Below are 72,089 nucleotides of genomic sequence, written 5' to 3'. Positions count from 1 at the left end.
TAAAGGGTATATATTTATCAAAATTATTTCAAGAAGCAGCAAGCAACTATATCAATAACTGTAGCAGAAATCAACATTATAACATTACAATCAAAGAATCTTCCTCTTTAAATCATTCAAATTTAAAGTGATTACTAATCTAGCTGGGTTAATATTTACTATATTTGTAACTATTTTCTATTTGTTGTCCTTTCTTTGCTTCTCTTTTTGTCTTCGATGCTTGTTTTGCATTCTCTGGTTTTAATTGAGCATCTTATGTAACTCCATTTTCTCTCCTTTCTTAGCATATCAATTATACTCCTTTCACAAATTGATTTTTGTAGTTGTCCTAGAGTTTGCAGTGTACATTTACAACTTCTTCAAGTCCGCTTTCAATAACTATACTGCTTCATGGGTCATGCAGGCAGCTCACGAGCATCCAGTCCCTCCTTTCCATCTCTTATAACATTGCTGTCGTTCATTTCCCTTATCCCAATACATTGTTGTTATTATTTAGAAGAGTTATCTATTAGGTCAATTACGAATAAGAAAAATAAAAGACTTTCTTTCACCCTCATTTATTCCTTCTCTAATATTTTTCCTTTCTTTATGTAGATCTGTATTTCTCCCATATCATTTTCCTTCTCTCTGAAGAACTTTTTTCAACATTTGTTGCGTGGCAGGTCTAATGGTGACAAATTCCCTAAGTTTTTGTTTGTCTGAGAAGTTTTTATTTCTCGTTCACTTTTCAAGGATAACTTTTCTGGATACAGAATTCCAGTTTGGTGATTTCTTCCTTTGACACTTCGAATATTTTACTTCGTTCTCTACAGATAAGGTATCCTTTTTCTCTGGCCTCTTTCAATATTTTCCTCTTTGTCTTTGGTTTTCTGAAACTTAAATATAATATTTCTAGGTGTAGATTTCCTCTGGTTTATCTTTTTTCTTGTTGTCTGAGCTTCCTGGATCTGTGGTTTGGTGTCTATCTTTAATTTTGGAAAATTCTCAGTCATTATTTCTTCAAATATTTTTCTGCTCCTTTCTCTTTTTTCTTCTCCTTCTGTTATTCTCATTACATGTACGTCACACCTTTTATAATGGTCTCATATAGAGATAAATTTTCCCCTATAAGGAAAAATATAATCTAAAAATTATATTTGAATAGGAGTCTCAAAAGACATCACCTGGCCATATACATTGACAATTCTTTTAGCTAAGTATGCTGGTGTCATTGGGTACATCTAGGTGCATTCAGAAATAAGTCTGGATTAATTCCATGATCAGGAGATTATCAACACTTTTTAAAGTGCAGCAAGGTTGGGCATGGTGGCCTGAAGGAGGAATCCAGGAAGCTCTTTCAGGTAAATATTTCTTCATTTGCATTAGTTTGATATTGTGCAATGTCCCTGCTGGCCCAGATTGTTTGCTCCTCGACATAAGTGTGGTTCCAAACATAAGTGGGCTTGGTGTGAGGGATCTTACTAGAACCCTGCTCAATAGGGCATACCATACTAACTGGTACCAAACAGACCCAAAAACTCCCAAGCAAGATATGCTACAAATCAATAATCAAAAGACAAATAACTCAGTAAAAATGGTCACATGATTTTAGCAGACACTTCATAAAAGAAGATATACAAATAGCCAAGAAGTATATGAAAAATGCTCAATATCAGAGTATTGATAGAATATTAATACACACACATATACAAATATATATGATAAGTAGATAGATAGATAGATAGATTTCAAGGAAGTGATTCACACATTTGTGGGGGCTGGCAAATCCAAAATCTACAGGGCAAGCTGACAGGCTGGAGACCCAGAAAAGAGGGGATGTAGCAGTTTCAGGCTGAAGGCCATTTGCTGGCAGATTCCCTATTTCTCTGGGGTCCTCAGTCTTTTTTCTGTTAAGGCTTCAACTGATACCACATTATGGAGGGTAATCTGCTTTACTCCAAGTCTATCAATTTAAATGTTAATCCCATCTAAAAACTATCCTTACAAACTTCTAGACTAGTGCTTGGCCAAATACCTGGGTACTGTGATCTAGGCAAGTAAAATTAAACATTTCACCAAGTAATGAAGAGATTTTCCTGTTTTTGTCTTTAAAAGCTTTATGATTTTAGCTTTTATATTTAGGCACATGATCTATCTCAAATCAACCTTTGTTGAGAGATAGGAATTGAGGTTCATTTTTTAAAACACAGACATCCAGATATTCCAGTAACATTTGTTTAAAAGATTTTCCTTTCCCATTCGATTACTTTGGCTCCCTTGTCATAAGGCTAATGACCATAATGACTATGTTAATCACTTCTCTAGTCTGTTCTTTGATCTAGTTGAAATATTGTTTTTAACTTTTTAATCTGTTCTGTGTTCATGTGCCTGTTTTTAGATGCTTGCTTGAGGAACTATTGGGGAGGGGAGCAGGATACAGGCCAAAAGTGAAAATTAAACAGATATTAATATGCTTCTTAGCTGCGATGACTATATCTTTAATTCAAATTTATGTAGGAGTCAAAGGACTATTTAATCTAGTTGAAATGGACAGCAAGAGGACAGTAATAAAAATTAGTTTGAGTTCAATAAAATGCCTGATTGAAACTCAACTCAGTTGGTAGTGATCTAATTGTCATTTCACGTTTATTCACTTTTTGTATTTCTATAGAACTTCCAAGGCAGAATTTTTAAATATGATACTCGTGGGTTATCTAAGTCCAGGTCCTAAATAACACTCATTTAAAAATTTCTGTCCACTTGACAAATTCAAACAGTAGTTTACAGATAATAGTGACATAGCCATTATTGCAGAATGAATTAAAATCATATTTGGGCCAGATGCACTTCAATGCAATAGGTTTTGGTTGGTTAGAATACAGTTAGAAAGTAATCTGCCCTCTGTCAGTGTAACTAAAGTACACACACACATACACATATATCTGTAGGTAGACATATATATCTTACATAAGCTATATAGAAGGACTCATTATCTCTTTATATATATAATTATCTTATATAAAAAAACTACAAGTTCTAGTAGTCGTATTTCTGTTCTTCGTTAATAATTCTAAAGCATGTGGGAAAAATGATACCACTCTTACAATGCATTGTATTTAAGTTTCTCCTGCCAGAGATGAAATCTCTGTCAATAGGCTGGTCGTAAAGCATGACCCATGTGAGAGTCTGCATTAGTTGGGTTTGTTTATCAGAACATGGGGCCAAAAAGATCTCTGTTTCAGACCTCCTCTCCTCATTTCTCCCCGTCACCATTTACTTCTTTTAGAGAAAATGCCTAATTCATTGTTAAAAACTGAATGCCCAAACCTGCTAGAAATCTTAGACGTCCATCATTCTGAGGTGAAGGAGGATGGGTCAGTATAACCACTACTGAAAATACTGTGAACGCACATTGAGGTGATGGTGGTTGGCCAAACATTCATGTTTTTGTACGAATTACCGCTGCTAACTTTGTAGAGAAATGTATATGGAAGGATGATTGCTATTTGTCTCTTCATTTAGCAATTAAAAACAGCATGACAGCTCTAAATTATTACACTGAACCAATAATGCAAACAAGCCTCCACTACTTTTAACTGACTCTCCTGGAAAACCTCTTGTAAGTGAAGCCAATACACTTAACAACGTGAATTTAAGTATTTTCAACGATGCCTTGATTGGAAAATGCCTAGTTTGGTTGAGCTGGCGTGGAAAAAATGATGAGTCTCACTGACAGTTTAGACTAATATTCAATGCAGTTGATTAGTGAAATGGGAAGATAATTCCTTGCTTCTGACGAAGGGGTCCAACTTTACGTACAAAAGGTTTTGCCACTATAATTTCACAAATAAAAAATGTATACTTATAAATTCAGCATCAAAGTTTCCATGGCAATATTTCCTTAGTCTCCTGGTGTGTAATTCACATACTATCATTTTTCCTTACACGGTCTAGCTGACCATGGGATATATTCATAGCAACTCAAATTGCGTAAAAGAAATTCCCCAAAGTAGGTATAATATAAAGCTGGGGGGAAAAAAGAGAATACCTTATTCTTGTTCACCTTTAACTCTAGGAAAAGCAATGAAAGAACAGGACATAACTTTTAATGTTTATTTAGCACTTAAATCATTATGGGTGATTAATATAGAGCAATAAGGTATTAATTAATGATAGTTAATATGATTAATTAATTATAAAACTTGAGGGTTTTTAGGTTTTTTGTGACAGCTTCCAGTCTCTTTCCTCTTGGAAATGACTCGAAGAGCATGATCTGCGTGGGGATAGGAGTGTCGGCCCAAAGAATCAGCAGTTGAAATGCAGATTCTGGAGGAACATTGGGCCTGATGGAGTAGTTGGGTTACCTGTTTCAAAGAAAGAAGAAAAGACTGACCAAGAAGGAAAACTGGAGCTTTTATTTTTTAAGGCTCCCGCAGAGGAGTGTGTATCACAGCACAGATTCTAAATATCTTGTATTTGATATAAATATTACTTTGAACCACGTGAAATGGCTTACATTTGACCATTTTGCTTACAAAAACAGCAATTTTGTATGATTCAACTGATATTTGAAAGTATAAAATACTTACTATAAAGCCCAAGTAAAGATTTGGTGTCATTTTACTAGTTTATAACGATTTATATGCCAAAGCCCTCATCTTTATCTGTTTCACTTAAAGCCATGGACACTTTGGGCATTTTTACTTCTGATAATTCTGGCCACGTTTGTTTGGATAAGATTGAAACCACTATAAAAACCTGCCCTCTCTGATCTCCCAACACTTAAGTGGCAAAGTCATTCTAAGAGTCGCTCATTCAGGGAGGTTTCTGCCATCTTAGAATCTGCATTGTAAAGGCAGTTAGTCTCTTAGAATGATAAAAATCTTAGAACCATTAACGGAGGTCCATCAACTCTTGTTTTCAGCAATGACTCTACTGTTGTCTTAGACATCAAACATGCCCTCCTTGCTTCAAATGTAGCCACCAGTATTAATCATTCTCATTATTGATTATCTGTCACTTTCATCTGCCTTTATGTGGTTTTCAGCAAAGAATAAATACTCTTCTCAGTGATTTAAACGTCCTTGAAAGACGACAAAGTAATAGTGACAGGAAGCTATTATTACCAAGCCCTTAGGTTTCATTTTTGAATATATCGCCACGTGCGCCATAATCATTTTGCAGGCGTGTCTCAGAATAGTCTTATGAGTGTGCTCTGTGACCGCAGTTCAAAGGACTGGCCCTTCTACGACACTGAAAGAGCATTGAACCAAGATGCCCTTGAAAAGTAGTTCCCAAATTCTTAATTTGTAATCATCTGTAAAAACTGGATACTAATGCCTTGTCTACTTCCACAGTTATTGTAATGAAATTCTGATGAAATTACTCTAATGTATCTAATGAATGATTTATATGGAAATGATCTACAAACTTTAAAGCACTATTTTATTGGACTGTCTTCTGATATTGAATTGTAGTAGTGGTTTATATGTTTCAAGCTTCGTTTTTAAATTAATTTTGTTCCTCTTCACACCGTGTACTTTTGTTGTTAGTGCCATTCAGTGAGTTTCGACTCCTAGCGACCCTGTCAACAGTGGAGCAGAACCCTGCCTGGTCTTTTTCTGCCATCATCTCACCTTCTGGTGCTATATCAGACAATGCTCCACTGCTGTTTATAGGGTTTCTGTGGCCAATTTTTTCAGAAGTGGACGGCCAGGTCCTTCTTCCTAGTCTGTCTAGTCTGGAAGCTCCGCTGAAACCTGTCCACCATGGGTGACCCTGCTGGTATTTGAAATACTGGTGGCATAGCTTTCAGCATCACTGCAACATGTAGCTGCCACAGTGTGATAACCAACAGACAACAGATGGGTGGTGTGGTTCCCTGACCGGGAATGAATCCGGGCTGCAGAGGTGAGAGCCCAGAATCTTAACCACTAGACCACCGGGTGGCTACATCTATATACTTAAGACCTGACATTTTGTACTTCCTACTTCAATCTTCTTCCTTCTTCCTTCCTATCCAATACTTTCCTCTTCCCACTTCCTAATTCTCATTTTGGTTTCACTCTGTAATATCCTTACAAGAGTAGGATTACATTAACCTGCCCCTCATTCATTGTATGATTTTTGTTATATCTAACTTTTAGGCACATTATAAACCACGTCTTACAGTGGGATTAATTGTGTTTTAAAAAGTTTTATTTTCAGTAAACTACAAGAGGAAAGAAAACATACTCTCTTACGTTTACCTACTTATATCACATTTTCTTCTCTATTCCTTTCTTCCAGTAGATCTGAGTATCTGATGAGATTCTCTTCAGCCTGCAGGATATCATTTAGCATTTCTGGAAAACCACTCTACTGTTGACCAAGTCTTTCAGCTATCACTTACCTGGAAATGTCTTCTATTTTTACTCCCTTTTTAAGGGATATTTTCACTGGATATAGAATTCTGGGTTGACAGATTTTTTATTAACTTGCAACATTTTGAAAGTATTGTTGCATTGTCTCTGGCCTCCCTTGTTTATCCCTGTGAATAATGTATTTTATCCCTGGCTGCTTTCAAGATTTTATCTTTATCTGTTCTCTTTAGCAATTTATGATGTGCCTAGGTGTGGTCCTCTTTGTGTTTGTATTTCCTGGAGTTCCCAGAGCTTTTTGAATTTGTTAGGCAGTATTTTTCATCAAATTTGTAAAGTTTTTAGCCAATATTTTTTCTGATATTTTTCTTCCCCATTCTTCCTCTCTCTTTTCCTTCCGGGATTCCAAACACATATACAGTCATGTGTCACTTAATGACGGGGTTATGTTCTGAGAAATGCATCATTAGGTGATTTCGTTGTTGTGTGAACATTGCAGAGAGTATTCATACAAACCTAGATGGTATAGCTTACTATACACTTTGGCTATATGGTACTAATCATTTGGGACCACCATCATATATGCAGTCCAACACCGACCAAAACATCATTATGCAGTGCATGACTGTATGTTCGACTGTTTAAAATTGACCCACAGAAACTTAAGCTTCTATTTATTTTTCTTCAGTATTTTTCCTCTCTGTTCTTGAGATCACACAATTTCTATGCTCAATTTCACTGATTCTTTCTTCTGCCATTTCAAATATGAATATCCAATGAATTTTTTATTTCACTTATTGCATTTTTAGTTGTAGAATTTCCACTTGTTTCATTTTAATACTTTCCATTTGTCTGTTGATATTTCCTATCTGTTCACTAATTAAGATCCTATGTTCATTTAATTCTCTTAATATTTTTATAATAGCTACTTTAAAATCATTTTCAGCCAGTCAAATATCCGGGGCATCCTGGGTTTAGTTTCTATTGACTGCTTTCTTCATAATTATGGCTCACATTTACCTATATGTTTTCATGTCTTGTAATTTTTGATTGAATATTGGATATTTTAAATAATATGTTGTAGAGGACTCTGGATTCTGTTATCCTTCTCTTGAGTGTTGAATCTTGTTTTAGCAGACAGTTCAATTACTGGCCCATCACCTCAAACTTGTGTGCGCTGAGTTGTCTGCTTCATTAGCCCAGATCTATAGAAAGCCTGAGGCATTCCCAAGACCCTCTTTATTTGGCAGGACTCAATCTCCAAACTCTGTACATCCCATGGCTCTTTTCAGAGTTAGTTTGAAGCTTCTTTGCGCTAGTCTAAAATAGGTCTTACTCTAGGGCATGGTCCTTACTCCTAAGGCTGGGTCTTTCTAGTGCTTCAATCATGTACCAAGGTCACCAACAAGATGTTTCTTTAGCTATACTGGAACTTCAACATCCTCCAGCATGGTTCTTCTCCAGCACTGCTCTACCTAAAGTATCTCTGTTACACTTTTAACTCTGTAATGGCTGCTATGTGGAAAGATGTGGGTAATCTCACTAGAGGCCAGCTCTCAGGTTCACAAAGTACACCCCACAGGTTCTTCTCCAATTTCTGCTATTTCAGCTTCCCTGAACTCTAATCTTTAACTCCTCAGTTCAGTGGGACTGTTGTAATTTTGCAGAGTTTCCTTTTTCTCGGGAATCATAATCCTGTGCTGCCTGTGTCCACTGCCTGAAAACAGCTGCCTCATATTCTTGTCCAGTTTTACAGTCGTTTATGTTGGAAGGTATCAGTTACTAGTGTGGTATCAGGTACTCCATCATGGCTAGAAGTAGAGGAGACCCACTACATCTTTGTGAGTCATCTAATGGGTAAGTAAAAGAGAAAGATGACACAAGACAGAGCTCAGAAGTCTCTCTTCTTTCTTTTCACAAGTTCCCATAAAGAAAATAACTAAGGTGGAGGTTGCAGAGTTGAGGAGAGAGATTGTAGACACTCTGAGAACATGAATAACAGAGTATGAAGGAACCTTAGATTTCTTCATTTTGTGTGAGAAAAATCAAGACACAGAAGTTAGGTGACTTTTTCAGGTATTTAGTGACCTGAGTCAATAGCAGAATTAGGACCAAAGCCTAGGATGATGAAGTCTCAGACTATGTCTATTTCCATACTAGGCTGTACTCAATGGTGAACAAGTCCTTTAACAGGTGGGAACTTCTAGAACACTGAGAGGCACTTTTATTTCATTCTTAGCCCATTGGTTTGAAATTTTGGAACATTACCAGTCACGATCTGATTCAAAGACATTGTACAGCTCTCACTGAGACAAGCATCCTCAATGGCCGCACATCATAAGCTACTCAGAACATCTCCTGGGCTACCTCTCCTTCATGAACAGTTGTTTCAAAGTGGAACAGCCCCAGCCAAACAGACATATCCAATCACTTACCTGACTCAAACTTAGCAACTGTGCAATAAGAGCACAATCCTTAGAACAGTCATATATTCTATCGCGGAAGAGGAAGAGTTGCTTAATTATTTTATTTTGTTAAAAGCTCTGTGTTAGGCCTTGTGAAAAGATACAAAGATAGAAAAGGTACTTTCTCTGCCCACTAGAGACTTTAAGTAAAATCAAAATGAAGACGTAACATGAAAGCAGGCAGAGGCCTACAAAACCACAAAATGTGAAAGTAATTTAGCAACATTTTAAAGCAATTTAAAAACAAAGAACAGAAAGCAAAAACTCCTTTCGATGAACACAATCAATAAGCATTTACTTTAGCTTCATACTGTGGCCTGTAAAACAGAAAGATGATGTAGAAAGAAAGAGGAAAGAAAAAAATATTGGAAAAGAATTAAATAGGACATGTGGAAGAAAGAGACACTAAGGGAAAAAACCCATGTGTATGACTATAAACACAGTTTTAAAATGAGGTTTCATATATGTATATGAACTAGAAGTAGTAAGAAATAGAAACATATAAAGTCACTAATTCACAGAAATATAAATATTTTATATTATAAAACTTCTGCTAAAGACTTGAATCTGTTAACATTTTGAAAGTACAATCATATTTACAGATTTCTGCAATTATTGATATAAGGGATGGGATGAAATTGTAGACAAATAGAAGGACTTGTGTTGAACAAACTTCTTAATCTCAGTTCCGTCACTTGGGAGCTGTTTGATGTCAGGCAAATCACTTAATTTCCCTAAGCCTCGGTTTCTTCCTCTTTACCCTGGGGATAACTGCTCCCACTTTATGGACTTATTGGCGATTTAAATGAAATAAAATATAAATCACTTAGCCGAGTGCTTATCTTGAAGTAAGTGATAGTCATTGTTACTATTATTAGTTTATTTTAATCCTGCTATTTGTCTGGACAGTTGAATTAAGAATTAGAGTTCAGCCAATAAGCCTAGGTTCCCTCCTGACTTCACAGAACGTACCATATGCTTAAAGCTTACAAGTTCTTGGCAAGTCTAAAATAGTTGTTTTTTTCATGGGGATCTATGTCTGTGTTGAGCTGCATACATCTGGTTGCAGTCCAGACATTCCTTACACCAGAAGTCCCTGCACAAAAAAGTTTTACAGAGGCAGGAAGGATCAGAAATGAAGGGACTTCTCTCCTCCTTGATCATTGTTAAATAATACAGAAGGATAAAGCTAACAAATTTTTCCTTAGTAGTGACTAGCACTTCTAGTTCACAAAGCACTTTCCACATTATCTTCCTTAAGACTTACAGACAAACACCATCCCCTTAACACATACACCCCCCAAATCCTGTGAGTTGGCATTAACGCTTTCCTTGTTTTCTTCTTAGGAATCAGATTCAGAGGGGTCATGTAATTTATTAAACATCACACAGCTGCTCTGTGCCAGGGCCTGGCATTGGAATTCAGAAATTTTACCTCTCTGTCCAATACACTTCCCACTTGTACTAGTTTTCTATGACTGCCGTAACAAACTACCACAAACTCAGCATCTTAAACAACACAGAGTTATCATCTCATGATTTCTGAGGATCAGAAATCGAGGTACAACATGGCTCAGCTTCCTTTGCTTGGTCCCACAGGGCTGAAATTGAGACGTTGGCAGGGGTGTGCCCCTTACTGGAGGTGCTGAGAAAGAAACCACTTCCAGACTCAATCGGATTGTCAGCAGAACCCACTTCCTGTGGTTGTAGGATTGAGGTCCCCATTACCCAGCTGGCGGTTAGCTCAGGAGTTGTCCTCAGCTTCTAGAAGCACCTACATTTGCTAGCCCATGGCCCTCTTCAAAGCTAGCAACAGGGGGTCGAGTCCCTCTCATGCTTCAAATCTCTCTGACCTCCCCTTTTTCTTGTCATCTCCCTCTCTGAGTGACTCTTCAGCCTTCCTCTTCTGATTTTAAGGGTTCATGTGATTACATTGGGCCCTGCTGGATAATCCAGGTTAATCTCCCCGCTGTAAGATCAGCTGATTAGTAAACTTGATTCTATCTGCAAAGTCCCCTTTACAGCAGTACCTAGATTAGTCTGTAATTGTATAACCAGGGGACAGAACTCTTGCGGAATCCTGTGTACCCTTCTGCTCTAGGCTGCTGAGGCAGCACTGTAGGTGGCCACAAGTCACTGGGGAGTGACAACGAACACAGAGTTTGCTTTAAAAGCAAGAACAGGACAAGCATACAAAATACCTGAGCAAAACTGAATTCTTGCGGGGACGAAAATGTACCATGACTATCCTAATTTTGCATTCTGCAGGAACAGCTGTCACAAGAAGAAACCTGTGGGCGGGGCATTGCACAGTGTGTTAGCTCTGGATGTTATCTATCTGCTAAGTCTGTGGTGCACACATATGTGCCACAAACTCCCTTCCTATTACTTTGACAGGCTGATAATTACTTTTATATCCTCCTTTCCTGAAACAGATTTCCCCTCTGCTGTGTACCGAAAAGAATAGCCAAACATGTTCTGTATTTTAAAGAATATAGCCACATGTTTGGTCATAGAGAAAAGCAATAGCTGATCTACAGGTTTTATTTTTACTTTGTTTGTTTACCCAAACTCTGCCTTCAATTATATTTTTATTTTAGGGTCAATTCGTTACTTGCCAATTCTTACCTCAAATATTTTCTTAAGTTTTTTTAACACAGGAACATATTGACCATGTGCTGTTTCAAGTCCTAGCTCAAGAGTGACTTCCCTCAGGGAGAGATTTTGGATAACCCAACCCACAACTCACAATGTGTCTTTTATCTTCTGAGTATTTGGGGTTTTTATTAAAACCCATCTGTGAAAACTGATTGCGGCCATGCCTTATTTTTGATAGTGCTCAATTATATATGTATGTTAAAATTATTTTCCTTGATTCTCACTATAGATATAGACCCGAGATGGGTTATTATCACTCCTCTTTGCTCTTTTTTTGTTAAGCACACGAAGAAAAAGAGGCTTGAGGACGTTAAGTGACTAGAACAAGTTGCATAGCTAGTGGAAGTTGGAACCTGAGTCTTCCAAAACCTGGTCTGGTACCCTTCTCTTACCTCCGCATCTTTGCAGGGCTTGGGGACCACTTCTCAGCCTGTTTCCTTTGTCCCTTCTATCACTCATCAGGTCCCTGAGGACTTTGGCACTTGGCTTATTCTGTCTCTCACACTTCAACTCCCATCACCTTCCTGGGAAATATTTAATGTCCCTGTGGGTGTCTCATCCAGCAACAACATCCATATGTTCTTGACCTTTTTTACTCCAATAATCTTATACTTTTACGAAACTTCAGTCACTCACTTCCGTGGTAACGCCAAACCTGGGTCATTATCAAGAAGTGCTCCATACCTGAATATTAAATTAGATCACCTACCATTTTGATTTATATCTCCACCAAGAATTCTCTGAGCTGCTGGCCTGGATGCAACTGCCTAGTGGGACGTGTTCTCTTGGACATCGGAAAAGAACCTCAAATTCAGCTTGTCCTAAACTGAAATCGTGAGCTTCCCCTACAAACTGATCCTCTCCCAGTGTTCCTGATATCAATTAATGACACCACCAACACAGAAACTGATACAAAAGCCAGAAACCTGATGCTTTTCTTACTACCTATACCCACACACCCACTCAGTCCAGGCCCTAATCCTGGAGACCTCTAAGTTTATGCCCTTCTGCTCATATTTATTCTTTCATTCATTCATTAATTTTCATTTCCAGGACCACTAATTGAGCTCCCAGTATGTGCCAGGTTTGGTTCTAGGTGCTGAGGCTACAGCTAGGGACAGAAAAGACAGAGATCCCTGCCCTTATTGCATTGGGGTAAGCTGCCGTCATTCTCCTCCTGGGATGCTCGTCCCACCCAGTGGTTCTGTCAGCACCGGCTCCTGCTCCACTCAGACCCTTTCTTCACACTGCAAGATGGCCATTTTGAAATGCAAATTCTTGCACTGAAAACCCTTCCTTGGATTCCTAGGGAAAAGACCTGAATTCTTAATCTACTCTATGAGTTCCTGCGTGATCTGGCACTTCCTGCCTTCCTAGCCTGTTTTCCCACCAGTTCCAGCTCCCTCCCTGGGGTCACCTCTTTCTTTTAGTAGTTAATTCCTATCATCTTTCAGCTAAGCTCAAACAGCACAGACTCAGGAAAGCCTTTCTGACCCCCATTAAGACAGACCTCCCTGTTACACGCCTCATAGCTCCCTGCACCTCACTCTTCATATTTCGTTAGTGTTTGACTCTCTCATTCGAATATGTTGCTTTAAGACAAGAAACATAATCAATTTGCTCCTTATTCTATTCTCTGAGCCCAGCACAATTCTTGTTACATGGCGGGTGTTCAATCTCTATTTGTTAAATGAAGAAAGAAATGAATGAATGAACAGTCCAACCGCTCACTTTTCTTCTTTCCTTTATCTACCACTTCTGCGCTATTGATTGCAGTCATGCCTACTTCCTCTGGGACCATACTTTGTCAGCCATCTCCTCTTTCTTTTCTTGCTTTGAATCTAATTTCTCCACAGGCTCTTTCCCTGAAACACACAGTCATGCTCAAGTCTCTCCCATCATAAACACACACCATGTCCTCACACACAGCTTGTGGTCTTCTCCACCTCTTTCTCCTCAACTGCAATCACTCTTGGGCCCTCTAAAGTGGCGCTAGATAAGGTTTCCAATAGCTTCTCGATGGTCACCTCTCCCCCTTCCCCTTCTGTGTCCTCCTGCAGCATCCAAAACTCTTGACTATTTTCTTGGTTAATCTCTCTCTTCCTTTGTCTTACAGGTCACCACTCTCTCCTGGTTTTCTCTCTGCTCCATTTCCTTACTTGATTTTTTCCAATGTTTTTATGTTAAAGTCTCTCTCATCTTAAAATAATAGATCACACGTCAAAAGTTCCTCTCACTTTGGTTCTTTCTGTTCCCTTTACACAGTCAAACTTTTCGGAAGCCTTATCTTCATGTGCCATTTTTGCTTTCTCACCTCCTATGTACTTCTCAATCTGCACAATCTACTCCCACTTCTGTCACTTCACTGAAGCTTGCCCTTGCTGCTATCCTTTCCTTTCTTATTTTTCACCCAAGCAGTTTCCTCATCTTGCACCTGATCCCTTTCAGTCCCAATGCACTGCCTGAAAATCCCCACTGGGTTTTCAAATAACTGCAGTGACTCTGATTGGTAGACAGTCATCGGTTTGACTGGCTTTGGGTCAAGTTCTACCCCTAGACCAATCAGTCATGCCAGGGATAAGGTCATGGCCACGTTTTTGCTCCTTCTAGAATATATAAGAGGGTGTTTTGTTTTGACTTTTTAAAGATGATGGGCAGGGAAGACATTCAAAATGAAAAGTCTAATAGAGGATCTTTGCCTTCCATTGGGTTAAAAGAACCTGAAAAGTAATTCTTTATATATGGAAACTCCTAGAATCCAATAGAACAAAATTACCCCTAAAATCATTCCCGTCTAATGCCCCTTGGGCAAGTCCTTTTGCTTAGAAGCAGTTTCCTCACACTGGAAGCAATAACAGATATTTACTGCAAAAGCACAGGGTGGTTGACGATGGTTCTAAAAATATTTCCCACTAAATAACACACTGCCATCTGGGGAAAGTGTGATCTTTGTGATTATTTATTAACCAAACAATCAAAGATGTTTACTGTACATATATCATGTGAAAGACTTGTGCTGATTGCTGTGACGGGTACAAAGAACTAAGAGACACAGAGATTCCTCCTAAGAGGGGACAACCTTGTGGGGAGATAAAGTATGTCCTCATAAAAATAATGACACCAGGAGGTGTATGTTAGGGATCTAGGAACTCACACAGATGATGTGCGTAGCATGAATTTTAGAGGCAGGAGAGATGAGTTTTTCTGTGTTTTGAAAGTTAAAGGCAACCAGACCATTTGAATAGGGTCTTAAAATCCAGGAAAGGTTAAGTGGAAGTGGCCTGTAATAGCGAGGGAACCACTGTTCCAGGATCCAGGGGAGGTACCAACCCAGCAGAGGGAGAAGAGTACACAGTGGGCATTTACAGACTTCATTGGAGTCCTGGCCCTAGGGTTCAGCAGGATTAGGGGGCGAATGTCAGTGTGCCCACATCTGAGAATTTTCTCTCTGAGTAGACAGGTTCTTGAAAAGGGGAAACACTGACCTTCAGCATGAAGCCACTGTGCTGGAAAGCTGCCTGGATGCCACTCGGCGCCCTGCATCTGTGCTGCTGACCTATGTCACATGCAAACACAGAAGCATATGAAGCGTCTTGTCTTGTGTTGCCAAAGAGCTTGCAGCCCAGGCGCTATCATCCAGGTGGGAGTGGGACACAAAAGCACTGACAGTAACCAGCAGCCAGGCTGGTTTCCTCCTGGAGGCAAAAAAGATATTGTCCAATTCTTTTTTTCTCTCTCTTTTCCAGCCTGAGGCCCATAACCGCCCACACAGTTTAATGGTCTGGATCATGGAACAACCAAGCCCAGCGGAGACCATTCCAAGCTGCTGAGACATATGACCTGGTTTTGGAGAGAGTGATGAGGCAGCTGAGTGAACAGTGAGGTGACCTGTCTGTTCCCAGAGCACAGAACACTCTGAAGCAGCGGAGGGTCGGGGAAGCAAGTGTGCTGCTGGGGTGAGGGACATCATCCAAATGTGCATGGCAGGGCCAAGCAGTGGATGTCATTGGAATCTCTCAGCTTCTCTTTTTTAATTTTTCAACTTCACCTTCTCCCCCTTCCATCTGATCTCTTTCTCGCTTCCAGGAGAGCCCTTTCTTCTTTTCCTTCCCTCCTTATCTCTTGTACCCCACCACGGAGGGTGTGTTGAATAAGGAGTGAGCAGAGGTCCATTATGTTTTAACACTCACAGGTAAAGCACGATTGAGAGGCATGGTTAAGAGACAGAGATGAGGGCAGGGAAGTTAGGAGCATCACTCAGGCCAGAGGTGGACAGTCTGTCACAGGCCTGCTTGGGCAGGAGGACCTGAAGGGGAGTCATCTGTCCCTTGCTGCGCTACCACCAGACCTTGCCTAGAGTCTGAGCCTGCTCTGCACCCCTCACAGGATGGACACGCCCCACCACAATAACGGGGGCTGCCAACACCTTTTTCCAAAGAGGACAGAGAAGCTGTGGGGTTCCCTGACACCTGGGCATGGCACGACCTGGGAGTTAGGGGCTCAAGGGCTGGAGCATCTCGAGCATCTCTGATTAGGAATCCAGCACTTTTCAGAGCATCTCAGGGCAACTTTGCGCTTCACTTGCTTCACTCCTTTTCTCCCCATACCCTTGAACTTGTAAATGCAACTGTAGTCTCACTCTTGGAAAGAACCTTAAATGCCATAAGGCTGCATCATGCTCTCCAGTCCATCTTTCTAATTTGTTTACCTTCTGCTTGAACACTCATGGCAGGGAGCTCACTGTTTCTACAGGCAGCTCATTCCATTGATAGTCCAGTCATACGATTAAATGCTCTCTTTTACAGTGATTTTTAAATTTTATAGCCTATATCTTCCACCATTTAGTCCTAGCTCTGCCCTTTGAAGACATACAAAATAAATTTTCATATTTTTTTCTCAGCATACAGATATCAGGTCATCCTAAATTTTCTTTCCCCAGGGCAAATGACTGGAATACTCTGCCATTTCTCCAAGCTGAGTTTCCAGACCCATCACTAGCCAAGTGCATCTCATCTGGGTGTGGGCCATGTCACTGAGGTCCCTTGTGCTGTGCCCCGCCTGGACTGTCCAACGCTCCCTGGAAGTAAAGGATGTCTACTTCATCAAGGGCTCACATCACGGATACAGCCCAGAGCTTGTTGGCTGCTGGGATAGCTTCAGCCCTTTCTTAATGCCTGTGTCCCCAGTGTCAACCCAAACACTTTTTTTTCAATTGTGGTAAAATACTTATAACATAAAACTTAGCATCTTAGCCCTTTGTAAGTGTACAGTTCAGTGGCATTAAGTCCATTCATATTGTTGTGCAACCATCACTACTGTCCCTCTCCAGCACTTTTTCATCTTGCAAAACTGAAACTCTGTCCCCATTAAACTCCAATTTCCCATTCCCCTCTTCTCCCCCAACCCCTGGCAACCAAAATTGATTCTACTTTCTGTCTTATGAACTCTAGGTAGCCCGTGTAATTGGGATCATGCAGTATTTGTCCTCTTGTGATTAGTTTATTTCACTTAACATAATGTCTTCAAAGTTCATTCATATTAGAGCATGTGTCAGAATCTCATTTCTTTTTAAGGATGTGAAATATTCTATTGTATTATTTTATTTCACTTAACATAATGTCTTCAAAGTTCATTCATATTAGAGCATGTGTCAGAATTTCATTCCTTTTTAAGGATGTGAAATATTCTGTTGTAAGTATATACTACATTCTGTTCATCCATTCATCCATTGATGGACACTTGGGTTGCTTCCACCCCTTGGCTATTGTGAATAATGCTATGAGCATGGGTGTAAAAATACCTCTTTGAGTTTCTGCTTTCAATTCTGCCCGGTATAAACCCAGAATTGGAATTACAAACATAAACATTTTGTCCTTGCTGCTGACGGACTGGCTTTCCCCAACCCTGTGTTTATGAATTTGATTTTTTGATCCCAAGTGAAAGACTTTCCTATAGAACTACCATCTCTACAAATTGTTCTCATCATCTCAACCTGTTGAGATAATTAAAGCCATTTACATGAGCTGCTTGCCATTTATGCCTAATTATCATACAGCACAATAGCGATCATTTACATCATTAGCTCTACATCAGATTAACTTGCAAGGCTCTGTGCCAAGCACAAGGTTTGTTTCTCACAAAGCTTGGTCACCTGTCTCCAAATTATGTCAATTAAGGAGAACACTAATGCAGAAAGCAGCCCCAGCCTGGTACATACTCCCTCTCCTACCCACTCCCCTCCCTCTCACCCTTACCTCCCTCTTGTGAATCTCTGCACTCTTCTCTGAGCTTTCTTCCATAGTCTCATTTTTTCTGAGAAATGCTTAGGGTGGCCTCTGGCACGCTGGGGTGGGGTAGTAGGGATGCCAGCTCCAGCTTGTAAGGTCCCCTGGGGGAGGCCAGGAGGGAAGCAGATAGTCAGCAGTGTGGTACATAGATATCATGTGGGGTAAAGGTTTCAATGGAAGAGAAAATTGTAACATTGCTAAGACTGCTACCTGTCCAGGACAGTGGGCCAGGAAGAGGAAAGAGACAGCCAAGCTCTGTTATCGTAATTCCTGTCAACTCTGAAAGTCAGAACTACAAAGGTCCTTGCATCCCTTAGCACCTAGATCCCTATCAGGCCACTCGCATGACATTTCCAGCATCTATCTGTAGGCTGAGGGTAACTGGTGATTTTAAAGTGTTTTGTTTTCCTCGTCTGGTTGTAATACAGAACTCGGCAAGAGGCTCAACCAGAGAAGTGAAATATGGGACAGAATAGCAAATTCATCTGAAGAAAACATCTAATGATTGTTTCCAAAGTTCAGCATGATCCCAAAGCATGCTGTTCCAGTTACCTATCATTTCATAAAAAACTACCCCAAAACTTAATGGCTGAAAACAACCACCAGCTTATTATATCTCACAATTCAACCCAAGTTCAGCTGGCAGAGTCTTCTGTTCCAGGGGGCATTGAAGACGTCCCTTGGTGGTATTCAGCAGGTAGATGCCTGGTCTGGAGGGCTGAAGATGGCTGCAGACCCATCCAATGCCTCAGTGGGGATGGTCGGAAGACTGGTTCAACTGGAATTGTCACCTGGAACACCTATATGTGGCCTCTGCAGCATGCCGATTACCTTGATAATCTCAAGGTAATCAGAGATCTTATGTGGTGGCTCAGGGCTCCAAGAGAGGGGTGTTCTAGTTAACAAGGTCAGAAGCTGCTGGCCTTCTACGCTCTAGCCTTGAAACCACCTAGTCATGTCTGATGTACCCTGTTGGTTGAAACAGTCATAAGCCCACACAGTTTCAAGAGTAGGAAACACAAACTCTACATTTTGATGAGAGGAGGGGCAAAGAATTTGCAGCCATGTTTTAAAGCTGCCATATATGTGAATGTGTGTTTTGAGTGCAGGATGATAAAACCACGCCCGTGCATGCAGTTGTTAACCACACATACCCCACACTGTAGTATTCACAGGGTTATGTGGTTTGGGAGGAGGAAAAAGGCACACCCTCTCAGTGCATCAGAGGTGGATGAAGCATGGCATTTAAGCCAGGCCCTGAAGGATAGGCACTTCATCACAGATGGAGGTGGAGAAGGGACTGTCCGAAACACATGAGCGGAGACATGGCAGCAAAAAGAGCAAGAAAACAATGACATGGGGAAAAAATGACCAGGAGAGGAAGGAGGAGAACCATGAGAGTGTGCTGCAGGAGAAAGTGGCCTCAGGAACCAACATGTGCCCCAACACGTCAAACTGGCAAAGATCAAGGAGGATGTGGTAGGAGGAGCAAGAGTCACAAAGCATGTGGCCGAGAGGGACACTGTAGGATGGTGGAGACTGGGGGTGATTTTTTAGGTAGAGAGAAAGGAGCCAGCAGAGAAGGCGGGATTCAAGTTTCAAGTGAGTAGGAGACCAGCTGATGAGGTAAGGGTGGTTAATGACTTCACCTTGAAAATAAAGAGATGCTTTTTTCCTCAGGGGTAAGAGGAAAGGAAAGAAATGGATTACTGATTAAGAGATTTTGAAGTGCAGAGAAGTAAAGCAGAGGACAGCTTCAATCTTCTGAGTAAAATAGGAGGCAAGCTTATCTACTGAAAGTGAAAAATCACTGAGGAGTATGTAAGACATTTCCATGAAAATTTCTAAATAAATATGAAATGTGCTTTCTTTTCTAGAATTCAGTCAAGTAGGCAAATAGTCAGCTAAGAATTGTAGTAAATAATTGTCAATTCAGTTTATTTTCAATGTTTCTCCTAATTACAAAAATAACATATGTCCACTGTAGAAAATTTGAAAAATATAAAAATGTATAAGAAATAAAAGTAACCTATATACTCCACTATCACCGAAAGACAACTGTTAGGCTTTATTTCTCTGCAGTCGATCTATTATGCAGATAATTCTATTTTATAATAGAAAATACAAATATTTTACATATTTGAGATTCTATATATAAGATTGTATATATTCTATACATAAGATTGCTTATGCTTCAATAGTCTTCAAACACATCTTGAATAGCTATATGGTATCCACGCTGTAGAGATAACATAATTTAACCATTCCCCTATTTTAGAACGTTTAGATTGTTCCTGATTCTCCATTATTTCATATATATATACACACACATATTTCATATATATAATATACATATATATTGTTTATGAACAGTCTTGTCTATAAATCTTTTTTCTTAGGAAAAAATAATCCACATCATGGAGCCAGAACACATAAAATCTTTCATGGCTCTTGAAAACATCTTCAAAAAGGGTGCACCAATTTCTACCCTCACCCATAATAGGGTGGTTCGCTGACCCTCGTCAACATGTGTCACTTTAAAAAGAAACACCACTTGGGAAAGCTCAGTCCCTTCTGGTAGCTGGCATATTGGGACTGTGGACAGCAATAACGAAAATGGAGTGACATAAGTCAAGGCTTCCCAAACGGAGCTGGGAGGCCATTAAGAAGATGGGGCTTATACAAGCACACCACGTCTCTACCCAGATGAAATGGGACTTTGAACTGGGCTTCACTGCTGTCATCTTGACCTTCTTTGAAGAAATATGCCTACTCCCACAGATAAGAACTTTCTGCCTTAAAGATGGCCGTAGCAAGCAACCACATAGAGCCGAGAAGTGACAGTTGTGACCAGTGCCCATCACAAATTTTGCAGAGCAACCTGTGTAATTTATCTTTTTGCCTTCATAAACCCTTTCCCTTTGTCTTCCTTGGAGCACATTTTGGGTTTCTGCCTGAATCGGTGTCTCTCGAATTGCAATTCTAATCACCCAAATAAATATCTGCTGTCTAAATGGTAGTGCTTTTTCTGCTGTGGAGGGAACCTTCCTTCTCTCTTCATGTTTTAAAGAATTAGAGTTCAGTAATGTGAATTTCCCCAAACTCCTTTACCCTCAGGTGCTTTTTGTGAGGGAGTGCGTGGGTGGAAGGAGACGTCTAGGATGCAAGGTGCCTAAGGTCCTGATATTGTCACCATATCCCTGGAGATCGCTCAACCCCGGAGCCCGTAAGACAGGTGAAGGGAAGTAATCCAGCGCTGGCCCGTTCGTGGTAGTGGCTTTGGTTAAGAAGAGATAAGTGGGAAGCAGGTGTCGCTGGATCGGGGCCTTGGACAGGCAGTGCATTGCCCAGAAGTGCCACACACATACACACACACACTCGCAGCCCGCCCGCGGACGGCTCGCTTTGGCTGTTGAACCCGGCAGGGAGCAGGAGGAGCGCGCGCCGCCGGGCCGGGGTGGGCGGCAGCGCCCCCCGCGCACGCGGCGGGACCACGCGGAGGCGGGCGCATCCCGGCGGCCCGCCCCGCCCCTGCGCTCCGGCCAAGTTTGGCGCGCGGTGTCCCTGGGCTCTCGGGTTACCTGAGCCGGCAACCACGTCAGCGCCACATCATCTGGGCTTTTTATATTGCAAGGAAACAGGAAAAGAAGGAAGAAACAGCTCTCCGGAGGGAGCCAATCGCAGGCGGCCGGCGCGGCCGGAGAGCGGGCGGCGAGCGAGCGCGGGCCGGGGGCGGGGCGGCGGGCCGGGCTGCGGCTGGGCCTCGGCGGCAGCGGCGGCAACGGCGGCGGGGGAAGATGCTGCAGTCTCTGGCCGGCAGCTCGTGCGTGCGCCTGGTGGAGCGGCACCGCTCGGCCTGGTGCTTCGGCTTCCTGGTGCTCGGCTACCTGCTCTACCTGGTCTTCGGCGCCGTGGTCTTCTCCTCGGTGGAGCTGCCCTACGAGGACCTGCTGCGCCAGGAGCTGCGCAAGCTGAAGCGGCGCTTCTTGGAGGAGCACGAGTGTCTGTCGGAGCAGCAGCTCGAGCAGTTCCTGGGCCGGGTGCTGGAGGCCAGCAACTACGGCGTGTCGGTGCTCAGCAACGCCTCGGGCAACTGGAACTGGGACTTCACCTCGGCGCTCTTCTTCGCCAGCACCGTGCTCTCCACCACCGGTAGGAGGCCCCCAGCGCCGCGGCCACGCTGCCCCCCGCGCCCCGGCCCTTCCGATCCAACCACCCTGGCCTCTCCAACCCGCCTACCCCCACCCCGACCACCGCGGCCCCTCCAGCCCGCCTACCCCCTCCCCCGCGTCCGGGCCCCTCCTGCGGTGACTCACGGAGGGCAGGCTCCGCCGAGCCGGAAGCCGGCGAGGTGGCCTCAAAACGTGACTTGGGTGTTGCCGCCCGTAACTCTTGGGAAGTGGTCCCTAAACCCTTCGGCCTGGGTGGCTGCAGGGGCTCCATGAGCTGCGTCCTTTTTTCGTGATACCCTACACCGGCCCGTACGGTTCGAATCGGTACCATCCTGGCCGCCGCGCGGCGAGGCAAGGGGATGATGGAAACTAGCCAGTGCTCGGAGCGCGCTCGCCTTCCTCCTGACCCCGTCCCACTGGGCCTGAGGCTGCAGGATCTAATAATAATGCTTTAAAGGGTCACCTTCCGGATAGTGCCGTCTCTTTTGATGGTATTTCTGCTCTTTTCTACCTTGAGGGCGATTTTAGGGGTAGACGAGTGACATCACTCTGCTCTTCGCAGGTGACCTCAGAGCGGACAGGCCGATCCGGTTTCTTTTCAGTGTAGGAGGAGGGGTGAGGGAAGGGAGCATCCGATTGCCTATGATCTGGCAAAATGGGGGCACCCTGATTCAGCAGTTTCTCAACTTTATGTGTGCAAGGCCACCCTTAAACTTCGGAGCGCCACTTCCCCGCACTGCTTACCCTGCAGGATGCTCATGAGCCGAGGAGCGTCCTCGGATGAAGGCGGAGCCCGGGCCCGGCCCGAGCCCGGGCCCCAGGGCGCCGTCTCTGTGCTGGAGTAGATGAATGAAGGCTGAATTTTCCCTGTCGTGGCTGAATGAGGCACATACACCTGGGTAGAGATATTTATAAATTGGTGTTTGGACCCTGGAAAGTATCTCAAAGAGCGTTCAGCGCAGTGCTGGCTTTTTAGCCATGAGATCGAATCTTTGAACAATCTGGGCTTGCACGAGGTCACACGCTTCCTAGTTACCAGCGTAGTCCTGCAATCTGGGCCGTGTGATTTCCCTGCCGGGCACACTTCCTACCCGCCCCCCCCCCCCACCTTTACAGGTTAATCGCTTTGTGTAACTTCAGTTTTCCCTTCTCCCCACCCCTTTCCACCTCCCAGGGTTTATTTTTTCTATAACCCAGTTGATCGTTTTGGTAATGAGCAATAGTACACTATTCACGTAGATCGTGTAAAACAGTGATTCAGAGGTCTGGGGTGAATTGCTAAACTGATGTGTCTACCCTGAAATAAACAGAAGTAGAATTCTAGTTTGTGTTGCTATATTTTTTAAACTGTGTTAAAGGTAGTCCTAAACAAAGACAGACCTGTTATCTTACTTTTTAACTTGGCCAGCCCCACTGTTTAGTTGTGTTTCCACCAGAACGTTCTGTTCCTCAGATCATTTAGAAGTCACCGCCTGTCTTGTGGAGTTTGTGCATTCTCTGCCGAAGTGTTTGCCCTGAGCTACAAAAGGTCTACAGCTGGGTCCCAATGTTCAGGAGACGTTGTGAAGAATGATAACTTTGAGTACTTTCTAAGTAATGGTATTTTAAAGATAGAACCGGAATAAGAACAGGATTATGAGGAAAAGAACATATTGAGTGTGTCTGGGTGAGATTTTCCATCACTGACACAACTCATGTATATTCTCAACATCATATGCACCTAATTAAGTGTCAAAAATATTAGTTTACGTCTTGAATAGACGATTATGTCCCAGATTCCCTCCCGTCCCTTTTTTTAATTAGGAAAACCTGCAGTTCTTGTAAAAAAGAAAAAAGTGTGGGATAGATGTCTTATTATTGGTATTCAGATTGCGTTGTATTTACTAGGAAGGTCTGTATTCATGGAAAACAAGAGTTCATTTAGGAAGTCAGTGCAAGGGGCGCTTAAGGATAAACTAGATGAAAAAGATGCCTCCCGGTGTGTAAAATTAGCAAATCAATGAATTCTTGTCATTGATGGAATAGAGTTGAATTTATTAATTCAAATAGAATTCTAATAAAATTTGGAATTCCATCCTAAGTCAAAGAGACTCTTCTCTTGGTTTCATACTGTTATCTGACACGTTTGATGTTCCACGTGGGGTCAAAACACTGGTTTTTGTGGCAGAGGATCAGGCAATTTTTAAAGCTAGTGTACGTCATTACTAGAAAAATATTTTCTGGAAAAGTATCCAACAAGTCAAATGAATTGGAATTGTGGTTCATGCTTCTCCTTTGGGTGGATGTTAGACGTGCTGTAGTTTTTGTTGCTCTGTTGTCGTTGTTAACTCTTCTAGCCCTGTTGATGGCAAATCGCTGAGATAATCGTTGCCCAGTCAGTGCAGTCAACCCTTGGCTTGTCTAGAATGGTAACTATGGGCATTACGAAGATGCTATCCTGGGTAGTCATCATTGTTATAGAGAAACACGAATGCACTTATGTCAGAGTCTTCTCCTCCCAGAAAGTACAAGCTTTTGTTTCTGGAAGGAACGGGGTGAAGTCTTCATGGTCTTTTTGGAAGAAGCCTTAGATTGGTAATTCAGCAATGTTGTCCTCATTTTCTGCTCTGCAAAGGACTTTGAATTATTTCCAGCAAACAACTTAACATTTCTTTACTTCTCTTTGATTAAAAAAAGATATAGCAACATCTCCATAGGAACCATATCAGAATGGAAGAAAGAGTGCAGTACCCTTTGACCTTTTCAAAAGGAAGGGCTATATGAAAATAAAAGGAGGTATTATAGACTGAGGTATTTTCCACATCACTTTTATAATGTGATTGTTTTTCAAGGATGAAAGAAATAATGTGTAGGTGACACTTGGGGAGTAAGAAATAATTTTTATTCAAGTTATCGTTAGTTGCCGTATAAACATTTGAGCAATCTCATTCATTCTTAGTGTCACCCTACAAAACCAGAAACCAGCGTAAGAAGCAAAGTGTTTATTTGGAAGCAAAGAATGGTAGTTTGGGGAGCACAGATGTAAATAGAAACCCAAATACTGTCTGGATTACAGGAGAGGGGCTTAGGGTTTTAATGGGAAAAAGGGAGGATCAAGTATTAAGGAAGAGTTAGTTCATGGGTGCTAGATAAGGTGAGGCCAGGTTCACAGAATGGCTTAGGATCAGTCATCAGGCAACAGGCTAGACTTGTACTTCATTGATCGGTCATCAGCAAAGTCAAATATCATCAGTTCTTACAAACAGGATATTCTTGTCCTTACCAGCTTCTTGGAATGTTGGCAGTTAGATTCCGTTGGGAAGATAAAACAGGACATGGCAAGGCAGTTCCTCTGGAATGGCCGCTCCGGCTCTATTTTAATATGGCTCCACTCATGTCATCTTTCACATTAAGAACAATTCTTCAGGTCATTTTACTGTAAGTTGGCTCCTTTGTTCATCGCCTTAAGCAAGCCGATAGCATGATGGTGAATGGTAAAAATACAGTTTTTGAATGCGTATGCCTATAAAGCCGCTGCTACCTTTTGCTGCTTTGTAAAGGTGGGTTCTACGTGATAACAGCCTAGTCCCCGCTTCTATCAGTTGTAGGCGTGGTGCCCGTTGTCAGGATGCTGCCTTATCCCTGTCTATGAAGAGACGTTCGGAAACTCTTACTTGAAGTGCTCAGGAAAGGACCTTAATTTGGCTTGTTTCGCAGTGGCCTCTGCTTCGGTCCGGTCCAGAGCTCCTACAATTGATCCTTCGTTTTCAGATTGTTTTCAGTAGGAGAAATGTTTTCTTATTAACAACGGGTATATGTTGTGCTTTTAGAATAGAACAGGGTGGGCAAACTTTGGCTCCTGGGCCCAGTCTGACCGACCACCTGTTTTTGTGCAGCCTGAGCTGAGAATGGTTTTCGTATTTTCAAATGGCTGGAAAAAATTTTTTTAAGGTTCCTGACACATTGAAGTATTATGAAAATCAAACTTCAGTGTCCATAGAAAAATTGTTTTGGTGTACAGCCATACCCATTTGCTTTATACCGTTTATGGCTGCTTTTGAGTTACAGTGACAGAATTGAGTAGTTGTGACAGAAACCATATGGCCGCAAAACCTAAAGTATCACCTATCCTTTTGCGGAGAAACTTTACTGAAGTCTGCTTTAGAATAATACTTGGATGGAACTCGAAGTCAGGATTCTAAGTGCTTCACTTCCTTTTGGGAAACTTTCTTTAAGACAATTAGCTTCTCAGACCTCTTTGTGCTGTTTTTAAAGTGGAATGCAACATTTAAATTATCCTCTACCACCCCCAACCACTTTCCACACAAATGATTATTATAGGTTGGCACTAGTTTTTGGTCAAATTTATGATTCTGCCTTTTTTTTTTTAACGGTAACAAAGCTAACCTTCACACTGGGATTATCTTATTGAAAATGTGCAGTAAAGAATATATTATATTTGGAACAGAATGACAACAAGGAAAGAAATTCTGCCAAAAACACACAAGCAGACTCTGTCAGCCGGAAGGGAGGTCTGAACTCCCACACACTGAAGTTTGCGCTCTGTGTTCACAGGACAGCCTTTGGTCTCAGTTTTGAGCCTTTGTATTTTGATTCTAACAGATTTAATGATCTGCCCCTAACGGGTGAAAGAAGGAAGGCACAGCTACAGACAAACATAAGTGAAAGGTCATGAAAAGACAACACCTTAAGAACCAGAAAAATAAAATGGTGTTTCCACATACATTTATTGAACACTTTATGCGTGCCAGGCAATGTTTATGTGTATTGTCTTCCATATGTTACAAGGGACTAATGAGGTATAGGTGTCATTGTCCTCACTCTGCAGAGGCTGAAACTGAAGTCTGGACTGAGTAACTTTTCTGCCTAGGGCACAAAGGTAGAAGTGACATGGCTTTAATTTGAATTCAGATGTGTCTGATTTAAGAACATGAGTTTACCTAGTGTCTGGGTATAAGAGTTGTTACCAGCTAATTGTGTTTCCTCAAAATTCATATGTTGAAGTCCTAACCCCAGTACTTCAAAATGTGACTGTATATTTAGAGATAGGGGCTTTAAAGAGGTGATTCAGTTAAAATGAGGACACAATGAGAAGGTAGCCATCTGCAAGCCAAGGACAGAGGCCTCAGAAGAAACCAAACCTGCCAACACCTTGATCGTGGACTTCCAGCCACCAGAACTGTGAGAATTTAAATTTCTGCTGTCTAGGCCACTCAGTCTGTGGCATTTTTAGGTCTTTATTGTTGCAATCAACAATTTCATATGTCTGAATAGGGCATCGGTGTCTTAGAACACAGTATAATAATTGACAGCCTTGATTTATCAAGACACATACTTCAGCATGCTTCTATTTAAGAAGGCCGAGAAGTATGTAATAGATCCTAGAAACGTTTGCACCCAATAATGGTCAAGGAGAGTAGATATTAGTGTTTAATGTATAAACACATACCTGTTTGTAAAATACCAGTTCTTTAGTATTTTGCAGGTTCTTTTTTTCCAAAACTAAATTTGCTGTTATCTCTGCCTATTTTATGGCATGTGGAACATACTGTTGCTATTATTGATGATGATAACTTGAAAGAAATTATATGTTTGCTTTTAGGACACAACTGTAAGTCTTGTCGAGACTTCAGTCTTTGTACCAGTGACTTAGTGGGAAATCTGGTGCCTCTGAGGACAAGTCGTTTTATGGCGCTGCTCGTTGGACTGTCTTGGGGGCAGAGCATCTGTCGTCTGTAGAGTAGAGGAATACTGTGAGGTTGACGCATATGACATTGCTGGTGCTCAAGTATTTTGACCCATAACAATGGCGATTTCATGTGGATCAACTTACTACAAGTTGGTTTCAGAGACAGAGACACCGTCTCCATCATATGCTCTCTGGCATAGTCAGAGTTGCACTGTGCGAGATTTTATTCTCAAGAGATGTCATTAGATCCCAGTTGTAGCCAGATCCATGAAGTACTTAAGTACCTCTCCATTGACTGTGCTGTGTTCACCTTGCCTGTTACTGGTGGGAGACAAAGGTGGTCTCCGTATCAAAAAAGCAGGCAGCTTTAGGGGTTGTCTTGGGTGTCTTCTCGACTCTCATCACAGTTCTGTCTCCTGGACTCAGTTTGTGCTCTGATTTTTTTTGGTTCATTCTGGATGGATTCCTTGTCATCAGAGTTGGTGGCTGCTCGCTGTCAGTGCAGGGTTGTGCCCCGACCCGAGGTCAGAATGCAGAAGAAGGTGAAGGGGGAATTGGAGGTGCAGAGGGAATGCATCTGAAAGGACTCTCCCGGAGCCTGATTCTCTTCTGAGATGAAGCCGACCAGCATTGTTCTTTTCTAGCGGAGTTCATGACTCCCTTCTTTCGTCTGTGAAATAGCATCAATTTTTATATTAAAAAGATTAATTGGGTTATGTTAGACGTGGGCAGTGTTTTCTAACTGGCTACTGTCTGTTGGTCCCAGATCAGATTCTAACTGTTTGCATTGACTCTTCTGGCTGAGGTTTTGTGAAATAAAGCCTGTGCTTGGAAGGCTTAGTGGCTTCAGGTTTTGGCACCTGGTGATGAGCTGTAGGCAGAAAGCTCCCGGGGAACTCAGAGACCTGGGTAGTGCAGAGTCAAAATAACCACGGCTCGTGGGTGCAGAGCCAAGGAAGCCAAATTACGCAGAATAAAAAGTGCTAGTTTTCATTTCTCTGAGTGTGGTCAACCTATTGCACATTAGAAATAAGAATTGGAGGCTCTAGTTAGAATACTCATCCTTTGTTAATGCCTAGGTGGCATTGTGACCCGAGTTGAACTATTTGCTCAAGTTGATGCCTCGGTCCCCTTGCCACTCAGCGTTATGAAAGCCTCTTTGAGGTTCATTCCGACTCTGGTTTCATTCTTTGGTCTGCAACACAGTCCGTAGGGGGTCTTTAGTCCAAACACGCACTGAGGCGTAGAGAGGCGCCGGTGTCCAGGAAAGCGTGCTGCCCGGGGGCATGCTGAGCTAGGCGCACACAGCACGGGGGCTGCAGAGAAGCAGCTTCTGCTCTCTCTTCCCCAACCCACACCCCATGTCTTCCTGCTCTTTCCCATAAAGTCACCTTCTGCCTGCTGGTTCCTGTAACACCTTATATACCACTTATATTGGAATATTCTATCTTCTATGACAGCACTTACCACCTTGTACCGAAATTATTTGTTTTCATATCTCCCCTCCCCAAAGGTTAGTCTTGAGGATGAGTGCTGTCTTGGCCTCACTTTGCATCCGTTGCCCTCAGTAGGTCCTCAGTAAGTGCACATTTAAGGCACATTTCTTCTCATGTCTGTCTGTCTTCTCCTCTGTAATATGAGGAAGGTTCCAAAGATGGTATTCATTTTCAAAAGATAGAATTTCGTTGTCTTGATGAGGAAACAGGCCCACATTGCTTGAATGACTTTAAAGTTATTACTATAGAAACAATTCTCTTGAGTGCCTCACGTCTCCTCAGTGCACTGTGCAAGGCCCAGGTGGTCTAAGAGAGACGAGGCATGCTTTCTGCAGCAAGTTTTCATTGAGCATTTGGGTGCACCAAGCACTGCTCTAGGCTCTTGGGATCTTGCCTTCTTGGATCTGTCCATTTGTAGGGGGAGGGAGTTACAGTAAACAAGATAACCAGGAAAAATGCATAGTGCGTTACATGCAGTTAAAGTGTTAAGGAGAGGCGTCCTGCCACAAAGCGAGCCAAGGAGATATGGATGTATATTAGTGTGTGCTTGGGGGCGGGGGGTTGGGGGTGGCATTTGAGTAAAGAACTGAAATGGGGGGTGCATTTTACAGATATCTAGGGAACTGTGTTCTAGAACAAAGTCCTGTATTGGAGGCGCAGCTAGAAAAGCATTGTGGCTGGAGCTGAGCAGGAGGGGAAGTGATAAGGTCAAGGGAAGAGTAAGGGGCAGGTGGCGCAGGATGTCCTTGGCCTTGGCAAGGCGTGTGCGTTTCTCTGAGGGAGGTGGAAAGCTCTGGGAGATTTTGAGCGAAGGAGTAACGTGATCTGGCCGAGTGTCCTAACAAGTTCACTCTGGGGCAAAGGTGGAAGCAAGGGGCCTCAAAGGGGCTGTAACAAACCCAGGTCAGGCCTGGTGGTGGCTTAGGGCAAGGCAGTGGAAGTAGGTGGTGAGAAGAGGTCAGATTTTGGATACCTGTTGATGGCAGAACCAACAGGATTTGCTGATGGATTGGATGTGTGAGGATTGGATGAATGATGGATGGAGGAGAGAGAAGAAGAGAGTCAAGAATGACCCCTAGGTTTTTGGTCTGAGCCCCTGGAAGCGTGGAGAGAGAGAGGGAAGGCCCGGGAAGGAGCAGGGTTTGGGTGGAGAGTCTCAAGCTCAGTCGTGGGCCTGTTGAACGTGAGATCCCTACTGGGTGTTCCGGGGTCTACATGAGGCATGCATTTACTCCATTGTGCTATCTCGAGGGCCATACGTAGTTAACAGTGCTTCCATTTGTACAGCGTGCCGCAACTTCAAGCTCCATCACATGTCATTTATCTGACTGCAGAGGTTGGGGAAGGCTTCAGAGGGGTGGTAGCTGAACTTGGCCTTGAAGGAAAAAGAGAGTGTCAGTACTGGAGAGAAGAGGGAAAAGGTATTCCAGATGAAAAATGTGAATTCTCCGGGCTGAGTTGCCCTTTGATGAGTACATCTAACAATAGTTTAAACTACTTCAAATTCCAGGCTAAGAAATAGTATCTAAACTATAATATTGTTTTCTAATTTAATACTATGTAAGGCTATGTGGAAAACTCAACGGGGGCGAAAAGGCAGAAGGATTTGCTTCATCTTTTCTTAAATTTAACAATAGGATATTTAGTAGTTGATATAATTATAATTATATATATATAATATATAACAATATAAAATTTACATTGTATATAATCCAAAGAATAACAATAAATATCTTCAGTACATTTTAGGAGGAGCTAAGATTAAATAGTTACCAAGGAATCAATCCAGGTCATTTCTTGTTTTACAGAAGTAAGAAAAACCTGATTTTTGTTCCCCCACAAGCGATCTAACATTTTAGGAATCTATCAGCTTCAAATAAACACATTTACAGTTTGTAACAGATGGGAAAACTATCATGTGACGCTGAAAACCACCTGAGTAATTTTCATTTCTTGTAATTTTCATTTCTTCCGTATGTTTTTGAATTTGCTGGTTTACCGTTTGAAATGATGCCATTCAAATAATATGGCTCCCCGCTTGTCGTGGATGATCTAAACATCCTCTCCTTTTCTCAAATACTGAATTTTTGATGTCGCCTCAGCTTGTGAATAATGGGAGGGAAAGCGGAATGTTTGAAGCTAGAATTAAAAGGTTAAAACGTTCTTGTAACTCAAATTCTTCAAAGGGCTGAGCACCGTTACCAAGGCACTCAATTATTTAAAGACCATGGTTAGGTGGATTAAGTTAATTAAAGAAGCTAGAGAGGCTGTTCTGGAGCTGCCTCCGTGTCAGACCGCCGAACGGAGAGATTCTGAGCAGCTAGAGGAGCCCCCCACATCACGCCCTACCTGCCACCCGGTGCTGTGACACGAGCCGTCACAGCAAAGCAGCCTCCCGCCCACGGCCAGCCCGCACAGGTGCACCGCGCGGCGGGAGGGTGCGCATCACTCCCACCCGCTCGCACCCTGGAACAGCAGGGAAGAACGCTGTCGTGTGGACGAGCAATCTGCCATCCGCTTGGCCCATCTTCAGCTCCCCGGCCTCCGCAGTGAGTCTCATGTTTAAAAATCGAGCCAACGAAGACGGAAAGAAAGAACAAAACTGAAATTACAACCGCAAGAAAAAACAAACTTCTGCTCATAGTTTATGGAGCGTGACCAAAACCTACATTTGTCCTTCCAGCAACTCTGGCTGTCACCTCTTTTTTGTAACGGTAGTCTGAATGAGGCTAAAAAAGACATATTTGGTCCCTGAAGTTGCTCTTCAAGATTTCCTCTCTCACTCCCTCACCACTGTGTTTTGTGTGTTGATCTGTGCCGGTCGTCTCCTGCCCTGGTGGGGCCGGGTCCTGTTACCCAGGGCTGGTGGTGTAGTGTGTGTCTGAGGAATTTCTTCTGCCATCCTGGTCTGTCCGTCTTCAGTGTCCCAGTCCCCGCACACGGCCAGCCGAGGGCAGGAGCACCCCAGGGCAGTGTTCCCTCATGACCATGGGCAGGGCCGGCTTTTTTTTTGCCTCACCAGCCCAGGGAGTGGCAGTGTGAAGGACGATTGTCATCCATGATATCAGACTGAATTAATATTAAAAGAAGTACAGCCTGATTGAGTGAAAAGTGAGAATCATGAATTATTTTTAGGGAGAATTTTACTTTCAGATACTGAGTGACTCTACCTGGACTAAGTAAATGTTGCTTAGAAGTTTTCTTTGGGGAACTTTAAAAATAAGCCAGGGGGCTTCAGCGAAAGCTGTTGGAGATGGAAGATGTGAAAGCATGGATCCGGGCACCAGGAGGCCTGCCTTCTCTTCAGGGAAGTCACGGTCAACAAAAACTCATTGATAATTTCTCTAGAGCTCAGTTGTTTCCTCTCTACAATGAAAAGGCTGGATAAGATCTTCTTCCAACTCTAAAGTTCTATGAAGTGTTTACTGAGGACATATCTACTCTGTGCCCAATATGTGGAGACACAGAAAATATCATCAAGGGACAGTCACTGACCTCAAAGAGCCCAGTCCTGCTGGGGAGACTAAACTGAAACATAAAGCTGTTAGAGAGCTGCATGGGGTGTCGATGCCTCTCTGCTGACTTGTGTGGGGCCCTGGTAACAGCTGTCGGTTTTTGAGGGGGTGACCAGTGTGGGCCGATGTGTTCAGAGAAGCTTCACGGAGGAGGTGACTTGAGATGAACACGAAACATGGGTCAGGTTTGGTCGGGTGGCGCAGAGGAAAGAGGGCTCTTAGGAAAGGGACATATGCTCAGCACAGATACCCCAAGAGGAACAGAGCCTGGCCTTAGAGAGAGAGTGAGGGTGCCAGCCTCGCAGAGGCAAGATCTCCCTCCCTCCCTGTTGGCAGGCGGCTCCTACGAGGCCTAAAGGTGTGGAGGTGGAGGGCCTTGAATCTGGAAAGTGGAGTTTGCAGTTGACTCCGTGGGCCCTAGGGAGCCACAGTATGTTCCTGACCAGGGTTGGCCAGACCCCAGACGTCAGGTGAGCTTCCAGGGGACAGAAAGGGAGGCTCTGGGGGAGCTGGGTCCCTCACCCCAGATTCTCATGGATTCAGCTATAAAATGATGAATAAGCTCTCAAGGGGGTGCCATAAATGTTACTTGTCATTAGTAAGTTAGTTACAAATGGGCATTTCTAAATAGTTTTGAAAAGTTCTAAGCAGAATAGCCATTCCCCAGACCATGTTTATACTACTAATTGACTTTAAATAAATTTCTTTTTGGCATACTAAAATCTCAACCTTAATCCAGTTCCCGAGTCACCAAGCTGTAACTTAAGGAAGCTTTTTGTCTGTAAAAGAAAGACAGATATTATAAATGCAATTCTTTGTATTTTGTTATTGTTCAAGGTAATTTCTCATTGTGTTGGACTCAGAATAAGGATGTGTGGCTTCTCTTTAATCCCTTAGTATTTTCATTTTTGCTTAAGGGCATCCAATATTGAAAGTCAATTCTTGCTTCACAAGGAAGCCGAGGTGACAGAACTGCTGTATGAAAACTCATAAATGCTTTGAGGAAAAGGCACCAGTTAGTATAGATTTTTAAATTTATAATCTTCCTCTGTTTTCTTCCTCATCAGATGTGATTTTGTTTTTAACCACACACGTGATCACACTTGCAGAGTCTCCTTTTCCTGCTTGCTGCCTTATTCAAAGGCTGTGAACTCAAGAAGTGAGTTCCCTATTGAACCCACACATGCACAGGTGGTTCTCTTAGCCAAGGTATTTCCATAGTTTGTAGGCAAGTCTGGGAGACATACCGGTGTGTGGAAATGTTTGACAAGCAAAGCAAGGTTGATCAGATTTTTTATTCTCTTAAAGACCTGCCGTCTAACCTCCAAGGATTCACTCTGGCAAATCTGTGCCAAGCACACTCGTCCAGGGCTCCTTAGTCACAGGTACCCTCAGAGCAGTGAGAAAATGCACATATCGCGCGCTTGCAGCAAATGAGAGGGAGAGCTTTTGCAATTGAAAAACAATTAGAGTAAGTTAAATATTATTGCTATAATAATGTCACCCTTACTTCCATCCTGATATGCTTTCTTGAAAAGGAAAAAGCCATGCATTACCTCTGGCCCTGAGAATTCAGCATCATCCACAGTCTGTCTTATTAATACCTCTTTTAGGTGTGATGGTCACTGAAGATTGTAGTGTTGTTTCCCTTTGCCACCAAATGGTGAGGTTCTGACCACATCATGGTGTGGCCATAAGTGTGGGCCACTCATTGGATGTCTAATGTCTGTTTAGCTGTTGGGGAAAAGGATGAGAATGACGGCTCCAAGGCACCAAGTTTAATTAGGCCCACCTCACTACGTTTCTCCTTGATGATAGGATTTTAAGCCCAATAGTTATCAGCTCAAAAGCAGAAGACATTAAGTCCAGTTGTGTTTTGATACCTTGAAGAGAATGTGCTGAGCTCACCGTGGACTTAATTGAATTTCTCCTCACCTGTGTGCACGATGGTTTTGAAAGCCACCCTGCCTTCTATCTAAGAGTGCAATAAAGGCCTCCCCCCATGTCTTTCTACTTGGCATGTTTTAAAAGGTGGCACAGGGAAACAGTTCATTTGTCTTCTAGTTTCTCCAGCCTCCATGAATTTTCTCTCCTGTGAAATGAGGCTGGGCTAGAATCTGGCTGTGTGTCCTAAACATCCTCACCGTGCTCACACGTTAGGCTCATTCCGGTGTTTGGCCTCATTAAGTGCTGATCGGTTCAGCCTCTTCCCCAGGGGGTAATCCTCCATTTCCCAATAAATGCAGCGGTAGAGAGACTTGTATCATCCAGAAATTTCAGCTGCTGAGACTGTCTTTCTAGTTTGGTCCCCTTTGGTTCGGGCAGAGGGAACCGCTGTGCTAGTCCTTAGAGAGGTGACATAGCTCATCCTGGCCGTAGACCTGAAAGCCGTGACGTCCAGCAGCACAAACCAGACAGCATTTGCCCAAGACGCCATGACAAAATGCGCTCCCTCGCACTTGGCTCCACGTGTGCTGCTGTGCTTGTTGGAGAAGGAAAGTGTTGCTTTGTGTGCTAAGTGGGAGTGTGACATTTGGCCGAAGAGCTTCTTAGCATGGGTTAATTTGTGCTGTCTGCTCGGTTCAGCCAATGTTCTCTTTATTCCCCTGAAGGCCGCTGCCTAAGTTAATGATTCCTTTCCTGATGTGTTCTGCACGAATTCACTTTTACATAGACATAGTTGCCCTGTTTTCTACATTTTTTTTCCTAAAAATATCAACTCTAATTTGAAGCTCACAAGTTTTGACATGCGAACAACCAAATTACCTGATTATATCAGGGAGACGGTTTTGTTAGTAATTTTGACCAGGTAGGATGGGAAGGTCAGTTAATGGCCAGAGGCCTCAAGGGTCCACTTTTTCATAATCTTACCAATACTGGATTTCGTCTTTTTTTTTTTAACTGCCAGCAGTCCCTGGCAAGATCAGTGTAGACACTGCTGCTGGCACTCCTGGCAGTGGCTTGTCCCCTGTTTGTGGCTTGGACTTCACAAGCGGATTTGGTTCAGTGATTCCAGTAATTACTCTCGCTTGCTGACCACATGCTGCAGCCCATGCACTGGCCGTGGCTCCTCTGTCCTTCACTTTATTGGGTGCTTCTGCTGTCCATACTCTGATTTTGAAGGTCTCGGCCACTCTCTGATTATCCTGGGGTTTGTGCAAACTCTTTTCAGAAGGAGCCCACTGTGCAACTTCCTGGCCTGCAACCCTGCTTTCTTTGTCCTCCAGCTTTTCTTCCTCATCAGAGTTCTTGGTGGTTCAGCCGTTAGAATTTAGTTTGGGGGAGCTTGTCATCTTTTAAGCAGTCTTTTCCTTTGGAGATCATACTCTCTATTCTCAGGAATGTTCTGGAGCCCATCCTCCCAATGTCTAGTGTCTCCCTGTAGCTCTACATCAGAGCTTCCTCGTTGGCCCTTACATAGGCTGGGTTAGTTACGGTTAACTTTGGTTTGACTGCATGTGTCATTTCAGCGAAACTTGTAGTGATCGCTAACGATTGAATTGTATGAAATAGCAATGAAATCCTTGAGAAACGTGGAGTCGAGAAGAGCTTAAAGCAATACTGGCTCATTTTGTGACCCTTAGAAATCTACCCTATATTGGATGGACCTGTCATTTACATCCTTATGACAAGTGTAAAACAGTAAAAGTATGTAAAAAAAATAAAAACATTTTAAGAAGAAAATTCCATTAGAGTCTGTGTTTATAGGGCTCTTCCCCAGGGCATTTTCATGTAGGTAAGTACATTAAAATAAGCCAGATTAACATGGTATACTTAGGAAATGTTGATAGCCCAATAAACCTAATGTTTGTTTTTCTGATGAAGTCAGGAAATATTCTTTTTTAAATCCTTTTATTTTTATTTTATTTTTTATTATTTGTTTTTTGAGGAAGATTAGCCCTGAGCTAACTGCTGCCAATCCTCCTCTTTTTGCTGAGGAAGACTGGCCCTGAGCTAACATCCGTGCCCATCTTCCTCCACTTTATATGTGAGACGCCTACCACAGCATGGCGTGCCAAGTGGTACCCTGTCCACACCAGGGATCCGAACTGGTGAACCCTGGGCCACGAAGCAGAACGTGCGCACTTAACCGTTGCGCCACCAGGCCGGCCCCAAGAAATATTCTTGAATCTAAGAATATCTGACTTCATTACATTCCTTAAACTGTCAATTTTGTCAGACGGAATTCGGGGTCCTGTTTAATCCCTCCGTATAGAGGAATAAGATCGTGGTGCGAATTTTTCTAATATCCTGAATAATACCCTATAAAATATTACATGTACTTGGTGTTTAGGACAGTCAGAGAAGGAAATGATCTTTGGTAGTTTCTGGTGTCTAAAATTCCATGCTCAGTTTTTTAGAGGATAGTTTGTGTTGTTTTTGTTTGCAGTTGGGAGGGAAGATTTGAAAGGAGGAGATAACAAAAAACACGCGATTTCAGAAGGAAACTCTGAGCCTCCTCGGTCGTAGGTGCCAAGGGCGACCATTCCAGCTTTCAGCACAGGGAAAGCGGAGTTAGAGTAATTATAAGTCCACAATGAAACAGTAGCCCCACTTTTCCATTTACTGAGTATTCACTGGGTACAAGAAATTGTGAAGACAGACGTTTAGCAATGACAACGAATAAGACAAGGCGGGGATAATAAGCAGTATATACACTTACTGACACTTTGATATTGCCTTTCAGTTTTTTGATTGCTAAAGTGTGTGGGTAGCAGGGCAGACCTTCATTATCCCTGTTTGACAGAAGTGGAATCTGAGGCCTGAGAGTGTAAGTGAGGAAGTGGCAGTATGGGGACTCCAACTCAAGTGCTCCGACCATCCTGGGAGGCTCCTGGAGAGAGTCAGCGAGGTTTGCGCGCCAGGGTGTTAAACAGAGGCAGGGCTTGTGAATTGTCATGGCCACTCGAGGTGCTGCGTGTGGGGACTTTAACCTCATTAAGTACCTCAGGCTCTTCTTTGGTGATTGGGGTCACGAGGCGACCTCTGCTGTTGCTGATAATCCTGCACTTAGGCTTCCTTCGAATCACTTAATGAAAAGCCGAGAGAATCAGGATCATCTCTCGGGAGTGCACAGATGCCTGATTAAGTTTTTCAGTTTGCAAGTGTGTCCCCCTGCAGCATCTGAGTGTGAAGTGGTCATTTTGTCCAGATAGAGCGCTTTAAACAGAAAGAATTGATTCTTTCCACAGTTAAATTGACATATTATAACCCTCATTGGTGCTTAAGGCGTCTGCCCTTGGCCTGGCTCCAAAAGAAGAACGTTTAAATGTAAGTGGTTCTCTGGTCCAGCCTATCCATTGGTTAGGCCACTTCTTTAAAATGGAATTCTCTTGAGGTGGGGGAGGGATAAATAGGTGGAACACAGAGGATTTTAGGGCAGTGAAAATACTCTGTATGATGCTATAATGATGGATGAGTGTCATCATGCATTTGCCCAAACCTACAACACCAAGAGTGAACCCTAATGGAAACTGTAGACTCTGGGCCATCAGTAATGATGTGTCAGTGTAGGTTCATTGATTGTAACCAGTGTACCACTCTGGTGGGGGCTGCTGGTGACGGGGGAGGCTATGCATGTGTGGGGGCAGGAGGTATATTGGAAATCTCTGTCCCTTCTCTCAACTTTGCTGTGAAACTAAAACTGCTCTAAAAAGAAAAAGTCTTTTAAAAAAATGGAATTCTTGCAACAGCTGAAGTCGGTAAATACTCATACTATTTTCTTTTTCAGGAACCACTTTAATATTCTGTTAATAGCCATTATCAATTTGTGAATGGAAAAATAATCGTCTTTTCCATTATAAATGTTTTAGGTATATACCTGCTTGGGTGCCAGTACTCCTGAGGGTATATTCTCCCTGGCATAGCTCAATAAATAATGACATTTAACTGTAAAATAAAAGCCATAATAAGTGTTCATTCAGGCTACAAATATCTTTTGAGTTCCCACTGTGAGCCAGCGTCTGTTAGGCTGGAAATATAGGAATAAACAGAGCAAATACAATCCTTGCCCTGTGGGAATCTGGAGTCTGGCTCCAAGACCATCACGTTGTTTTGCTTTTCATACTTTTGAATGGTTAATTAAAAATGGAAAGTTTAAGCCAATAGAATGTCACAGCCGTATATTTTTTATTTGAAATTTGGAAACTTCTGCTGCACATATTAATAACATATTAATGAACCACCAAACCAGTAACAGGTTTTTGTTAAAGATTAAGCAGTGGATTTGCTTCTGCCAAGTGAAATTCATTCATTCACTCCTTCCTTCATTCATACTTGCATAAAATACCTTTTGGGCACCTACTGTGTGCTAGGAACATTTTTAGATGCTGAGGAATATCAGGGAACAATGTAGACCAAAATTCCTGTCATGGAGTATAAATTCTAGAAAGGAAGAATGACAATAGTCAGTATAAGTCAAATATGAAATTATAAAACATTTTACATAAAATAAGTGCTAAGGAAAAATAAAGCAGAGATGGATTGATATAAGGTTTGCGTTGAGAAGAGCATTGATGTTTTATATAAGGTGGCTTGGTTAGGCTTCTCCAAGTAGGCAACTTTTGAATAAAGACCTGAAGTTGCTGAGTAAGCCAACCATACGGATAATTGAGGAAAGACAATTCCAGGCAGCAGGGACAGTATGTGCAAAAGGCCCTGAGTCAGGAGCATGCCTGTCATGGAGCTAGGAGGCTGGTGTGACTGGAGCTGAATAAACAGCAGGGTGTAGTAACAGATGAAGTTGGAGAGGTGTGGGGTCATATCATGTAGGACCCTATGGACCATAATAAGGACCTTAGGTTTTATTGCTGGTGACTAAGGTAGAGCACCACTGGAGGATCTGAAGCTGGGGAGAAACACGATCTGACATTTTTCCCAGAGTCACTGTGCTGCTCCATGGAGAATAGAGTATATGAGGCTGGACAGATCAGGGAGACCAGTTGGTGGACCATTGGTGTGATCATCGGAGAGAGCTCAGTGACTTGGACCACAGGCGCAGAGTAGGAGATGGTGAGAATTGGTCCAATCCTGGACATCCTTTAATGGTAGAACCAATAGGATTTGCTGATGGAAGGGATGTGGGTGAAGGAGTGGGAACAAGAAGAGAGGAGCATGACTGTAGGGTTTTTGGCTTAAGCCAGGAAGTGGGGGTGCCACCTATTGAGAGGGGATAAATCCTGGTAGAAGCACATTGGGAGGTGGTGAAGAGGATCCTGGAGCTCAGCTGTGGACATGTTAAGTTGAGATGCCTGTGTGACAGCCAAGTGGAGATACTGAGTAGGTGGTTGGATGTGTGAATCTGGGCTCTCCAACATTAGAGGTAGAAAGAGGAAGAATCGAATGAGGAGACTGAGAGTGATCAGCCATGTCATAGGAAAACCATGTGATTGCCTGGCCTGGAGGTCAAGTGATCAGTGCTAGAGGTGGTGCAAGGAGGTGTGAGTGGCTGTGTCACATGTCGCTGATAGATCAGAAAGGCGAAGGCTGAGACTGGCCATTGGATTCAGCAACTGGCAAGGATTTAGACTGGCAAGGTCAGTGGGTTGGTGAGGGTAGACGCCCAATCTGAGTTTGTGTCAAAAGAAAATGAGAGGGTGGGGCTGGCCCCGTGGCCGAGTGGTTAAGTTCGTGCGCTCCGCTGCAGGCGGCCCAGTGTTTCGTTGGTTCGAATCCTGGGCGCGGACGTGACACTGCTCATCGAACCACGCTGAGGCAGCGTCCCACATACCACAACTAGAAGGACCCACAACGAAGAATATACAACTATGTACTGGGGGGCTTTGGGGAGAAAAAGGAAAAAATAAAATCTTTAAAAAAAAAACAAAACAAAAAAAGAAAATGAGAGGGTCCTTCAGTAGGAAAATGGATAAATAAATTGTAGACATCCAGACAACGGAACATTATTCAGCACTAAAATGAAATGAGCTATCACGTCATGAAAAGACATGGAGGAACCTTAAATGCGTGTTTGAGAAGTCCGTCTGAAAAGGCTACGTACTGTGTGGTTCCAACTATTGGACGTTCTGGAAAAGGCAAAACTATGGAGACTGTAAAAAGATCAGTGGTTGCCAGGAGCTGGGCAGAGGAGAGGGGGATGAATACACAGAGGACAGAGGACTTTTAGGGCAGGAAAACGATTCTGTATGACAGAATGATGAATACATGTCATTGTACATTTGTCCAAACCTATGGAATGCTCAACACCAAGCGTGAACCCTAAGGTCTCTGGGTGATGATGTGTCAATGTTGGGTCATCAATTGTAACAAAGGTACTACTTTAGTGAGGGTTGTTGATCATGGGAAAGCTGTGGTTGTGTGGAGTCAGGGGGTTTATGGGAATTCTCTGTACCTTCTGCTCCATTTTCTGTGAACCTAAAAGTGCTCTAAAAAGTAAAGTCTATTAAAAAAGAGAGAGAGAGGAGAGGAATTGGAGGTAAGAGGTATATAATGGTTTCTAGGAGTTTTGCTACACAGAGGAGCAGAAAAATGGGCAGTAGCTGGCAGGGAAGTCGAGGGCCGGGAAAAAGAATTATTTTGTTTAAGATGGGAGAGTAACAGTGTTTATGCAAAGAAGGCACAGCTGCTGGGCTGTGTCCTTACGTGCATGGGGCTGGGACCTCGTGTTCAGGGGGAGAAGTGGCCTCGAAACAGAAGAGAAAGGCTGGGGGTCATTTTCCTGGGTGGGGAGATGCGCTAGTGGGTTCTTATGGGAGCTCTGTTCTGTTGGCTTCCATTTTGTCAGTGAGATGAGAATGTAAGGAGAATTGGAAACAAAAGGACTTTTAAAAACTCACTGATATACCTCACCAATTTTTCTGCCCATCTCTCAATTTTCAGTATCCTTTCTATTTCTTTCAAGCTAGCCTCTCAGCTCTTTCAATAAAATTTCCCTTTGGCAGTGGATGTTTATCTTTTCTTAAACACAGAATTATAGAAGGGTCCCACAAGCTTTCCGTGGGACCTTTCTGACGATGGCGTTTCCCAGGGTCTGCCCACTGATGAGATTTTCATCTGAATAAAACCTACACAATAGGAATTCTGCTTTTTTGGTACAATGGAATGGCTAGAATGTAATGTCCTTTGGAGGAACCTCTGGATTCAAAGTAAATCCAATTCAGTCATTTGAGGAGCAAGAAACTCATTTTACATTTTAAATGGTTCTATTTTGGGGGCTGATTAGACTCAATATGTAAGGTCTTTAATAGCTGAGATTCTCAGTGGCCAGGGAGGAGGAGAGAAATATGTAGCTTGAATACTGAGTATCATATTTTGTATTATTTGTCATGCAAATTCTAGAAACTAATGCTTGATGGAATGTTCCTGGCTGGGGAAAAAGGAAAAACAGGAAAGGTTATCCCCCTCCCCCGCCTGGCAGAACCAGGGCCCTCTCCCATGTTGGGTTTCCTCTCCTTGTGTTGTTTACCCAAAGGGAGCATTGATTTAAATAGTAAAATACTGGTTTGGATATTCACCCCTGTTCGCTTAAGTCTTATATGGTAAAACAAAGCCAAGTAAGTGTCTGATCTGAGATGCTTAAAAGTGGGGAGACCCCATGGACCTCTTCTTCCTCTGCCTCTATAGTGTGCTGCCCTAAATGGGGAGCTCACAGCAGCTCTGGCCTGATGTCACACAAAGACGTGGGTTAGGAAAGGGTTAGGGCAAGAAGAAAAAGCGACACTCTCTCTCTGTGTTTTTTTGATGATCAATCTCCAAGAAAGAAAAAAAAAGAGAAAGAAATGATCAGCTCAGGAAATTATGGTTTAGCAGAAGTGAGAATGTTTCCTTTCCTGAGACAGATGGGACTGCAGAATAAACGCGGCTGCGCAGCGGCTTTCTGAAAAGCAGACAGATTCTGGAGGCTGTGGAGCAGTGGGGCCGAGGAGACCGCCCGCCCCTGAGCCTCCTCTGGCAGAGGGTCTCCTGGCCACCCTGCTGGCTGAGCCCCCCGCCCTGTGGCACAGGTGCAGGGCTGCGGGGACCCAGCTGGTGAGGAGCAGGGCATGATGAACATACCAGCCCTGCTTCTGTGGGCTCGATGACTCAGTTGAGCCATGCTCAGCAAAGTGTGTTATGCCAGAAGTAATATTTTTAGAGCAGGATGAATTCACGTGATTCTCCCAAGCAGCTTGTTCTTCCCACGTTTGGCTCTGTGGGGTAGTGTGCGTGTCCACGGAAGTGGCAGATACATCTTTCCTGCTACCTCAGGGTAACTGCCCACAGAACAAATGCTCCCGCTCACTGTTGGGAAAATACAACATGCCCAATGATGATTAATTTCCTCTAACCTAAGTCTTCGGGAGACTTCTCCCCACAATTTTGCACCCGTGTGAACATTTACCCACTGCTGTTGGCTTTACCATTGGGCCCCAGTCCTGATGCACCAAAAGAATACGTGTATAGACAGCTCTTGAGTTTTCCATTCCTGTGCCCTTAACTCAGGACCAAGATCAAAGGGAGGGCTAACGTTGACTTCACATAGTGCTTGCCCACCTCTTTCTTTCTCATATAGAGTATTTTTTAACCACTCATTTGGCCCCTAATAATACACTGTTTTGCATTTTTTTTAATGTCCTCTTTTTGTTTCCACAACTACATTTTTCCTAAGACAAGAGGAGCATGGATCTGGTCCTATGCTGCTTTGAAGAACCTGCAGCATCTCAAAGTGTTTGGTACCTAATAGATGTGTCAGAGACATTGAACATCATAACCAAAGTCTATTTCTGCTTTTTGGGCTGGATATGAGAGAGGTTGATTTTCCAGCTTTTATGTTGCCTAGTTGAATCCATCTCTCCCATAGGAGAGACCTTCGTTTTTACCAGAAAGTTTCCTTCTCATTTATCTGCCAAGAATATTTAAAGTTAGAGGAATCTAACGTCTGACAAAGCATTGAATGTTCTCTGTGTGTTTCTGTCGAATTCTTGATTTTCTTCTCATTAGTGTCCTAGGGAAGAGGATCAATGCTTTTTAAGCTGTCCAGTTTTTAAAAAACAGCTTCGAGGCAGGCAGTCATCTCATGAACGTGGCATTGTGGGTTTTTTGCATGCTTGCTTGGTTTCAGTTTTGCGCTCCTGACTGTTGTCCCGAAAACTCCTTCCTGAAAAGCGGTACCGAATGCTGGTTCCTTCTTACACATAAGCCAGGTCGGAACTCGCCTGGTAGAGACCCTCCTTGGGGCTCTTCCCCCTGCCTCACTCCTGCTTCATGCAGCTCCTCACCTGGGCTTTTGGGATGCGTGGAAACAAGACCACTTAGAAATTGAGCACTGTCTGGTGTGACTGCTGTTGCTTCAATATTCTTGTTTTTCATGAAGATTTGCAAAGGGCACTGTAAGCTTTGTGTCCAAAGAGAGATCTGAGATGAGAAGTCTCTTCTCCGTACAGGAAGACTGGAATCCCCCAGGGGTGTGGAAGCAACATTAAGAGAAAACCATGTGATACTGGTTTGAAGAGTTAAACATGTCTGGTAACATTTGAATAAATAGGAAGTAAACTCCTCTGATAAAATATGATATTTTTGCACCATGAGTAGTTTTGAAAGGCGTGGAAACACTTCTAAGAAATAGCAATTGTGTAGGGTTGGTGTTGGTGCGGGCTTAACTCTGATTGATTACCGGGTGGGCAGGTGGTAATAAAGGAGTCATTGGAGTTCTTGCTGCTGGACTCCCAAGGGCTACCAGGAAGCCCAGCCTTGCTTTTGACCAAGTGCTGAGCTTAAATTCAGCAGACTTACTATATTTCTGATTTCATCTCCATTGAAAGACAAAAAGACTTGGAAGTAATTAATTATAGTTAGATGTTAATGGTAAAATGGATTGGCGTCAAAAGTTATTTTCTTGGGGCTAGCCCAATGGCATAGTGGTTAAGTTCACACACTCCCTTCTGGCAGCCCGGGGATCGTGGGTTCCCATCCCAGGCATGGACCTACACACCATTCATCAAGCCATGCTGTGGCAGCATCCCACATACAAAATAGAGGAGGATTGGCATGGATGTTAGCTCAGGGCCACTCTTCCTCAAGCAAAAAGAGGAAGATTGGCGGCACATGTTAGCTCAGGGTCAACCTTCTTCACCAAAAAGAAAAAGTTATTCTCTTATCATGGGAACCAATTGCCCCGTGATGGAAATTTGGTTACATTTTACGTATGTAATTTTTATCTCCTAAGTAGATACTCTTCCCTGTAAGTTCCTCCAAAAGAGTGGTTTTCTGGGAAAGTGTTGAGAATAAAGGTCAGGTGTGTCTCGTGTCTGCCTGAAACAGCCTCTTAGGACTGCTGTCCTCATGGGCAATGCTCTCCCAGGTTTTATAGGCTTTGCCGCACAAAGCCCTGTGCCAGGGTTCCAGAGGTAGAGAGATGCGTAAGATAGAGTCCCAGGAATCAAGCATGTCTTAGAGAAACATGGAAACTGATCATAATAATACCAGTGACTGTACCGATTAAGGTTGCTTTCAGCTGTACTAAACAAAAATCCCCACTTATATAAGGTAGCTTAAATCGACGGGGGGTGATTGTGTCATTTTTCTCACATTGTAATGTCTGGTGGTGAGCAGTTGCTGGCGTTGATCTAGCTGCACAACATGGCAGGCCCCTGCTGGGGCTTCCTGCCTGCCCCTCCTTCATCCTGTGCTGCTTTCGTCCTCATGCCAGTCCATCAGCATCACAAGATGGCCACTCAGCTCCAGACTTGCTGTTAGTGATAAAGGCAGGAAGAAACAGGTTTTCCCGAACCAGCTTCCCCGCAGCGGATTTCTGTCGATATCTCATTAGCCAGAGCTGTCTCATGTGGTCACTCCTGGCTTCCCGGGTGACGAGGAAGGAAAATGTGTAGCTGTGCCAGCCTCTGTAGAGAGGGGCAAGAAGGAGTCCTGTGTGCCGTGAGAGCTGTCACAGCAACATGTGTCAAGTGCTGCAGGAGCGTGAGCAGAGACTAACGCCCCAGGGGCTTGGGGACAGGTCAGAAGATGAAAGGGAGCTGTGCAAAATCATGCAGGTGTGAAGAGTGGGGGCTGTTCTGGGATGGCTGGTTCTCTTTGATCCAGCCATGAGCAAGCAGTGAGGCTGGACATATGGGCACCTCAGGAGCTCATGTGAGGGGTCTGGATTTTAACCTTTACAGTGAGCAGTGGTGGCGTGGGGGATGGGCAGAGTAGGAGAAAAGCCAATAGGGGCTCTTTATAGGGGAGGGACAATAAAGTCCTCAACTATAAGACTACAGTGGTGACAAGAGAAAAAGGAATAAGTGGGGGAAATTCTTCCAAAGTCAGTGGCTCTTGGTGTCAACTTGAATGTTAGTGGTAAGGCAGGAGTCAGGGGTTACTCTAAGGCAGCTGGTGGATGGACCGGGGAGCTATTCTCTAAGCTGGAGAATCAGCTGCGGAGCTGGTTGGAGGGGCAAGCTTACTAGTTCAGTCGTAGGTGCAGGTGCGTTGGGTTAGAAATAGCGCTGGTGCGTCCCTAGGTGGCTGGGAATAGAGGTCTGGGTTTGATGACAGAAGTGAGGCTTGGAGTCTGTATACATTAGGGACTTTGTATGTGGGGGGCAGTGGTGGGGCATGTAGGTACTAGCTGAAATAGAATGGCTGGGTGGGAGTTCCGTGGTGAGAGAGTGGCCCTCTCACTGTATGCTGACTGGAATTCCTGTCGACATCTGAGTTCGTAATTTCCCATTTCCTCCCCCAGTGTATGTTTTCCCTGATGAGCTCCTGCCGTTACTGCAGCACTTGCCTTAGAGTGAGTTCCGTGGTGCTGCGCTTCCCCCCTTGCTGTGCTTCTGTTCCTTATTGTGGCCTCAGACTGTGATACCTGCTGTTCCCTGTTGACATAAGTCAGAAGAGGAGGGATGGAGACCTGGCCTCTTGCACGGGTGTGGGCTGTCCACTGGGTCTCAGATCAGTTTGGGGGGCGTAGCCAAAACTGTTGCACCCCTCCCTCCCCACTGCGTGGCTGTGATGTGCCTGAATCCATATATACCACAGCTAGCATCATCTCCAGACAGGGCGTCATTTAAGTCCGCCTCAACCCCCCGGGCATGCTCAGCATCGAGTATTTAGTAGGTGGAGGGAAAGTATCATAAGACAAAGTCACCCGCGCTGCCACAGTCCGGGAAGAGCAGTTGCAGTTCACATTTCTTTACAGTAAAACTGCTACCCATCTCAGGGGTTTCATGGTGTTTCCTAAACAGATACCCTACTAATTCCTATAGTCCACAAATATTTATTAAGTGCACCCTGCTGGCCAAGCAGCTTTTCTGGGCACTTAGCCATACAGCAGTAAAGACGAAAAACAAGGTTCCTGTCTCCGTTTGAGTTGGGGAGGCAGTCAGCACGTAACTAAATAAGATGGCGTTTGGTGCCACAGGGAACTGAGGTGGGGTAGTGGGCTTCAGAGTGATTGGGAGGATGGGGCTACTTGAGAGAGGGTGACCTGGAAGCCTTCTCTTGAGGCAGTGACATTGGTCTGAGACTTGAATGAAGAGAAGGTATCAGTCTTCTGAAGACTGAGTGGAGAAGACTTCGAAGCAGGGAGAGAGCGAGTGCAAAGGCACCGAGGAAGGAACTTGGACTTTTTGAAAGGTAGACAGAAGGCCAGTGTCTCCAGAGGGTAGTATGTGAGGGGGATAGGAGCAAGAACTTTGGTCAAAGAAGTAGTCAGGCGCCAGATGCTGTAGAGTCCCATAAACCAAGCAAGGAATTTAAGATTACAGTAGACTTGTAATGAAAAGTCATTGGATGATTTTCATCTAAGGAGTGATATGTTATAATTTTCATTATTAAAGGATAACCCTATGGTATTATAATGGTTGAGTGGTGGCCCCCCAAATTTATGTTCATATCCTAACTGCTGGAACCTGTAAATGTGACCTTACTTGGAAAAAGAGTCCTTGCAGATGTAATTAAGTTAAGGATCTCCCGATGAGATCATCTGGATTATCTGGATGGGCTGTAAATCCACTGACAGTCGGGGAGGCCATGTGGAGATGGAACAGAGATTGGAATTATGCAGCCACAAGCCAAGGAAGCCACCTTCCCTGAAGCTGGGAGCCACCAGAAGCTGGAGGAGGCAAGGAAGATTCTTGCCTAGAGCCTTTGGAGGGTGTGCGGCCTGGTGACATGCTGATTTCAGACTTCTGGCCCCCAGAACTGTGAGACAATACATTTCAGTTGTTTTAAGCCACGAAGTTGGTGGTAATTTATTACAGCAGCCACAGGAAACTAATGCAAGTGTCTCAGAGACTTGGCGTACATTAGGGGGTGGAGGAGTGGAATTGTGAGGACAAAGTGGGAGGCTGGTAAAGTAATCCAGGAGAAAAATCATGTGGCTTGGATCAACAGCAGTGAAAATGATGAGAAGTGCCCTGATTTAGAATATATTTTGGAAGTAGAACCAATAGAATTTCTTGATAGATTAGATGTTGGGGACAAGGGAAATAAGAATTTTTTTAAAATCTACTCGATATTTGGCCTAAAGAACTAAACAGATGCTAATACTGTTACCTGACATGATGAAGACCAAGGCAAATTTGAGCTGAGGTTTTCAGGGTGAGAGGTGATGGTGGGGGCAGAGGTGGTCCTGAGCATGAGATAATCAAGAAAGGTTTTGTGGACATGCTAATTTTGAGATGCCTGTGTCACAACAAGATGGGATTTTGAATAGGATGTTAGGTATGAATTTGGAGCTTGGAAAAGAGGGGAGGGCGAGTAAATTTGGGAGTCATTAGTATATAGATCAGTGGTTTTCAACCCGAGCTGGACATTGGAGTCTCTGGGGGAGCTTTGCAAAAGAAGAGATACCAACACCTGCACTCCATCCGGGACCAATTGAAATGGAATCTCTAAGGTATTTAAGAACTCCCCAGGTGAGTCTGGTGTGCAGCCAGAGTTGAAGAACTGCAGGTGTTAAGATGGTGTTTACAGCCATGGGGCTAGATGCCGTCACCCAGGACAGAGCTGCCTAAAAGACACGATGCTGCTAACAAGCAGGCTGGATTCCAGTCCTCCTCTACTCTCAGAGTGGCTGCAGTTTTTGGGTTGGCACCATGTTTCCCTTTTCGTGGGCCATGAGGTGAAAGAGAGAGGAAAGTGGGTGAGTGCAGATGGAGTAGAATCGAGTGCTGAGTCCTGGAGGGCTCCAATATGATGGGCTCACCAAGGAGGAAGGACCAGCAAAGGCAACTAAAAAGGATTCATGAGCTGGGAGACAGCAAACAAGAGTGAGGTGTGTCTGAAGCTAACAGAAGAAAGTGTTTCACGAAGGACGACAAGTCGGTTTGGTCTGGTGGTGCTTAGAAGTTGAGAAGCGTGAGGATAGAATTGATAGGGGATCTCACAAGCTGGAAGCCTTTGGTGACCTTGGGACGACAGACCTCTTTCAACAGTGGTTTGTGTGGAAGCTCGTGTCGGACCAGGTGCAGGGAAGTACGTTTTGGGCCCATAGATCGTCCCACGAAACTCGGAGCAGTGAGGGGGCCTCTGATGGGTGCATTGCTCCCGTTTTGCCATCTTAAAATCCAGCATCTCTGTGAGTTAGAAGATTTTATTCAGAGTGGCTTTGTTGAACCAAATATTTAATCTTTTGGAATGTGGTACCTGAATCCCCTTATTAATGTGTCAGTTTTATAAACGGTTGTCATCTGTGCCTCTGTTCCTTTAATTTAAGTCTTTTTAATATGACTTGGTTACAGATGAAATCCTCCTGGTGTTTCCCTGGGTCTGTGATTGTTTAGCTTCTGCCCGTCGCTTCTCTTGAGCGAGCTTGCTCTAGCGTGATGGAGCACAGCTGCTTCCGATGTGGGTGGAAAGTGTTGTCAGCCTCATCGCCTTGGTACACAGTGGAGGCTCAGCAGACATTGGTTGAAACTTGGGGCTCAAATAACCCTACAGCAGACACCACAACTGCTCTGCGGGGGAGCAAGGCGAGCATTGTTGTGAGGTCGCTTGGGAAGAGCGGACCCGAGCCACCATCTTGGATGGGAAAGTTTCTACCCTTTATGGTCCCCACCCTCGCCACCCTGGTCCTCTTCTGTGCAGCCCTCCTGCTCCTACTCGGGCCTATAAGCACAGGTGCCACAGTGCTGAACAGGACAACTGCCTTGCCTTTGGGGTTTGGGCTACAAATACTCCATTCTACTGGCACCCTGCTCTCGAATAATCCCTGTTGCACCATGGTAGTTCCATAGGATGGTGGAAGTCAGGCCCAGCATGTGTGTGGGGAGCTGGTTGTAGCTGACTGCGGTTCCTACAGGCTTAGAGGAAGAGCATTTTCTGGAACACTGCACATCAGTGACAGCTTGGCAGACCAGCAGGCACTCCCTGGACTGCACCACTCCAGCCTGGCAGGTGACCTGGGCTCCTCTGAGAATTCTGTCCCACGTACAGGACAGATAGCTGATTTGCTCTAAATCCCTGGAAATTATCAAGGAAACTCCAGAATTACTCTCTCTCTCCAGTCAGCCCCTGTCCTTCTGAGTTGCCTATGACCTGGGATTTTGGGTCCTCCAAGGACAAACTGAGGTTTTAACTCATCTGTCCGAGGAGACGATAGACTTGTTACAGATTTGGAAGGCTTTAAAGTGAGCGGTCACATTTGGTTGTCCCTCGGTGTTTGTAAATGCCACCCCTCTGTGTTATAATTTATCTTCTGTTTATGTAGTAAGTATACTCTTAATTCTGTCTGTACAAAAGGATTTTAAGGAGTAAAGAAAATCTAGACCTTTCTCCTAGAGGTTGTCTAATGAAAAACTGTGTTTTTACATGCACATTTTAAAGCCTTAACTTTTTTATTTGTTATTATATGGTATTTTCAAATATATATAAAATGAGAGAGAATTGTATAATGAGTACTTCATGTACCCACAAGCCAGCTGTCAACACCCTGAATCTTGGCATTCTTGTCTCATCCATCCCACACACCTCCCCCACCTTCTTTTTATTTTTTCTGGCATATTGTATTAGTACATTTTTGCAAGGTGATGCTGTGGTGACAGGGCCCTAAAATCTCTGGCTTACCACAACAGCTCCATGTCCCTTGTGAGTACAAGTGGCTCTGCTCCTCACCTTAGACTCTGGGACCAAGGCAGAAAGATGGGCCTCTACTTGTGGAAGACCCCGCTCACGGTTATTTCTGAAGGGGATCCTGCACCAATCTGGCCATAACTGAGAGCCAGGAGAAGCAAGATTTCCTAGAAGGAAAAGTCTATCAGCATTGTCAGACACTTAGGAGAAGAAAAAAGGCGTATTTTTCCACTTAGATAGTGTAGCGTTCCTATCAATTAATCTGTGCTCTAGGGGCAGGGAGTTCACATTTGAAGTTCCCTAATCAGGAATATATATTCCAGGGAAAGTGAGGTAGCATTGGAAAGACCCTAAGTAGGAATCCACTCTCCCAAGGATGTCTCGGCAAGTGCCTGAATGTCTAGATTAGAGAGTCCGTTAATTAGCATAAGGAGTAATAGAAGTGTTTTTCATTGGTAAGATGGATGGTTTCCAAGTGATGTAGATTGACTAGAGATGTTGTTCATCTGCTCTTGCATGAAGGAGTACAAAATCTTTGTGAACCCAACAAATGGATATCCTTCACTATGGTATTCTAAGTCTACGACTCTGACCTGTTCTGTGTTCTGCCACCTAATGAAGGATCCTGAGGATTCTGTTGTCTGATTTGACCAGAAGGTAGTTGAAATCTGGCTTCTAGAATCGTGTTACATCTGCCTCCACCAAACCTTTCAAGTAACTACTTGTTCCAGTGCCCAAAGGAGAGAGAGCTTGAACTTCGCTGAGCTTACAGTGGGTTGTGTGACTATTTTGTCCCTCTTCGTTGTGATATACCACATAGTAGAGAATTTATAGGAGGGGACGTACAGTTCTTCCTACCTTTAATCATCGGGATCCCCTGGTATCTACCTATAGGAATGGGACTGTGGTGAATGGCCGCCATATTGGGTCACTTTACAATGAAGGGAGTGAGAACTTGAGAAAGAGACTTTGGATTTTTCTGTTCTGGGATTGGGTGGTCATTAGTGTCCTCCCAAAGTACAGAGCAGCCACAAAGTTCCTATATATCAGATTGTTCTGTAAGTTCTGTTGTTAACCACCAATGTGGAAGATGTCTTGAAGGACATGGGGAAAATTAAAATGTGTGCAGAGAACAGAGGCAAGAATACAGGCAACTTCTAGCTAGTATGCCTACGATGAGTGTGGCCAATCTGAAAGAATGTACATATTGACTAGATAATTCAATTAGTTTTATCTTTCGGCGTCAGTAGAAGAGCTCACCTTCTCTGTATTTCGTATGTACCAGCATCTGTGCTAATTGCTCTACGTGGATTATTTTGTGAAATCCTCATAACATCTCCATGAGGGAGGAAGTATTATTCATATTTGACAAATGAGGAAATTAGGACCTAAAGTTTCTCAGGGCCATACAGCTAGTACTGTGCAGAGCCAGGATTCAAATTTAGAAAATCAGATTCCCCAGCCTGTGCCCCTCAGCACCACCTTTAGTTTACAGGGGTGACATTGCACAGGACCTTTTTGGTTTGCACCTTCCTCCCTGTGTTCTCAAGGTTCAAGAACCTCAAAGTCTTTAAAATCTAACGGAAAAGAGAAAAAAATGTTTATTCCAGGAACCTCTGCTCCAAAAGGTGCAGAGATTTTCCCACCCAGGTGAAGGGGACACTTATGTTTTCCTCCCAGAGTCACCAGAAGCCTTGGGACATCACTATTTTGAGTCCTTGTAAAGGGAAGAGTGGAGATGTGGTTTGATTCAGCAGGTGCCCAGGGCTCCCCCATCCTTTTACACAATATGAGAGTTGAGGACCACTTTGACTTCTAGTCTGGAGTTAAGCTTTGAGCCAAGCAAGATCTGTACTGATTATCTTCAAGGGTAGGGGGTGGAAATTCAGCATCAAGTAAATGGTGTGTTTTCTCCTTGTCGTCCAGCATTTTTTCCATTACCTTTAGAGCCTGTCTTTCACAGGGCAAGGTGCCCAACGGTCCCCAGGGGAAAAGACGCTGGAATCCGTAGTAGTCTGCACAGCATCCATGCCCGGGGGAAAATGCCTACAGCCTGAACTTGAAAACCCTGCTCTGAAAGCACATCCCTGGGAAGCCTTTACACTAGAATCAGTTTTAAGCCTCAGGGAAGTGATGGCTGCAGGATAATTGTGTCAAACCTGAAGGCAAACCTGAGGGAAGGTGGCAGGTGGAGGAAGCGGTGCTTTGGTTAACAGATCAGGAAGCCTAGTTTAAAATATTGGGGCTTTGGGAAAAACCAGACTGTTGTTCTGTGGCTTTCTTCAGCCTTTCTTCACTGTGTTGTGCTGTTGTCACAGTTTCTAAGAAAAGGTCAAGGATGAGTGAAAGGGGAAAATAAATAATAAAAGATAGGCTAGAATGTAACGTGTGATTCCACAGCTGTGCCATCTTCCACAATAATCAGGCTTCAGGTCAGGGTTCTAACTGTCTCTTAGATTGTCCCAGGGGTGGAAGGGGGTGGATCTGTGTGTGACAGACACACAGGTGGGAGCATGGGCACCTGCAGGTGGGCTGACCCCTAGACAAGGGGTGGAAGGGAGTGCTGCCTGCCGAGGGCATGACAGCAGCAGCTGGTGTGAGAACGACAGAGCCTGTGGATGGCAGTGCCTCTGCCACAGGCTGCTAATACCTACAAGACTTCTACGTGGACCGTGTTCACCACGAGGCTGTATAAACCCTCTTATTCCTATTTTCATGGGATGGGACCAGGTAGACCAGGGATGACCTGGACATTTCATCTAGGTTAGGTTAAAGATGAACAAAGGTATGAGTAATCCTGGGAGTAACCCCAAGGCAAAGGCAACAGTGAGTCAGCAACAGATTGGCCAAGTGGAAGTCTCAGGTCCAGCGAAGGGTCAGGACAAGTCAGTACACCGCCCAGTTAGCCTAGCCCTCACCTAGGGCCAGCAGAGCATCGGGCCTGGCTGAGTTTCTGGGACTCCCAGCCTGGGAGAGCCCAGCCTGCCCTCTCTCTGAGTCTTCCTTTCTTTGGAAACACCCAGGGCTTTCTCCAGCTTTTGTTTCCCACATAGTTGACCATCACACCTCTTCTATTTTCCCTTGTTCCTCCTCACTCTATGGCCAGATTTAAAAGATGGGTAAACACATGGTTCAAATCTCAACTCCCTCATGCACTTGCTGTTAGAGCTTCGGTGAACTATTTAATCACATAGTCTCTTTTTTCTGTGAAATAGAGATCTGCGTGCTTATCTCAAAGAGCTGACATGGAGATTAAAGGAGCTGATGCTTATAAAGCACACCGCCCAGGGCCCGGGTCATAACACACATTACATTCATTTCTCTTTGGAACAGTCTTCCCAGGTCTGCAGGGCAAACAAGAGTTAACTTAACAATATGGGATATTTTAAAGATTCTCGGAGTTCGAAGTGTTCTTTTAATTACTCATTGACCATATCCCCTGACTTTTTCTAAATGCTCTCAAGCGCGTCTCCCACTTCCTATTTCCGGTACACTGGTTCTTCCTGGGTGGGTGTCTAGAACCAGCTCTTAGGCTTGCCTTTCAGAGCGAGGCTGTGGATTTGCTCTCCTTCTGTATTGCGTCTTTTTTCCCCTATACTTTGATGTCTTGGGACTGTCAGCCTACAAAAGCAGAACCCAGGTTAAGAGGCAAAGCATTTATTTGTGATAGAAGAATTGCAATTCAGGGAGCACCGTTTCAGTTAGAAAGCCATAGTGTCCCGCTAGGGAGCAAAAGTCGGGGCTTTGAAAGGCAAAGAAGGAAGGTAGTATTACAAAAATCTTAATCAGAGTTGGAAGCAGAAGCTAGTCTGGGCTTGACTGGATTGACCATTGATTCCATCCTCAGAAAGTCCACAATCCTTGCTCTTTGTGATCAGGATGTCCGTTTTCCTGCTGACTTCTCAAACAATTGCTTGTAAGGCAGTCGTCAGTTTGGCCTAGTCCAAGCTTCAAAATGGCAAAGCAGTTTCTCTGGAAAGGCAGCCCGACCCCGTTTTAAAATGGCTCCACTAAAGTGAATTCTGAGAAGGCCTTGCTGATCCTGAAGGCACTGGTCCTCCCAGGGTTAGCCAGTTGCTAGATAAGAAAAGGCGCACCTGTGAGCACGTCTCTCCTGTACAAATCACCCAATATGGGGGCCACACCCCAACCACCCCCTTTATCGCGCTCACTCTCCCAGCTGCCACCGTGCTGCCCTAGTGACCCTAGGGCCAGGTGCCAGACACCTAGGGACAGCCCTGTGCCCCAATGCCAGTCCTAAGCATGTTTACTCTGCCTCGCCTATTTCTTCCTGTAAAAACCCCCAATGAATGTGCCTACTTGGAGTTCTGGGAAAGCTGTACTAAAAATATGAAGTAATTTGGTTATAATCTCATTTGAGGTAGTAGGTCGTGTGCTACCTTTTTCTGCCTCCTGTAACCTGACAAGGGTGTTACATGACAGTGCTCAGTAGATGGTACACTTGAACAAGCTGGCATTTGGGAAGGTGAAGAGATTATGACCTGATTTTTTTCATAGGGAACAGTTATAACTATGATGACTAGCAAAAAATTCCCTTGGCCTCTTGGCCATGCTATACTGCTGTAGCATATACAGCATCTTCCTGTACATGATGCTAAATTATAAGTCAGCCATGTAAGTGGCCCTGTTAGCACTTTGACAAAGTTAGGCTCACGCAAGAGGACGAAGTGGATCAGAAGCTAGGCTGTCTGCCAGGTCATCGCCAGCTCAGAGGGAATGGTGGAGAGGAGGACGGGTAGTTTGAGAAAGTTAATTCAACATCTTTACTCCTTTCAGAATTTCAGTTCTATGAAGCAGGGCTTGGTAAGGTGGTTTTGGCTTGTGAGAATATGCAGAGGCTAGTATGAGGAGACATTACAGGGAATACATGTCGTAAAGACTGAGAAACAGTTCTGAAAAGATGAAATAATAAAAAAGAAAAGATCATTATAATTTGAACTCTAGGGCTAAAAAAGATGATTCAAGAAACTTAAAAACTACATGGTGGGGCCGGCTCCATGGCCGAGTGGTTAGGTTCGCGCGCTCCGCTGTGGCGGCCCGGGGTTTGGATCCTGGGCGGGGACATGGCACCGCTCGTCAGGCCACGTTGAGGCGGCCTCCCACATCCCACAACTAGAAGGACCTGCAACTAAGATATACAACTGTGTACAGAGTGGGGGGGGGGGGGGCGGGCTGGGGAAATAAAGCAGAAAAAAAAAAGGAAGATTGGCAACAAGTTGTTAGCCCAGGTGCCAATCTTTAAAAAAAAAAAAAACTACATGGTAAACAGTGCTAGGGAAAAGAAGACATGTAGAAATGGAACGGTAGGGGTCAGAGTTAGGTGTTATTAGTATGACTAATTTGAAGGGTAAAATGATAAAGTACATGTTTTAGAGTCACAGGAAGTAAACCCTGAAAATCGTTAATGCTTAGAGAGGAAACCATTCATAATAGGAATTCCCAAATTGGTAAAATTGTTTGCTTAAAAATTAAAAGTAGAAAATTAAATTTTTTGATTTGATCATTTGGGCCAGTCAACAAGCAGGTAGAACAAAATGAAAGACAACATGTTGCATCAGAATCATCAGAACAGAAGGAGTTGTTTGTACATAAAAGATGATATGCTGACTCCAGAAAGCTAAGAGAGAAATGCTAGTATTGCCAGCAAGCTCTCCATTAAATAAACAAAAACTGTACACATACCAACGTCAGGAGGCCGAGGGAAAGACCCAGGAGGAAATGAGAACCATCAAAGCAAAGGGGCCTTCTCACCTGGAAGTCACAGTGCCACACACTTCTGCCAGAAAACGAGTGCTGTTTGTGCAACTACCACCCAGGAACTGAGTGTGTGAACCCCTGAGAGTGGCCTCTGCTGGAGCTAGTGGATTGTTAGAGCAATAGAGGAGTTATTCTTAGGTTTCTGCTAATATACTCTCTTTTGAGCTGGAAATTTGCATAGCCCATAAGACTAGAAGGGAGTTGTAGAGGTTGTGACCCATTGTGTTAAACTCTTACCAGTGGCTTGAAGACCTAACCAGGCTGTCTTTCACCTGTTGTTACTAATAGTGAAGAGTTGGAAACGCTGTGAGTGTCCATCAGCTGGGCGAATGGTTAAATAAGCTGAGGTGCTTGCATAGTGTAGAATACTGCATTTAAGGAACAGGTCGATCTTCATGATTCAACGTGTAGCCCTCTCCAGAATATATTGTTCCAAGAACACTTAACAACTGGAGGACAGCAATGCATGTGGTATACTGTGTATGATAAAAACAAAATAATACTGTGTGTTTTTCTGGAAGTATATCCATACAGTATGTATCTAAATGCTTAGAAAAATTTCGGGAACTATCAGCTACAAACTCATAACAATAACCTCTAGAGAGATCTGGAAATGAAGAGGAGACGGACGGTCAAGGGAACTTTTGCTTCATCGATATTCTTTGAAAGCTTACAATGAAAATGTACTTATATATTGAGTAATTGATAATTCTTACAATGTACAATTTTGGTTTAAACTTTTACCTGATATTTATATTAGCCTCTTTGGAATGTAATTCATCCTCTGGGTCCCTAGACTTCTTGTCTTATTTGATTGGTGCCTCTGCAATTTTATATATTTGTTTACAGATAGAGATTTCCTATGGAGTTATCAACATTTAAGTTTAACAGTTAAACAGGAAGATAAGAATTTTATTGGACGTTATTCTATGCTTATATCACTGATGTTAGTTCTTGTCACAGAAACTCTACTTTCCAAGTTCATCACTAATTTGTTACGATTTCATATTTTTCTATCATAATTGAAGGACACTCTGTCTCTTTTTCATCGATGACCCTACCATTTATCATAGTGGTTCATCCATGTGGCTTCTAAACTGAAATTCAAGAATATGGAGCTGACATGGCTTGTGCCCACATTCTCTGGCCCTTGGTAGATTTGGGGCTGACCTACCTCCTGGTACCTTAGAGTTACTCCAGCCTCTGCGTTCACCTGCCATCTCTGTGTGAGAGTTGCACAGTCCTTTGTCACCCTGGAACACTGTTTTCCCTTTCTCCTGTCCTCTCATTCCAGAATCTCGTTGTCTTACGTTCAGCTCCATGGAGCCACAGGGAGGACATGGTTTCTGTTCTTTCAGTGATGGCCAACACTACCACCTTGACCCTGTGAGCTCCTGGGAAATAATGTTAAGCTTGAGTTGACTTTTGAGGCAACACTGGCCCTTGCATCACATAACATACCTGGGTGGCACAGTGGAGTGATTCTGGGATCTACTCATTTGTTTGACTTTGAGCAAGTGGTCTAAACTCTCAGAAACTCAGTCTTCTCATTTGTGAAGTAGAAATAATAACTCTAGGATTTGAATCTCATTATTAAGATTCATGATTCTACGTACATTCAGACACACACATACATGGCAGGAAGCAAGTGGTGGCTATTTTGATTGGGTGTTTTGAGCTCACCTACCTCCTTTCCAGAACCTCAGTCTCCTCAGACTGATGGATGCATAGCAGGTGCCTCTTGCCTAAGTTATCATTTCTAATTGTTCTTTCACTCTGCTGCCATTTTCAGTTGAAACGCCCATTGCAAAAAGTGCAGGGTGTTCCCGTCTATGACATTCAAGCCATTTGCTAGGATCCTCTAGTTTTTAAATGCATTGTGTTAATATGGTGTGTCTCTCAGAGATGGTCACTGTAAGGTAGAGAATCAGGGCAATGTCCTAACTAGGAATGCCATTACCTCTCTCTCTTTGGATGTCAACAAGAAACCATCCATGATTGAGTTGAAGCAATAAGAAGTGTTCAGAAAAGTTTTAAGTGAATGAGACAGTAAAAATTGATGCCAAGGAAAGCATAGACCACTTGCACCTCCCGTGTCTTCTTACCTCTGTTAGTTCTTAGTATCTCTGCCTCCTCCATCACGTATTGAGTGTAGCCCACTTTCAATCTTTGCCCATGTTTCTGCTTGGTCTAGTTTAGACCGCGCTGGCCCACAAAGGTTCTCTGTCTCCGACCTGAATCAGGAAGACTTAAATACCAGGAAACCAGCAGGTCCATATCCAGTGTGGCATAGCCCCACATTGAATGGTAGCTAGCTTGGGGTCAGGGCTGTTGTGGTTAGAGTAGCCAGGTGGGAAGCCAGATTTCTTAAGGTTCTATCATCAGTACGACCCCCGTATTATACAGATACTCCTACACGCCCCCAGCTGCAGAGTCAGAACAGAAGACTCTGAGGTTGTGGAGGAGGAGGCTAGAAAACAAGAACATTTGTACGTGGGAGTTTCATCTCAGGAGCCTAAATTCTTGAAGTCCGTTTTTTCAGTAGACGTTGTTATGCTCAATCTTTAGGGCCCCTAAAGTATGTGAATAGCCTTAGAAAAATTGAAAGTACACCAAATATGTAAAGTTTATTAATAATTTGCTCAATTCTTCATGGTTTGTAATGGATTTTAGTATGACTATAAGATTTTAAAATATGAGCTTTGCTTTATGGTTTATCTGGGGGTTCAATTGACTGAACTTGAGTAAATTATTCCCCACTTCATTAAAATTCAGTAGTCCTGAAGATTTCCATGTGAAGCATTAAGCTGTCTATTGCAAAAGAATTGCCGTGTACTCAGTACAGGGGATGGTTTTTCCAATTGGCCTGCACTGAAAGTGTAGAGAATACAAATGAGAGGTAATTTTCATTTACTTGCCATTAACAAAAATTATTTATGCAAACAAGAGAGGAAACTGACTTTCAGTAATGATCTACGTGTTGGCAATTTTTGACCTCTTAGTGGGAACCTATTCCTGGCATAAAAATGCATTAGTGCAGAGAGAGATCCTAGAGTTCAGAATGATTAATCTCTGTTGCTTGGAGATAACATTTTACTAAAAGGAGATTTAGTTAGCATTCTAATAAAAAGAGCTATTGTCATCGGAGAGTAAAATTTCTATCCTAAAATATTTTAAAACTGGAAGTTTGTTTACTTTTTTCCCTGCTGGAACCGAGAGCATGTCATGTATTGGAACAGATGGTACAGAAGAGGTGGCTGTGAAATAGGTGTGTTACACTTTTAGTGAAGATAAGATAGAAAAATGCTACACAAAGAAAAATAAAATCATGGACTTAAACGCTTTTACGAAGTGCAGCTGATTCAGCTGATCTTAGGTTTCCTCTGCAAAACTTCTGCCAAAGTTGAGCCCATCCCTTGCAATCTCTGCTTGAGCACTGTCGTCTCCGGGTATTTGAGTTACAGGCTCACAACCAAATTTGTGACTCGCCGTCCAGTTGGCTTTGTTACGGTTGAATTAAATTCCATTCAGATTCTATTTCCAGACATCTCTGACCAGTAGAACGTCTTTCCTTAATGCCTAGCTGAAATCGAGGGTCTGATCGTCCCCCGGCTTCTGTGATGTGGGCTGTTTTACTCACAAAGTCTCATTCCTCTATCATATTTTCCTCAAAGTAAATGTTCGCATTTCTCCTGCTTCCTTTTGTTACATAAACACTCTTCCGCATGCTTTCCCCATCCTGCCTGCTATTCTCTGGACACTCTCACTTGTCCGTTTCCCTCTCTAATGGTGCCCAGAAATAGCCGTGGCATTCCAAAAGCAGCTGGGTGTGCGAGGACCAAATGGGTTCAGGAACTGATGCTCAGAACGACAGTTTCTAACCCTTTGAGAGTCTGCGCTCTGGAATATCTCCACAGAAAAATGCACATGTGTGTAGATGTGTATGTTGCATACAATTTCAGCGGACACCCGGGACTCTCTGCGGCTTATTTAGAAGCTGTGTGCCTCTGGGATGGCGGATTAACCACCCTGCCTGTTGTCTCGAGGCTGTGCATGGAAATAACTGGGGAAGCTTTTCAATGACCGTGTATACCTGGGCCCTACCCCGGAAATTGGCATAAAGCAGAGAATTTGGGGCTCTAACTAAAGGTTTTTCAGAGTTTTTTATTTTAGTTTATTTTTTTGTGAGGAAGATTCACCCTGAGCTAACATGCATCGCTAATCTTCCTCTCTTTTTCCTTGAGGAAGATTAGCCCTGAGCTAAGAGCTGTGCCCATCTTCCTTACTTTGTATGTGGGACACTGCCACAGCATGGCTGTCAAGTGGAGTAGGCCTGCACTCAGGATCTGAACCCATGAACCCGGGCTGCCAAAGCCAAGCACGCTGAACTTTAACCATTCAGCCATGGGCCGCCCCAGGACTTGTTTATTTTTAAGCAGGATGTACTTTAGAAATCAGATTTCGAAACTACTCAATTATAATCACACGTGTTAGGTTTTTTCAGAACCTGATTTTGCAAAGAAATGTATTTAGTTGGCTTTTTCCTGAACTGGCTTGTTCAGACATGTCCTTTCAGGATGAAGTGCTCATGAGATTTTAAGAACAGTCCTCTGAGCCTCACGCCCAGCTGGTTCTCCCCTGCTGGCATTTGGATGACAAGTCTGTTGACTGGCTTAATTTGGGAATGAGTCAAACCTGGTGGAAAGTAAAACAACCCTATGTTTTGACCTCTGGCCCTAGTGTATTTTTTTAATGTTTGTTTTGTCGAATTTATGGCACCTTAGAACCTATGGAAATGACAAGGGAAAAAAAGTTATGGTTTCTGAATGGGCCATTTAACTAGATAATTGAGCAAAGTATTTTAAAAGAATTACTCAATCTTGTGACTTGGTGTGCTTTAATCTTCATTTTTCTTCCTCTTTTTTGAGGTCTGCATCTTCCTTGAGTCTGCTCCCTCGCTTGTCAGCCTGGTTCTAGCCCCACATCATTATCATTCATCCCAGCAGTAGTCTGTTTTGGACACAAGTGTAGACTAGCGCTTGGATCCTAATGAGGATCCTTGAGAGCAATGGAGGAGGAGACTAGACCAGCCTGGGGGAGAAGGTGTCCTGTGACGAGTTTTCCCTGATGGTCTAAGGTGGTGGGGCGTTAGCTCCTTAACGCACACAACTTCTGTTTCCGTCTGACAGTGAATTCAAAACCAGATTCGGATGTGTTGGAAAGAGCTGGTAGGGTTTTATCCAGAGTGGTGGACTTCCCAATTGTATGTCATCCACTGTCGAATTTGATTGCAGGAACAATTATGACAGGCCCTTTAAGTCTCGGACCTAAAGCCTGGGTCTTCTCCCAGGTCTGAGGGGAATAGGCGTGGACAGCAGGCAGTACGTTGTTTAAAAATGTGTTCTGGACTCCTCTCCTCTTCACCTCAGTTCCCTTCTCCTTGCAGGTTATGGCCACACAGTGCCCTTGTCAGACGGGGGCAAGGCCTTCTGCATCATCTACTCGGTCATCGGCATTCCTTTCACCCTCCTGTTCCTGACAGCAGTGGTCCAGCGTGTCACCATCCACGTCACCCGCAGGCCTGTCCTCTACTTCCACGTCCGCTGGGGCTTCTCCAAGCAGATGGTTGCCATTGTTCACGCCGTTCTCCTCGGGTTTGTCACTGTGTCCTGCTTCTTCTTCATTCCGGCAGCTGTGTTCTCCGTTCTGGAGGACGACTGGAACTTCCTCGAATCCTTTTATTTCTGTTTTATTTCCCTGAGCACCATTGGCCTGGGGGATTATGTTCCTGGAGAAGGCTACAATCAAAAGTTCAGAGAGCTCTATAAGATTGGCATCACATGTGAGTACTGAGTTCACAGACTCTGCTCCCCTGGCCTCTGTGCCGCCATTCCGAGCCCTGCCTCGCCTACTGATGAATGGTCACTTATGAAAGCCCTGATTGCTTTTTCACTGATAGGTTTCCAGTGTTGCCACTTTCCCATAATATTTCACTTCATCCTGATTCCCTTCAAAACTCTTTATGCAGAAATCTTATTTTTAGGAGTTATGTTTCCCAGGCGCCTTAAAATTACTGATCAATTTCTTACTAATCGTGTAATAGGCATTATAAATTACAGTGTAAAAATGCGCCACACAGAATATGCTTGATAACCAAATGGTAGTAAAACAAAAGTTGAGGAAAAACTTCAAGGACTCAAAAAAGAGAAAGGTGCTCTATTTTATTAACTATTTTAAGCTCAGAAAACTAGGGCTAGGATGTAGCCTGTCTGTCGGTCATGTTCTTCAATTTGCCAGGAACATCTTAAGACAGGTGCTTATCTCATTTGTCCATCTAGTTCTCTCTCAGTGAATCTCGTTCTTCCTCAGTGAAGTTAGAATATGTTAACCGTTTTCAGAATTTTAGATGTGGAAAATTGCCATTAAAATTCAGATGGCCAGTGATTGATAGTTTTTAAATGGTTTTAAAAAATTTAATATGCTATCATGGAAAACGTAGTAATCCATTTTCAAGAAACTATTTATTTTTGTGTGTCCTTCTGCTGTCTTTTCAAGATACGTAGAATGCATCATAATGTCCATATAGTTTTTATTTCTGCCTTTTCAAGAATTTTTCAAGACTCACGTCATGTCTGGGAAATCATAGTAGATACTCAGGCAGGTCAGATACCCTCTCCTGGCCCTGTCTGTTAGTCTTAACCTGACAAAATGCTCAGTTGAACTATGTGTATTTTCATGTTTCTGTTAAACCATGGGCTCCCCCAGAGCAAAGACTTCACTCATAAACCCCCAGTGCTCAATAAATAGTTACCAAATGGTTACAGGGATCATTTCACATTTCTTCCAGTTACCATAATTTTTTTTTTTTTTTTGAGGAAGATTAGCCCTGAGGTAACATCTGCTGCCAATCCTCCTCTTTTTGCTGAGGAAGACTGGCCCTGAGCTAACACCTGTGCCCATCTTCCTCTAGTTTATATGTGGGATGCCCACCACTGCATGGCTTGTCAAGCAGTTCCATTCCGCACCCGGGATCCAAGCTGGCGAACTGCGGGCCGCCGAGAAGCAGAACGTGCGCACTTAACCGCGGCACCACCGGGCTGGCCCCACCCACCATAATTATTTTTAATGTCCCCATGTTTCACCAGGTGGCTGTGCCATAATCTAACTATGCCTCTATTGTTGAATATTTAGTTTGCTTCCAATTTGAGGCCATTATAAAGTGCACTGCAGTAAATGTTTTTGAATATTTCTACTTTTCCTACTTTGCTATCTTTCCAAGAAGTGGGATTGCTGACCCAAAGTGAATATGCCTTTTTGTGACTCACAGAACATATTGACCCGTGGCTTTCCAAATGGCATTGTGAGTTACACCATCGCCAGAATCATCTCAGCATAGCAGTTTCCACACTCATGGGGTGGTGGGCCAGTAGCATTAGAGGTGTTTTTTGCGAATTTGATAGCACAGATAAATGTTATCTTAACTTTCTTTCCATGTATTGGGTAAAGTGTTGCTTTCTTATTTTAATTGAATGTCTTCATGACTTGCAGAAGTTGACTGGGTTTCTGTAACTGTGTTTTTGCTAGCTCTGCTTTTCCTCTTATGTTGTCTTCTCATAAATTTTGCCCAACAGTTTAACTTCCTCAATTTTTCATATAATACTGAATCCTTGCAGAGCATTTTAACACTTGTTAAAATGTGAATCATGATTCGTTAGGCAATCTACATAGCGTATATGCAAATGAATGTTCCCAAGCTCTATATTACGTTGTGGATAGGATTCAGTCCCACAGCTTTTGCCTGAAACCCCATGGATATTTTTGTCAGCACTCAGGAGATTGACTAAATAATGAGTAAAGGAAAAGGAAAGGATTTGCCAATTAATCTAACAATGTCATTGCTGTTTCTTAAATATGCTTATATTATTATTGAAACCTAATAACCAAATTCTCAAGATTCTAGAACTGTGTCACTTTGCGTTCTTGAGATGATCAGCCTTCTTATTCCCATTCTGCCACTTCTAGCTTTCCTAGTTCATTTATTTCCTGAAAATCTTCCCCAAACATTTTTCCACTGGGACATGAAATTGGGATTTTTGTTATTCTTACAAGTTTTCACTTTCATTTCTCTGTTCCTTTCCATAATGATTTTTTTTCCTCGAAACTGATTTTAAACATGTTGGAACTGACAAAATTACCATTTTCCCATCACAGATTCCAAGGAATAGCACTTTACCTGAAGCAACAGGTTCTCTTTTGTTTTGGAATAAGAAGAATGAACGGTCCATGGGCCAAAATAAATGACTGTCACATAACGGAAAGCTTAGTTTGCTACTGCATCTCAGTGGAAGTGTAAATAGCTGCACACAGAGGCCTTTTTAGTATCTACATCAATTCTTAAAGATATTTTTCTCTAGCTTAAACTGTAATTTCTATTGCTAAGCTTCTTATTCTGTAGGGAAATAATGATACAAGCATTGAGTGCTTAGAAAGGTGTCAAGCTTGGTTCTGAGCACTCATAATAAATCAAAAACTCTTCTAGAATGTCACTGGCTGTTTGAGAGCCACTGATTATAAAGTGGGGGTGGGGAGCCCTCTCCTCAAAGGTGCCCCTGGGGTGAGTACAGTCTGTTCTCTCTTTAACAATGCCACTTCAGCCTCAACTATTTTTTTTCCCCCAAAACTTGCATTGTGTGATTCTGAATAATCCAAATTTGTAGAAGCATAAGTCATTCTTCATTTTTCTCTGCATTGTCCTACTTTGAGCCACGGAATTCAAAAGGTTCCTAGAAATTAGAAAAGTGACAATGAATTTATTCATCAACAGACTCTGTGTGTCGTTACTTGAATTACCCGTGACTAGGTCCCGCTGAGACGCTGTCATTTTTCTCACACAGGTTACCTGCTGCTTGGCCTTATCGCCATGTTGGTCGTTTTGGAAACCTTCTGTGAACTCCACGAGCTGAAAAAATTCCGGAAAATGTTCTACGTGAAGAAGGACAAGGACGAGGACCAGGTGCACATCATCGAGCACGACCAGCTGTCCTTCTCCTCCATCACGGACCAGGCAGCCAGCATGAAAGAGGAGCAGAAGCAGCACGAGCCTTTCGTGGCCGCGCAGTCATCTGCCTACCCCGACGGCTCTGTGGACCATTAAGCTTAGGCCTCTGCTGCGTTGTCTTAGAGCACAGGGTCAGAGCAGTGCCCAAGAGCCTCCATTTGTTCATTTTTATGAGAATGTTAAAGCCAAGATATTTTAATGAATACTTACTCTTTGCAATATTTAAAAAAAAAAAACAAACAAGAGATGGAACAAAGGAAGATTTTACTGTGGAGGATGGTTTACTATCTGAGGAAGTGGGAAATGTACCTATAATTCACATGCAACAGAATTGTCTAGACTTTGCTAATAGTTGACGAATACTTGAAGCAGTGTGCTGCTGTGGAGAGAAGCAGATTTTATACTTTTAATTGGGGTCTTTGGGATTTGCATTTCAATTTAGCTGATGGCTAAATAGCAGCATTTATATTTAAAAGCAAAAAAAAGCATAGAGATGTGTTTTATAAATAAGTTTATGTGTCCTGGTTTGCATGTGCCCATCCAAAATCATTATTTTTGTAGAATCTAAGTTAAACCTACTATTTATAATGAATAGGTACCATTAACTGTGTACATATAAAGTATAAATATGTTTATATCTTGTACATAGGGTTTAGGTCCTCAGATCCCAGTATACTTCTTAAGCCAAGATTGTAGATATTTTTTCTTCTGATTTCTCTTTATACTAAAGAATCGAGAGTTGCTGCAATAAAGTAAGGGGGATAATACACTTAGGAGTGAATTACTATAGTATTCTGCGACAGTAGATGTTTCTACCCTCTTGTAATAATAGTATGATTGCTGATCTCTAAAATGTTCGTAAGCATTTCTCTGGAGGTAAACAGGTAATGAAGAATATGGTTTGTAAAAAAAAGTTCAGATATTTTGTTTTGAAAGTACCTTGTGATTTGCAGTCGCCTAGTACTAAAGCACAGAACACACACTCAGAAGCCCCAGATGAACAGATTCTGTCAAGTTAATCTGAGAAGTTTTTAATTTATAAGCTGAAATAAATAAAAAATCCTAGCTGGTTGCAATCTTATGCTTTAATATGTCAAGAAAAATTTTCTTCCATACAGATAATATGTATGCTCTCCTTTATAGAAACCGTAAAGGCAACATTTAAATGATGTACACAGGACACTCTTAAGAATTCTAGAAGAGAAAATTAGAGAGAGCCTGCGTGATAACTAACTCCCTGACCGCTGGTGCGTCTCATCCCCCTGGGGAGCTGCCCAGCAGCTGGTGCTTCAGGTGCTGGTAAAAATCAGCGCATAAAATCCCGTCTTGTCTCAGAACAGCAAAACCACGAGAAGGAATTACCTTGATTCCATAGCCCCCGTGCCACTCCATAGCTCCTGGGATGGGGAACTGTTGTCAGCAGATCCTCTCCAACGTTTAGTTGCAAACGTGTTGTTCTGTTCCTCGGAGTCTGGGTTATGCTGCCCTGCCAGCACGTTTCTCTCAGCATTCAGGGTGGAAGACCGCTCTCTTGCAGGCTAGGTAGTTGGTCCAGGAGTGGAATAGAGACTCCTTAGAGAATAGGGACATGCATCAGGGACACGATTGGGTCTGCAAGTTCACAGTGGTTGTGATGTTGGGTATGGTGCAGAAGTGCTGAAGAGCATAAATCACAGAGATGGTGGATTACACCAGGGGAGTGGCATTATGTTTTATTCAGTGCAGGAACAATATGACTGGTGTGCCACCACTGCTTGACTCTAATATGGGAGGGGAGTGCGGGATACAGAAAATGAGGAAGAACATAAAGGGAAAATTCTGAATCAGGATGTTATTTATAAGTGATGGCGAGAGGTACTTAATTTTCAAAGCTTTTATGAATCTCCAGAGACTACATTAAACCTTAATGTCCTTCAAATTGTTTTTGTTGTTGTTTTTGTTTTTTTTTTCCTAAGGAAGATTCACCCTGAGCTAACATCTGTTGCCAGTCTTTCTCCTTTTCTGCTTTAAGGAAGATTAGCTCTGAGCTAACATCTGTGCCAATCTTCCTCTATTTTGTATGTGGGTCACCACCACAGCATGGCTAATGAGTGGTGTAGGTCCTTGCCTGGGCTCCAAACCCCTGAATCCGGGCCACCAAAGTAGAGCGTGTCAAACTTAACCACTATGCCACAGTGCCGGCCCCTATTTTTGTTGTTTTTATGTGAAGGGTGACGTACAGAAATTGGAGCAAGGTTTCCCTCCTGCACCCTGTCAGATACAAAATGTAAAGGGGAGTATCTGCCCTGGACTTGCTTTTTGTCATTGGCTGATGGACAGATGCTGCGCTGCAGTCCTGAGGGAGGGGTAAGCTGTGTCAAGCAGAGAACAGAGGCGGGGTCCACAGTGGGGATGGCCAGGAACCAGGAAGCAGGGCAGCGTGGCTGTGCCAGAAGCAGCTGTGCCAGAACTGACCTAGGAGCCTTCTAGTTGGAGGTGAGTGCAAAGTTGGAGGTGAAAGTGAATGCTGGAGAAGAGGATTTTGAGTGATGAGTATAAGCTGTAGGATTCGACTCTTGGGCAGGAGTGTTCTAGTTAAGAATCCTGACAATGCCCCCAGGATGAAAAGCAGCAGAAATCGTTGTCCCTCGAGGGGAGTACGACCGTGAGTGGATTGAAAGTCCACGTGTCCAGCTGGGATGCTGATATGGGGCCAGCAGATGGGCTCAATGTGAGGGGAGAACAGTTTCTCAGGGGAAGGGTTCTCAAGCTCCCGGAAAGGATAGGGGCCGTCTCCAAAAGAACCTGACAGAGGAAATCCATGGGACAAAGTTTGGCCCAGGCAACTCCATTTATGAGACTCTGGTCTCTCTCTACACTAATCATGCCCCTAAGAGATCTAAAAAAGGGTTTGTTCCAAAGTTGAAGAGGATGATGAGTGGGAGGAAAAAGGGAACATTTTCTGAACATAAATACAGTGTGACTTCAGGAAAAAATGGGAATGATTAGATTACTAAGACATAGGATCACTTTTTCTCACCTGGAAAACAGTCATGCTCATATTTTCTACAAACCAGCCTGTGTGCCTTTTGGGAAATGAATGAGGAAATGTTTACACACCTGGAGATGTTTAGATAACTGAAATAGTCAATGCAAAACTGTTTTAACCCTTTAAAGTTATCAGTCGTACACTGGCGTCTTACTAAAACCAGCTAATGCTTGCTTCAAATGAGAGTTCATTTAAAGTAGCACAATTATGCAGAGCTCCTGGGTTCTGTGGTGTGATGCATCCATTCTGTGATTCAGTGTCAAACCCCCAAGCTGAGGAGAGCCGTGATAAATGCTGACATCTTCAACTCAGGAAGGCAGTCCTTTCTGGGACATAGTTTCAGAAATGAGTACATGGTCAGATCATCCCTTGGCAAATTTAGAAATAAAACTTCCTTGGAAAGATGAAATTGAAATAATACAGCATTTAGCATTTACTTTGACTATGCCCTGTAAAATTTTAAATCTGTCTGTTTAGTACCTTTAAAGTTTTCCCTATAGTGATGTATTATTTATTATTATTTATTTTTTTTTTTTGAGGACGATTAGCCTTGAGCTAACTGCTGCCAATCCTCCTCTTTTTGCTGAGGAAGACTGGCCCTGAGCTAACATCCGTGCCCGTCTTCCTCTACTTTATATGTGGGACGCCTGCCACAGCACGGGTGCCAAGCTGTGCCATGTCCGCACCCAGGATCCAAACTGGCAAACCCTGGGCTGCTGAAGCAGAATGTGCACACTTAACTGCTGCGTCACCCACCTGACCCCCCCATATATAAGTGATGTATTATTTTCCGAAAGTTTTACTTTATGAAAATTTGGTACATCCAAGCCTTTCGTATGAAACAAAACATGAAATTGCTGAAGACCACTTTCCTAACACCTCATTTATCTAATAGGTGCTGTCAGGCAACCTCAGCTTTCTAAAACACAGCCAGGAACCCAGAAATAGATAAGTACGCTTTTAAGTATTTTTCACAACCTGGCAGTAAAGCACATTTAATAAGAAGGAAGCCCCCTCTTTGTTCCACTTAGCTTAGTTTGCACATAGTTCTAATAAAATCACTCCGCTGGTTTCCCAACCCACAGCAAATAAAGGAGAGCATTGCTACCCAATAGTTCTCAAATTTTGAGTTAGCAGATTTTTCATGTTGTAATTTTCAGTGGCAAAAGTAAAAAAATATTAAAGGTCCCAGCATACAAGTTGTCAATAATTACTTCCAGTCGCGTAGGCAGCCCGAAGTCAGCACTGTCTCTCCGCTCCCATGAAAGCATCGACAGCTCCTGCACCATCCTCTTGGCCTTCTGTGCCACTCAGCATCTGAGAAGAAGAGTTTACTGCCCGGCCACTCTTGTATACTTAGAAAAAATGGTCACATGCTCCAGGAACATGACCAATTCTCATTGATAGCAGGTTTTATCCATTCTAAGCCAAATGGCAGGACATACTGAGGTCAAAGTGGTTGTAAAAGTATGAATACTCACTTGTGGCAAAAATGGATTTTTCACGTTGGTAGAAATTTGCCAGGCCGTCTGTGTGTGGATCCGAGTGCGCTGTGCCACCCTCTTTGAGAACCAGGTGTTAGCTGCTAGTAAGTACACTGAGCAGAGCAGCCAGTGCTGCTGAGAGCCTGACATGGAAGACCCAAATTACGGAGAAAAGAACTGCCTTCTGGAGCCCTCACAGGCAGGGGCAAAGAGCCCCCAGGCCAGCACAGTATTTCTTTTGATGTGATTTCAATAACACAATTTTAATAACAATGTTAAACTATGTTTAATATACTCTGTTTAAGCAGGTAAACTAAGATGTATTTCCATACAAAATAATTAAAATTTGTTTTAAGAGGCTTGCTTTTCCGTTGTCTAGAAAAGTCACTTAGATGAAACGTCTCATTTTTCACCATGGGAAGGTATAGATAGTCTTGCTGTCATGTACATGTGAAGGTGACTTTACTGCTAAAATCTTCTGTAAATTAAATATTGATATTATTTACTTTTACTTGAAGAAATTAGCTGAGTTTTGAGGGGTTTTTCATCCTCTTGCTGCCATTATTTGTATAAATTATATATATGCATTTTTTAAAGATTTTATTTTTTTCCTTTTTCTCCCCAAAACCCCCCCGTACATAGTTGTATATTCTTAGTTGTGGGTCCCTCCAGTTGTAACATGTGGGACGCCGCCTCAGCGTGACTCCATGAGCAGTGCCATGTCTGTGCATAGGATTCGAACCGACGAAGCACTGCACCGCCTGCAGCGGAGCGAGAACTTAACCACTCGACCACGGGGCTGGCCCCTATATATATATATGCATTTTTTCATGCATATAACTCAACACTTAATCTCCATTTCTAAGCAGGGGCTGGAAACCCATAGCCCATTAGCCATGAGGAAAGAGATTTAACCTTCCTGTGAGTCCACAGGTGCTTGGAGGTATCACAATAATTTATCTGAAACTCCTGCATTGCTTTGTTGTTGCTCTGGGTGAACATTGTTACTTTGATTGCCGGTTCCTGTGGGAGAAGCGCCCTTTTTTATGTGTCCACATGCATAATGAAAGCCTTCCTTTGTGCACTTGTTACCAACTTAGTACACGATGAGATGATTGCAATTTAAGACAATGTGACCTTAAAAACTGGGACTAAGTCTGTTCCCTCCCATCCGGCAGTGACCAAGCTGGATTTTAAAGGTCACTGTAATTTATGGCACATACCGTAGCTGGCAGAACTCCATCACAGAGTAAAACAGTAGACTATATTTTTTGGCAGTGGTCTGTCATTTCTCCCCATGCTGCTCCTGCTGAATTTGGGGAGCTGAGAAAGAGACCAGGCTGCCCCAGGCACCCCTGTCTTAGGGCAGAGCAAAGCAGACCCCAGTTGCAGTGCCTGCCATTGAATCCTCACATCCCTGTCGGTGACACTCTCCTAGGAAGGGACGCCGGGTGAAGGACGACAGCCCTCTCCGTCTGTCTGCGGGAACCTGGCAGTACCACAAGAACACATTTCAGATCATTGTGGAGGGACTCAAATAAGAGCCAAATAACCTAGACTCTTGAATTGTTTCTCTCTGGTTGGTCCGTGTTGCTTACGTCCGCAAAGCCCAACTTTTCATGGCTATATCCAAGGCAGAAAGGAAAGAAGTATTTTACGAGTGTTATGCAGAATATCTGGTGAAGTGATGGCACATAGATTTTTTACCCAGGTGGTCAAATGGCAAGATCGTGTGTATTTATTTCCTTTAGTTCCTAACATGTGAGAAGTCATAGTTGCTAAATTCCACCCAGAGCCAGTCAAACTTGCTGGGGAGAGTTGGATGTGAATGCCATCTCCTGACAAGTCTACTTCTGAGCTAAGGAGAAAGAAAGATGCTACCCAGGGGGTCAGAAAAAGAATAGAGTTCACTGAGTTGTTAGACACGATTTTTACAAAAAAGGAGAGAGATCCAATTTTTTTTCTTTTGAGGAAGATTAGCCCTGAGCTAATATCCACTGCCAATCCTCCTCTTTTTGCTGAGGAAGACTGGCCCTGAGCTAACATCGGTGCCCATCTTCCTCTACTTTATACGTGGGATGCCTACCACAGTATAGTGCCAAGCGGTGCTGT

General features: G+C 43.3%; 1 protein-coding gene across 1 annotated transcript; it reads left to right on the top strand.

Annotated features, from left to right (window-relative positions):
• Positions 1-19,259: 19,259 nt before the first annotated feature.
• Positions 19,260-70,575, top strand: KCNK1 (potassium two pore domain channel subfamily K member 1). The gene is made up of 4 exons (XM_044758804.2): positions 19,260-19,374; positions 20,148-21,900; positions 61,854-62,249; positions 65,302-70,575. The coding sequence occupies exons 2-4, from the start codon at positions 21,546-21,548 to the stop codon at positions 65,559-65,561; spliced, it is 1,011 nt and encodes a 336-aa protein (XP_044614739.1). The 5' UTR covers positions 19,260-19,374; positions 20,148-21,545; the 3' UTR covers positions 65,562-70,575.
• The last annotated feature ends 1,514 nt before the right edge of the window (positions 70,576-72,089 follow it).

The sequence above is a fragment of the Equus asinus genome, chromosome 2 (genome assembly GCF_041296235.1).
Source record: "Equus asinus isolate D_3611 breed Donkey chromosome 2, EquAss-T2T_v2, whole genome shotgun sequence".
Lineage (NCBI taxonomy): Eukaryota > Metazoa > Chordata > Mammalia > Perissodactyla > Equidae > Equus > Equus asinus.
This window is presented reverse-complemented; position numbering and strand designations above follow the sequence as displayed.

Excerpts from the sequence above, each read along its gene's own strand:
- KCNK1 (XM_044758804.2), top strand. The coding sequence starts at position 21,546 with ATGCTGCAGTCTCTGGCCGGCAGCTCGTGCGTGCGCCTGGTGGAGCGG. Across the intron at positions 21,901-61,853 it reads CACCGTGCTCTCCACCACCG|GTTATGGCCACACAGTGCCC; the intron begins GTAGGAGGCCCC and ends TTCTCCTTGCAG. Across the intron at positions 62,250-65,301 it reads CTATAAGATTGGCATCACAT|GTTACCTGCTGCTTGGCCTT; the intron begins GTGAGTACTGAG and ends TTTCTCACACAG.